The sequence below is a fragment of the Ptiloglossa arizonensis genome, chromosome 5 (genome assembly GCF_051014685.1).
Source record: "Ptiloglossa arizonensis isolate GNS036 chromosome 5, iyPtiAriz1_principal, whole genome shotgun sequence".
Taxonomy (NCBI): Eukaryota; Metazoa; Arthropoda; class Insecta; order Hymenoptera; family Colletidae; genus Ptiloglossa; species Ptiloglossa arizonensis.
Window position 1 is genome coordinate 19,660,856 of NC_135052.1, and position 66,849 is coordinate 19,727,704.

The 66,849-nt window shown below is 39.2% G+C and overlaps 1 protein-coding gene across 1 annotated transcript; it reads left to right on the forward strand.

The window, feature by feature from the left end:
* Positions 1 to 13,612: 13,612 nt before the first annotated feature.
* Positions 13,613 to 50,098, forward strand: LOC143147443 (otoferlin). Its single transcript, XM_076312689.1, has 47 exons — positions 13,613 to 13,777; positions 13,855 to 13,996; positions 14,153 to 14,306; positions 16,143 to 16,311; positions 18,048 to 18,237; positions 20,491 to 20,749; positions 20,815 to 20,968; positions 21,414 to 21,463; positions 21,556 to 21,669; positions 21,766 to 21,831; positions 21,946 to 22,023; positions 22,394 to 22,477; positions 22,577 to 22,582; positions 22,625 to 22,652; positions 22,977 to 23,039; positions 23,513 to 23,818; positions 23,968 to 24,029; positions 24,111 to 24,261; positions 24,381 to 24,489; positions 24,592 to 24,606; positions 24,720 to 24,851; positions 24,903 to 25,329; positions 25,687 to 25,714; positions 25,855 to 25,926; positions 26,009 to 26,323; positions 29,341 to 29,670; positions 33,960 to 34,076; positions 34,452 to 34,586; positions 34,745 to 34,906; positions 36,808 to 37,077; positions 37,778 to 37,994; positions 38,299 to 38,439; positions 38,563 to 38,733; positions 38,849 to 38,920; positions 39,010 to 39,064; positions 39,330 to 39,624; positions 39,717 to 39,782; positions 39,845 to 39,979; positions 40,800 to 40,944; positions 41,008 to 41,137; positions 43,871 to 44,202; positions 44,649 to 44,779; positions 46,662 to 46,849; positions 47,497 to 47,732; positions 47,824 to 47,996; positions 48,532 to 48,632; positions 49,918 to 50,098. The coding sequence occupies exons 1-47, from the start codon at positions 13,613 to 13,615 to the stop codon at positions 50,096 to 50,098; spliced, it is 7,122 nt and encodes a 2,373-aa protein (XP_076168804.1).
* Positions 50,099 to 66,849: the final 16,751 nt, after the last annotated feature.

A 66,849-nucleotide genomic window follows, 5' to 3' on the forward strand; every position in this document is an offset into this window, starting at 1 on the left:
AACCGAGAACTATAGAAGATTTGGAAGTAGGGGATAATTCCGTTTCCAAAAGAGTCTCTGGAAACTTGTGTGCCCTGGTGTCGTTAGATAAGAGGAAGAAAGAGTCCACAACTATGGGAAACTTGGAAGTACAGGATATTCTGCTCTCGACCGAATACCTGGAACGTTCTGTACTCTCTTATCGTTACACAACACCGAGAAAGTATCCACACGCAATGATAGATTTGGAATTACGGGATAATTCTACTGCGGGGCTACTTCGTTGTTAATATATAGTCTAAGACGTGGTGAGGAGAACAGATTAATTTTTCCAAGTGGTGTCAAAGCTTCGTCCCCGTGAAAAAATAGAATAATTTGTGCAACGTACGTCTGGTGGTTTTCGACACGGATTTTTTTCCAAGTAAAGTGTTCTTTCTATTATCTTTTCTTATACACTGTTTTAGAATACTGTTCTTGCTTGCGAAAAATCACACTCGTTTCACTGAAATTTGTTACGCATCCGGACAAAAGAGTATCTTTAGTCTTCATAGAAACCTAGTTATCGATATCTTGCCTGTGGGATCATGGAATCGTTGACCACGAGAGAAAAAGTAAATAGTACGTTTAATTTAGAGATAAATATAACACAATAGTGCAGCAGAGCATGGTTATAAACAGCTGAACAGAGCGTAACGATCACGTCGGCACACCAACCGAAAAAATAGTAAGACCTATATCGAGCTCATCCACCATGTCTTGACTTCTCGAGCATTGCACGGATCCATGTCGTTGTATTCTTACTCTATTAAGAGTATCTAGTATCTGACTGTATCTGTAGTACAGTTATTGTATATATAAGAATACAAAGTCCGAACAAATGCGTATACAGTGATACGTCTTGATGTGAACGACGACAATGTCGTGTGGTCTTCCTGACTCTGGACTTGGAACTCGACTAAAAAGAAAAAGCCAAAAGAAAAACAGCCAAACCCTTGACCTGGTGGCGGACGACCCTTCTGTGCCAATACAGAGACAGTTCTTAAAACTGACATCGACATCTGGCACCTTTAAGATCGTTTCATTCGTTCCAACACTTACCTCTACGATTCCCTTTCCGAAAAAGTCCCCAGAAACCCTCTCGACTCTCTCGTCTCTAAACAATCACGTGGATGAACCGAGTCTCACCTACTTCGATCCTCCAAACTCCTCCAACACCAACACCGACATCGATCTCAAAGAAACTATGAAATCGTGTCCGGTGAATCCACCGTATCCACGAAGTGCATCCTTGGCTCGCGAACGTTCCTCGAAGATCTCGAAAAAGCTGACTTCATCTCCCACGTGCGTTCACGAGGCACTCTCGAGCTCTCCCATCGATATTCTCCCTTTCATATATTGAGAGAGAGAAAAAAGAAAGAAGAAAAAAAAATAGGCGAGGTGGTTTTTCCCACGTGATCCGACGAAACGAAAGAGCTGGTTCTCTCTCTCTCTCGGTTGGAGTGGTCCGCCGATCGCGAGTGCTCATTGTTTCACGGGCGCACAATAATGGGCCCGCGCGTTTCGCTGAAGCGGAGGCAGGACAAGTGTGCGAAAAGCCGAGAGGGCGTCGTTCCGGGGAAAGAAAACGAAAGGCGCGCTCGCGAGCGCCCGCGCACACGCTCCGAAGAGGGAGCCCGAGCGGGCGGGGATCGCGCGAGCATAAGCGCGGAGGATCGCCGCACAAAGAGCGCGCAAAACACACAAACAGCCGGATTGCAATAATGGATGCGTGTTGTACAAATACGATATCGGCTCGAGGGGAACCCCGCGAGCACGTGACCCTTTGAAAAGGACTCGGAATATAACGAACACCCCCAATGGCGTAACCCCCTACAGGGGGGCCACGCTCCGCGCTCGTGTCCTCCGCCAGTTAGCGGGGTTAACTTACAAGCCTACCGCTAATGCGTGCTGGAACACGAATTTTTCTTTCTTTCTTTCTTTCGTTTCGTCTACCACCCTTCCTCCCCCTCCCCCACCCTTCTGTCTGCCGGAGAAACTTTTTTTTTCGCGCGTTTGCAACATTGTCACCGATCGGGAACGCCCGTTAGACGACGATCATTTTCGCGTCACGTTGCTTCGAATGTATTAGGTTCTTCGGAAAGTCACTTTATTTTTTTGTCTTTTTTTTGGTGAAAATGAAACACGATTTTTTCAGAGTGTAGAAATATTTGAATAAATTGTATATTCTCCGTTTTGGAAAACGAAATTACTCTTCGAACAAACCAATGTAACAGTGTAGTATATAAACCAATTAAATTTTATTTAAGTAGCGATGGTTGTAGAATAAGGGTGAATGAAGTTGTAGGATATATGTGTATCGAATGATGTAGTTGTAGGAAGAAAATATTAACAAATCACACAATTAATAACTACGCTGACTATCCTGATTACGCTGACTACCCTGACTACACTTACTACCCTGATTACGTTGACTACACCGACTATACTGACTACCCTGATTACGCTGACTACACTAACTACCCTGATTACGCTGACTACACTGACTACACTGAGTACCCTGATTACGCTGACTACACTGAAAATCCTGATTACACTGATTACGCTGACTACATTGACTACCCTGATTACGCTGACTACACTAACTACCCTGATTACGCTGACTACACTGACTACACTGAGTACCCTGATTACGCTGACTACACTGACAATCCTGATTACACTGATTACGCTGACTACATTGACTACCCTGATTACGCTGACTACACTGACAACGCTGACTTCTCTGATTACACTGATTACATTGACTACGCTCACTATGCTGACTACCCTGATTACGCTGACTACCCTGACTACCCTGACTACACTGACTGCCCTGATTACACTGACTGCACTATTTTTTCGCGACGCGACACGCTTCGACGCGCCTCACTAGGCTGACTACACTCACTACACTGACTACACTGAGTACGCTGATTACGCTGTTCTCTTGACACGAAGCGTTTCGACGATTTTCCACCAAGAACTACTCTTAATTGCCAATGACTGCCAATGCTCTAAACGTTCCACTTTCGCACCTTATATCCTCACACGTATTCATCCCCTTTAATTCTAATTCTTAATCTCTGTCACTCGATGGTCACATATACTGAAAATTTCCTAGTACTATCTCAATCTCTCTTCTTTCACACTTCGCTCGCTCGTCTATTCCAAACACTTCGGATCCTCTCTGGACAACACGCAATCCCTTTCATTCTCTCGCATTACGACAATAGGTTGTTCGATAAGTTTAGTCGTTCGATAAAATTTCTCGAGCAACCTACTACTGTAATTTTTGGTAAGTTTTATCGAACGATACAATTTATTGAACTAGTAGCTAGCACCTTTTTTTTTCTTCGTCTGAGAATTGAAACGAGATTCGAACGGAGATGGTACGCGGTATTGTTTTTCTGGTGGCGATCGAGGACGTGAAAATACATCGATTAATACGATTCGAGGATCGTATGGATAATAATAGTCGCGGTACGTATCTATTGCGCGAGAATTTTACGCAAGAGCTACAGAAATAAAGGTAAGTGTACGTTGCGGTGTATTCTGTTATTAATTCTATCTGGAAAATAATGCGGTAAGAGATGAACAAATACGTACGTAGATCGTTATTAAACGTCTTTGTTACGTTTACGTGGAAATATGTAGATGTAGATAAATGTAGATGTATGTAGATAAATATTATATGAAGATAAAATATCAATAGAATGCGTACGCGTAAGAGTATGTAAGTAATGTTTAACCTCGATGTTATGAAACGAAACGCAAAATATTTCTTAGGCAAGATATCCGATGTATTGAAAATTCTGATATATCGTATAAGTTACTCCTCGTGAAACTTGTATTTGTAATGGATCTATTATTTACCATTTAGTACGTTTAGTATTTACGTGACTGTGTGGAGTCGCAACTATTCTTAAAACCTAATTTCAGATGTATGCTTTAAGTACAGCTATTTGTAATTGCTACAATTACCGTTGAAACCTGATCTCGGGTGTACCCAAACGATCGACAATAATCTTAAAATCGGACATTGAAGAATAACAAGAATCGTATTGGAGAAGTATAGTAGCCAATGTTGCACGTATCGAAAAAATAAATAAAAATAACACTAGCGCGTAGAAATTCTTAGCAACGATAGAAATGAAATTCTACGACTTCGTGACACCTATTTTACACGGGTAGTGAAACCTGGGAGTAAATTTTCCTTTCAAATTTTTTACACCGCGTTAAATACCGAATCGCGTATTCGCGAAAGTGAGATATCAATTTGGACAGGTACGATCTAGCAACGAAACGTCTCTGCCAGGGAACGATTTTCATTCCCAGAAATCTCGATCGCGAGTGTCTCGATAAATCACCGTGGACAATTAGCGAAAATGCGCAGCACGATTCGCAACGACACGTCGGAAGTCCGTACTTAGGATACCAAACGACAGCAATTTCAGCCCCGTAAAGACACGTGTCGAAATAAACCGCGTGCCTATAATAGCTTCTGAATTGCGTGTACGCCCTTCGCTATTCCGTACGTCTGTTGCGTGCACGCCCCATGGAAAGCCTCTCACCGGGGGAAAGCGTGACGTTTTTATCTGACCGTGATATCTGGGACGTGTGTCACCGATACCGTGATTCCTGACGATATTACGGAAAGTTTCCCCGATGGTAAAGACCGTGAGTGCATCGAATTTACATCTGCATCTTTAAATTGCATTTTTCGTGAATATAAAATTTTGTGTCACCGATAGCGTGATTCATGATAATATTACGGAAAGTTTCCCCAATACACGAAACTTCACTGCAAACTTCAATTCAATAGGATGATAATCTTGATGATTATTGCACCGTTTTTAATCACAGTAAATATAACATTTTGTTGGAAATGTGTATAATGGAATAATAGAAACGTTGACAGTCGTAAGACCATAAGTGCATCGAATTGGAATCTGCATCTTTAAATTGCATTTTCCTTTCCCTGAATATAAAATTTTGTGTCATCGATACCCTCATTCCTGACAATATTACGGAAAGTTTCTCCAATATATGAAATTTCACTGCAAACTGCAATTGAACAGGATACTAACCACGATGATTATTGTATCGTTTTTAATTACAGTAAATATAACATTTTGTTGGAGTAATAATGGAACAACAGAGACGTTAGCACCATAAGTGCATTGATTTTACATCTGCATCTTTAAATTGCATTTTTCGTGAATATAAAATTTTGTGTCATCGTTACCGTGATTCATAATAATATTATGGAAAGTTTCTCCAATACTCGAAAGTTTACTGTGAATTTCAATTGAGTAGAACGCTAATCTCGATGATTATTCCATTGTTTTTAATCCCAGTAAATATTTTGTTGGAGTAATAATGGAACAATAGAGACGTTGACAGTCGTAAGACCACAAGTGCATCGAATTGAAATCTGCATCTTTAAATTGCATTTTCGTTTCCATGAATATAAAATTTTGTGTCACCGATACCCTGATTCCTGACAATATTACACAAAGTTTTCTCAGTCTTCAAAACTTCACTGCAAACTTCAAATCACTAGAATGATAATTATCGATGATTATTGCACCGTTTTTAATCTCAGTAAATATTTTGTTGGAATAATAATAGAACGATAGGGACGTTGACAGTTGTAACACCACAAGTGCATCGAATTTATATCTGCATCCTTAAATTGCATTTTCATTTCCGTATGTATAAAATTTTGTTGGGGTCACGGTGGAGACGTTGAAAGTGTAATAAGTGTTCGATGAAAATGCAAATCATCATTGGAAATAAAAGCCACTTGTGTTGCCTTTTCTATAAGACTAACAATATGAAGCAAAGTCCTTCGTTTTCGTTTGTTTTTTAGAACTATACATTGCATACGATCCATGTGTTCTGGCTTCTTTGTTGGATTCGCGAGGAATTTTGAAATATTAAAAAGAAATATAAAATATTGATTTCTTTCAAAAGAGATCGGGAAATTTAATTATGAATCAGAGACGCACACTTTGCAATTCGATCTAACGAAAGGATATCGAATATATTAGTACGAGATTAGTCATAGTCACGAGAGTGGCATATTCGATTTTTCTCAAGAGGTTGACAAATCGATATCAGCGCTTCCTGTTAAATTTTCTAAATTTTGCAATAGTCTCGCCTGGATCTACTTCACGCGAGTGTCATTTCTTAAATAGAAATGCATTTAAAATGCATTTCAAATGCATTTTGAAATGCATCAAATATTTTCTGATTCTCTTCTCGAAATCGAGATCAATCTATCGCTCAATTTTTCTTCGAATTTACCAATTTCTTTCCATGTTCGAACCATGTTTCGATCGTTGTCAATAATTCGATAAATAACAATACGCCTTCCTTGCACAAAATTATATCAATCTACGATATTAACTCGGTGAATGAGTCTCGAACCTATAATAAAAAGTAATTTGTTCAGCGTTCGCGTTGTAATTTTCATATCGGTGTCCGGCCAATAAATTTCGCTCGCGTTTAAAAAGAATTACGCAGCCAAGATGTCGAAAGGAACCGAATATTCGTAAAATTGATCCGTGTTGTATTACGCACCGTGTTAAGTTATATTTTATGAAACGCGTAGCGTGGGCGCGTGGAAATCATCGCGGGTCTCGGTGGACTAATTTCGACAGCTCGATCGATAGTCGTTGCTGTGACAATCGGAAAACAAGTCAAAGCGCGTTATTCTGCAGCTTTTTTTATTTACACGCCGCTACGCAAATTGACGTGTGAAGTGCACACTTGTGTCTGACAGCCTGGCCTTCGACGCCGATGACGCGAAGCCAGGGGTTGAACGAGCCACTAGACGAGCTCTCTCTTGTCGGAAAGAAATCATGGATAAAAATTAAAGAATCACGCGACACGATTTCCGGTATTTCCGGATCAATCGCGGTACACGAGAATTTTAATCGAGATTTCAATTTTTGCGACACATTCGCGTACAGATAATAACAATTGTCTCCCCCCCAAAGTATCGGTACACGTTCGCGGGTATATTTTCAGCTGTGTAAAAATGATTTCGATAAATTCGATTTTCGAGTAATTTTTGCGCGGTGTGCTGACGATTTCACGAGAATTTCGCGGGGTAGTTTTAATTGGATTCATTCGGTTATCCGGTTCAATAAATCGGAAAAATCATTTTCGAAAAGTCAGCGTTAAATACGGCACGCTGAGCACTCGCGGGGCTTGCAATTCTGCAGATTTTCGATTACAAGGAAACGCTTCGTTGAATTATTTTCGGGCGGTGAAATATTTGCGGGAATTTGCGGAGTGACAACGATCGAACGAGAGGGAAATTGTTCTCCGTGGTCTATTATTTTATTTGACGAATGCAGAGAACGCGTAACACTCGTGAAACGAGTGAATCGATATATCGTTATTAATCGAAGATACTGTGAAACGAAGATAATTTATTAAGACGATAGTAGTGGCAGAAAGATCAACTCATTGATAAAACAGAGAGGATAGTCAATTTCTTCTTTATTAACCGCACTGCTGGTCTGTTTACCTTTGGAGTACAGGTCTCTGGAAAACGTACGTTACCGACATCTGTGTTCGAAACTTTTAATACGAGCAAATTATACTTGTGCCATCTATTCTTGAACGTATGAAATCTCTGACAAACTACATTATCGACGGTGCATAATGTTCTTATGGGTCTCGATTTGAACTAGAATAATAATCCAGCGCTATCGGGTAAATAAATAAAAACTAGATATACCAAGAATTAATTACTCCGATGGCAATCATAAACAATAGACACAGAGCAAAACGTGTGTTATTAGTGTTTACGTATGTTTCGAATATTAATATTATAATATGAATTTATTTATATATTCTAAACGATTAATGAGCCTACAGAAATTAATTTTGATCGAGATTTTTAAGTAAAAGATGGTTACTGTGTTGTTTCTTGAATAAATATAATTAGACAATATGAAAAGTAATAATTGTTTATTAAATTCATTAATATAACATTTGTTTAATTCTGATCATTTAAGCATAAAAGAGCGACAATTTTATTAATTACTTCTCCGGATAGAAAAATCAACGTCATTCGAACAATTGTAAAATAATGGTCGATTGCTTTCGAAATGTTACCGTCCATAAAATTTGTTTATCTGTCGAAAAAGAAAACGATATTTTTCAGATCGAAGTTTTATGTAATAATTGTAACTACTATTCGTATCGTGCACCATATGGGAATAAAACAAATTTTGATTCTTTTATATAAAATACACAACTTGTTTGGGTATCGTGTAAATTATAAGTATTAAACAAATATCAAACGAATGTAACTAATAAACTATCCTTATTTTCCTAACATTTCAATGTTAGTAACATATCGATACTGCGAAATCTGTAAAGTTGGAATATAAATCATTAATTATTTTATAGAAATTTATTTTGATCGAAAATTGAGAAACATATTACCAATCTTTTACTTTGATTATCGATCTAAAATTAATTTCTGCGAATTAATTAATGATTTATAATCAATAAGCAATTTGTATACTGTAATGTTAATGTTCAGAACATGCGTAAATGTTAATAATAATCGCGTAGATGAACAAACATTCACAGAAACCCTTCGCCTTTACAGATTTCGCAATATCTTGACGTTTATTTGTTATAATTATTAGCAACTGTCACAGGACCATACTTTAAACAATTACTGACAATGTCCTACTATAAATAATGCCTTAAAATATAATTTCGGTGAAATATTCATTTTTCGCGAAAGAATTTTACGTCAAGGTCCAATAGACATTGTCAAGGGTACACGTATCGATTATCGATTCACAAGTGTCCTGCACGATTTTTCTATTTAGAAAAGTGATTAATTAAATTTCGGTTCTTTTAAATAAAAAATTCAATTCTCACGCGTATTGTGTACACTGCAAGAATTAAAGAAATATTAAATAAAAGTGTCTAATGAACAATTATTACTTTCTATGCAGTAAAACTTTGAAAAACATGTCAAAAACCATCTTTCGCTTCGAATCTCGATGAAAATTAATTTCTATAGGCAAATTGGTCATTTATAATGCATAAATAGAATGCATACTATAACGTTAATGTTCAAAATATGCGCAAATGTTAATAACAATCGCGTAGATTCACTGAAACCGTTCGCCTTCACAGATTTTGCAATATCGTGATGTTTATTAGTCATAATTATTAACAATCATCGTCGGACCATACTTTAAACAATTATTAACAATATCCTATTACAAATAATTGTTTAAAATATAATTTCGGTGAAATATTCATTTTTCGCGAAAGAATTTTACGTCAAGGTCCAATAGACATTGTCAAGGGTACACGTATCGATTATCGATTCACAAGTGTCCTGCACGATTTTTCTATTTAGAAAAGTGATTAATTAAATTTCGGTTCTTTTAAATAAAAGATTCAATTCTCACGCGTATTGTGTACACTGCAAGAATTAAAGAAATATTAAATAAATGTGTCTAATGAACAATTATTACTTTCTATGCTGTAAAACTTTGAGAAACATGTCAAAAACCATCTTTCACTTCGAATCTCGACGATAATTAATTTCTATAAGCAAATTGGTCATTTATAATGCATAAATAGAATGCATACTATAACGTTAATGTTCAAAATATGCGCAAATGTTAATAACAATCGCGTAGATTCACAGAAACCGTTCGCCTTCACAGATTTTGCAATATCGTGATGTTTATTAGTCATAATTATTAACAATCATCGTCGGACCATAGATTAAACAATTATGAACAATATCCTATTATAAATAATGGCTAGAAAGCTATCAATTTGTTGAAATATTCGGTTAGATCGAACAAAGGCGATCGAAGTAACGGTAAGTGACCTTCAACCGGGGTATAAGTAGACTCGTCGATTGACGAAAATTTCTTTCCAGCGGGAGCCTCCGAGGTGGACGGACCTCTTCATTTTAGGTATTCGGACCCTCCGCGGACAGCCATGGATGGCAGCTGCCCATTGGTGGACCGTGGTCAGCCTTGGCGACTTCTCCCTAATTTTTTTTTTTCTTAGATTTTTGCTTCATTTATTTTATTTGTTCTTACATATCTGTATTTATTCTCCGATTTTAATTTGTACTTGTTTTTCATATTTATTCTTTTGTCACTGCTTCGTTTATTGTCTCTCATACTGCACGAATGTATTTAACCATTGATCCATATGTCTTGTCTTGTTTAATACTTATTATAAATTTCATTTAGCTACTTTAGCTAGGTATATCGAAGAACAAAGAACAAAGAGCAAAGAACGAAGAACGAAGAACGAAGAACGAAGAACGAAGAACGAAGAACGAAGAGGATTCCTTCGTTGCATCCACCGGGGGACAGCTAATTTTAAGTTTAGACTAAGTTAGTTTTAAGGCTCCATGTACCAGTATCTGTGATCTGCCAAGCAATTATTCAATCTGTAGCTTATTTTTGCTCGCTTCCCCGTTCCTCAGTCCGGCCACCTCTGCTTGTTGCATAAGCAAGTGACCGGCCGTGGAGGTGGACCGAACGCTCGATCGCCGTCTCTTCTGGTGCGTCCGCTTCGAGAGAGAACATGCTGCGAACACAGGGGCAGGTGTTCGCACCGGTCCCTGCGGAAGCCCTTGTTCCATAAGACCCTCTCTTCGTCATCCTCCGTGAGTCAGGTCCACGCTCTGCGTGGCTCCTGGCTGCGGAGTTGGGAGAAACGGGGCACTCCTCTAGAGGAGTGGACGGCGTCGCGCATTTCCTTGAGAATCGGGCCCACTGAGGGGAAACGGGACCGACCTAGTAGGAACAACTCCACGGTTCGCGTCGCGTATTCTCCAATTTTGCCTCAATTTTCCATAATGTAATTGCTCGGCAGAATTAAACGAGGAGATCGAAGGAACATTGATTCCTTCTATCTCTGCAGTTAGAATAAGTTAGTTTTAAGGCTGTGCTCTGCCAAGCAATTATCCAATCTTTAGCTTAATTTTGCTCGCTTCCTCGTGCCTCAGTCCGGTCACCACTGCTTGTTGCATAAGCAAGTGACCGGCCGTGTAGCTGGTCCGAACGGTCTATCGCCGTCTCCTCCGGTGCGTCCGCTTCCAGAGAGGGCATGTTGCGAGCACAGGAGCAGGCATTTTTGCTGGTCCCTGCGAAAGCCTCCAAAATAAGACCCTCTCGTCGTAAAGATGGAGAAACGGGGCACTCCTCTAGGGGAGTGGATGGCGTCGTTCGTTTTCTCTGGAATCGAACCCACCGAGGAGAAACGGGATAGACCTAGTAGGATCAACTCTACGGTACGCGTCGCGTCTTTCCCAATTTTGCCTCAATTTTTCCAAAATGTAATCGCTCGGCAGGACTAAACGAGGAGATCGAAGGAACTTTGATTCCTTCCATCTACCTGGTTTAGTAACTTCGTTTGTATTGCACGTCGAGGGAGATCGATGGAACTTTGATTCCATCTATCTCCCTCCGGGTCTCCGCTCGCAGCAACCTCCACGTGGTGAGACCTGGTAATCGGTATTACTCGTGACGAACGATAATTATTCGTCGCGAGTAGTACCGAGCTAATTGGCTGCGAATTTAGAGTATTATATTAATGAAATGTCTGGTGATTGAAATTGATTAAGAAGTACATCATAGTTTGATGATCGGTATTTATAAAGATATACGAGAAAAAAGGGACGCAACTCTGAAGTGTTAAAAAAAAGTCAAACATTGTTTCCAGAAAGTGGATGCTCCATTGAACCCTATTATACGCGTTGTTTACGTATAGTCATGGCCTTGCTGAATCGAGACAAGCGAGCAGCGGAGCATATGGTGGCAAATCGTTCTAACATTAGTATTCGGAACATTTGTACATGATAGTAATAATGGCAGTGAAGGACAAAAATTCACAAAAATTGTTCGTCTTCGCAGATTTCGCATTATCTTTTATCTAGTGCTATATTATAAGTGAAAGAATGACAAAATTAAATTTCTAAGTAGTGTTTGTTCATTCGTTTCTTATAAAAAATGTATGTAGTGTAGAATAAGGTCTGACAATAGAGAGAACTTGTCAAATTTTAGTAACTTATTAGGATAATTGTACCTTTGAAAATATTGATATATAATTATATTTATTAGTCATTCAAAATGTCCGTCAAAAATCGGACATGAATTTTTGTCAATTGAGACAATGTATGTAATAGTAGTAAAGTTAGTGTACTGAAACTTAAAGTGGCGATGTAAATATTTGTCAGTCTTCTTCTCGCAACGAGAAGAACTGTATCAATTTTCGAGAGGTAAGTTTATTTTCATCTAAATATGAAATCTTGGCATATTATAGGATTCAAAAATAATTTCAGCCATAAATACATGTACCCATACGATCGCAAAATGTGTACATAACTTGCGATTTAAACTTTCTTCATAATAACAATGACAAGATTCTTAAATTTGCTAATAATACGAATTTCGATGGTCGCGTTGAGTATGATTTCCAGCGTCACATCTTTAAACGTAGAGGGCGTTAATAACTGATCTTTTACAACGTCGGTATATCAGTTCCTATGCTGAAAGGGCAAGATATTTTCGTGTCGCTGAACGAGCTGATCCGTCGGTAGTTTACCGCAGTACGGTCAAGAAAAATATTTTAACATTAAAAGTTCTATTCTATTTATATTACAAAGAGCCAACATTAAATTCATTTCTTCTTAGAGGAAAAATTGTTGTCAAAGACAAATCGTGTCTACTATATAGATTGAAGAGCCAGAGGAGACATTAATTAATATTTTACTCTTCATATTCCACTTGGAACGTCATCGATTTTAACTAGAACAAACATTCAGCCCTGCCATGTGTAGGAATTACAACTATACATGATAAGAATTAATTAATTAACTGGCAATTACAATCGTCATAGACGAGGTAGGAGATCGATAGAAGAGAAAAGAAATAGACATTTCGTGTGTTACTTAATATCGCAAAATTTGAAATACTAATCTGGCAAAATATCAGTGAGTTTGCAGCGCTTTGAATATATGATATGGTGATTCTGAGAACAATATTTAACGTAAGCAGTGTGCCATCGGTAATGGTAATAAATGGTACAGATTTTGTCTTCGTACTTTGTCAGTGATTTTACCATCTTTATTAATCTCGAAAAATATTCTAACAGTAAGTTTTATCCATGAAGATGACCTTTTATTGCTCTTTGTATCAATGACGAAATAAAATTCTAACTTTATCACGTTAATTAAATTATCTAAGACTTTAGAACCCCTACGCTCCCCGTTCGTTACATCGTATATGTTTATCTTACATCTTGTCTTCACTTTTAGTAGAAATACAAGAGATTTCAAATTCGAAACCTGCAAACATATATATTCAAATTTTATTACAAAAACGTTATGTTATTTAGTTAAACCGATAACTATGCATCGATATGTGTATACTCGTAATGTCGAGTGATTTTCCACACTGAACATCGAAATAAACAGTTATATACACACGTATGTGACGTTCGTTGAAATTTGCAAACGAAGCTGTCGATATTGACAGACCCGAAGTACGTTAAATGTCGAGTCCATCGAGTCACGATGAATCCCAGGAGGTTTCGTCCTAGCTCTTATCAAATTTGCATAACGATCCTGGAAGCGAGGTATTTACCGCAAAATGCGAATCCTTTGGTCGTGGTTAAAGTTGGTAACCAGAAGAGAAAAACCGTGGTCCGCGAAAGAACCGATGTGCCAGTTTACAACGAAGTAACATTGCAAAATTACAATCCGCGGAGGTTCTATTGATCGTGTTCGTCCCACTATTTTTTTATGGATTCTTTTAGTATTTCGTGTTCGATCTGGTCTGCAACTTGGACGAACTGTTGGGTACTAAAATCATGATTGCTGTGTATTTGAAAACAACTTTACGTTCGAAATTCCACGGCAGCACGAGTTTCGAAATTGCACTTGTGTGGGAGCAACCAGGTAATTGAATTATTTAAAAATCAATGCTCGTTGTACTTCGAAATTTGTACTAGATTGGTTCAATTATGAAATTATAATCGAAAATCGATAGACATCGTATTACCTAAAAGTCATTGTTTCGAAGAAGATTGCAATTATAGAAATTTGTTCGAACAGATCATCAATATTATCATAAGTGGGCTATGTTAACCGACCCTAAGGATATTACTACAAAGCTCAAAGGTTACGTCAAATGCAATATTGCAATTAATGTAAAAGGGGAAAAAATGAAAGTGTATCCGGAGACAGAAGGCGAGGATGACATAGAAGGGTAATTTGTTATTTGAAATATATGTAGAATAACTATTACGTATTAATTGTAATGTTAGAATGTTCAAAATTGAGAATTTCTCGTTCTTATAGATTCAATTTATATATACCTTGTAAAATAAAATCGATACTATCTGTATCGATAAAATTGTTCAGTATAGCGTGATATTTATAAATGTTTACCAGTGAAGTTGAAAAATATTGAAACATTTATTCTGTGAAAATTGCACGCGAAATCGATACTCGATACCCTATTATCGTTCAGCTAGTCTTATAAAAAATACTGTAATCTATAGTCATATTATATTTCATTTCTAACTATCCATTTGTTCTATAATATCGTTTACGTGAATTTCTAGCTACAATTTTTAATTGTTGGAATATAGTATCTACTTTCTCTGTATGAAATTAAAACAAACAATTAAGACGTTACTACGTTGAATTAATATTCCGTTATTAATAATACTTGAACTAGGCCCGTTAAAGGGTAGTTTAATATTTATTATAGTAAATTTCGTTCCCGAAATATACTCAGCCTCTATTTTTCGCGTAAATTTCATAGCTCGGCTCGTATTCGCGAAGTATAACCTCTGCCTTCGAAATCGATAAAACTTTAACGCGATCAATTATTAAATCCAATTAAAAAATAATTGAATCGTCCGTTGTGTCTAAATTATACACAAAATCGATATTCGGTCTCCAATAATATTCCAGCAGTTTGCACTAAGAGGTAAACGAATATTTACTGTATCAAACTTCGTGGCGGATTTGAAAATTTACAGTCAGCAGTATAAATTTACATACAGTTCTATAAAATTTATAGAAAAGCGTGCAATTGTTTGCCAGTTACAGTTAATCGTATTTACGTCGAGCATTTAACGTCGTTCGAATATCTCGTTACAAGGTTACACCGATCGAAATAACACCATTGTATCGTTGCAGTATACAAACAAAATTTAGTGGTTTTATTTGCGTCAGCGGTTTGGGAATGAAAATTTAAACGCAACATTTTTAATCTGGCACGTGTGTTTCTTTGACTTATAATTCTATAAGGAAATATAAAATATATAAAAATAATGTATTATATAAAAAATAAGCATACGCATATATAACAATAGCTTACGTCTATATAAATTAAAATAAAATTTCTATAAATATAAGCCACTACACTTTGCCTAAATTTCTATACAATAAATTTCTCTACATTTCCATAGAAACACGTTAACAAATTGTTTCGAATTTCAATCTCCGTTCATAAATTAAAACGCAACCACTATAAAAATAAACTGACTATATACTTTCACTCAAAATTTCGTTTATCTTTCCTCAATAACGCGCCACGTGTTGAATTTCAATTTTTATTCACAAATCGTCGATACAAAAGCGTTAAATTTCACGTGTATTTCTCCCCGGTGAAACGCGATGAAAAAATTCCTCGCTGCAATTCAACACCACGTGACACATATCACAGTTCTATGTAATCGTATTCGTTAAATACCCTGCTAGAAAAGCATCGAAACATTCGCGACGAGACGCGTACGTTTAATCGACTCGTCAGCGTTTCTTAGACCCGTTTTCAGGTTTCGTAGTGTCGGGTAAGTTTTCACTTATTTCCTTGGTAGTTTCGCGGCGTAACGGTTCATCTGCATAGATATTGAGGCCCCCGTGCCCTTCGATCCCCCGTATTGGTATGGAAAACGTTCCCTAGGTACCAGCATCCATTTTAACGTTGGTCGGTGTACCCTGTCGCGTGTCGCGGAATCGATTCGTGGAATCGGTCGGCCGGATCCCGAATTATTAGGGCGACGAGCGATTAATGATAATCGAACGATTACAGGAACCTCTTGCTGCCGGTCGGTGGTGAGTCCCTGCCGTTCAGGCAACACGCTCGCTACGTGTTCGCGATTTATCGAGCGGACGGGCTACCAGACATGAGCAGCGTGTGCATGAAAAGCGATTTCGAAAATATCAAGCCGTACGTGCAGATATCGTTCGCCGGGATGAAAGTACGTTTAGCCATAAATAAAACCGGCGCGCCTCGGAACGTTAACGGACGGCTGTGGTAAAAATATTTATTACGCGACGAATGTTCCCGAACTTTTTCAACTACGCGCCAGTGGCCATTTTCGTTATCGATGTGACTCGTTCGATCATTTCGATACACGATCGAGTAGATTATGGTCGCGCGTGGACTATTTCTTTTTTTTTTCCTTTTCGAAACAACAGCTTGTACTGTTTGAGCGCGTCTGGTACAACAATAACGAAACACCACCAGCGGTGTATATCGCTCGTTATTTTCTATTTATTATTTTATCGATCGATCTATATTTTTCATTCGTTAACTTTTAGTTTAAAGTACATCAAATTCGGTCTCGAACTGTATACACTATCCATAACGAATAATCTGGTATATTGTCCACCTTGGTCGTTTATTTTATTCGCTTTTATTGTTTACCTTCGTTTCGTTTATTTTTGTACGTGTTCTCGGTTTCCTAATTTTTGTTTCATCTCGTTCAATTTTACGATTAAAATAACCGGTATTTATCACGATTGAACGTACCGTGTATTGTTTACTTTCGTTGTTACCGGTTGGTTTAATATTATTTTCGTGTTTGCTTATTATTTGTATCCTCTGTTTGCTGAATTTTGTTTCATTGTGTCGAACATTTATATTCGGTATTGTATGTATTGTGCTTGTTCGACGTAACGATGCTCGCTGAAATGTTCCAAGTCACGATCGTGTTGAAAATTTATTTGTCTTTGGAATATGAAGGCCTGTATAATTTCTTTCACTCGGTGTTGAAGAGGGTATAAAAATAAATGCGTGGCGGGTAACTTCATATTCATTGACAGTACCGAAAAAAAGGAATGACACGGTTCCATTTAAAGAAGTCAAGGTGACTTTGATTTAAACTTTGACGAAATTCGGCCACTTATTTTTGGGCCGCTGCGAGTTGCACGGATAATTTATCGACGAAAGAAATTCAAGATTGTTGAAATCATTACGGTTCTGAATTGCGAACAAAATATTAGTAAACGCAATAGTGTTGCGAATGATACGATCGTGCTGCTTGAAATTACAGTCGTTTTAATTGCATTAATTTACGTACCATTATTCTGTGCTCGTAACAAAGTTATTTATTAACGTCGTCGGGTCTTGACTCGATAGAGTATTATTTACAAATTGTATTCTTAGCGTTTGTTCATTTTCATTCTGTAAACTTCCAATTAGTAGGAAAGCTTCTCATTACGATTAAGCTTGATTCCTGATTGTTATAATTCTTGCACGCGCAATTCAATTTTACAGAATATTCTCTACTTTGTTTCACAGAGATAGTAAAATCCGTGTAACAAAGAAACGAAGATAGATTAATAATATTAATCGAAGTAACACGAAATATTAGGTTGTTCGGAAAGTCATTTCGTTTCTTTTCGGTGAGAATGAAACACGATTTTGTTTAGAGTGTACAAACATTTTACTAAATTGTATATTCTCCATTTTGGAAAATAAAATGACTTTTCGAAGAACCGAATATAATCCAAACAGTCGATAAAGTCTCAAATTTTCGTTTTGTTTACACATGGGTGGTCGATGCCCTTTTCATCGCGGAAGAAATTTATTTAATGGGAAAATTGGTTAACAGAGTGCTCGCGTATCCCTTTTCCGTGTATTCGAACAGGCCTTGAGTCGAAGATCGGTGTACACGTGTACGCAATTAGTAATTATTATGAACACTTACAGGGTTCGACGAGCGAAGCATGGCAGACGTACGGGCCGAGATTTAACGAGAAAATTACGTTCAAGGAAATGTTTCCGTCCCTATGCCAGCGCGTCAGAATCGCCATAAAGCACCGTATTAACAGCTGTCGAACGTGTGTGGTGGCTTCTTACATCCTCGATATGAGCAAGATATCAAACTCCGGAGAGTATGGTAAGCCATAAACCGTGTTAACTTATGTCGTATCATAAAGTACCCGACACTAACGTATACAAATGTTGCTAACGTCTTCTTCCTGTTCAAGTAGAATGTGACCTATTTTAAATCCCATGTATCGGTCACGAAGATGAAATATTGAAATTACTTTTTAAAATATTCAGGAGATGCATTAATCTGTAACAATGTTAACAAATATCTTGGTCGATGCCTCGTTAAATTTAGGTCGAAATGGCATTTTGTGCGGAGACGATTTCTACCTTTGGAATTTCTAAATTATAAATTTAAATTCTCGACTTTATAATAGATTGATCATAATTGGAAAAATAATAAGAGGGAAAATATTTTGTTTCTATTAAAGTAGATCGTGGATTGCAGAAGCACGAGATAAGTAATATTAATAGAAATATGTTGTATCGAAGAAACGACGATTATTATGTCTGAAAAAATATTATTAAAATTGTCCATTGCACCAGGGGAAGAGATTAAATTGATTCGAGATACCAAAAGACCAAATTCGTTCGTTTGATTTAGTTAAAATATTGAAATTTCTCTTTAAATTATGCACGAGATACATTAGTCTGTAACAATGTTAACAAATATCTTGGTCGATGCCTCATTAAACTTAGGTCGAAATGTTATTTTGTGGAGATGATTTCTACCTTTACAATTCTTAAATTATAAATTTAAATTCTCGATTTCATAGTCGATTGATTATAATTGGGAAAATAATAACAGGGAAAATATTTTGTTTCTATCGAAGTAAATCGTGGATTGCAGAAGCACGAGATAAGTAATATTAATAAAAATATGTTGTATCGAAGAAAGTATCGATACTATCTCTGAAAAAATATTATTAAAATTATACTAAGCGTCCATTGCACCAGGGGAAGAGATTAAATTGATTCGAGATACCAAAAGACCGAATTCGTTCGTTTGATTTAGTTAAAAGGTTTGTGCGATTTGACGGGTAAGAGTAAATGGTAAATTTATTCGAAATTCGACATCGATTTCTTGTTAAAGTTGTAACTTCGTATACGACGATTGACTAAGGGTAATTGAATGTTTCGTTCGGTGAGAATCCCTTTAATTGAACACGCGGACACGTTTGTTAATTCGAATAAAAGAGGTTCCATCGGATTTTGAAAATATTTTCCCATTAATGGGTGTCGATCGCGCACAGGGAAGTCGTGGAACGACACAAACGGGAAATATCCATCGAAAAACAGCGATGACCCGTAAAGTAGAACCGAATCAAAGAGGCGGAAATAAATAAAAAGACCGAACTGTGGCATAAACGAAACTCAAACAACCAGCTGCAAACGAAACGTTGATTAAGCGGTCCTGTTTGTCCCGGTCTGTTTGTATTTTAAATTCTTTCCTACCTGGACGAGTAACTCGACCAAGTTTCGGGCAAGGGGCGATTGCGAAATTGGCGCAAAATTAAAATAAAAAAAAAAATTGCCAAAATGTATAGCCGTTCGGCGTTATTATCGATAAAGTGTTCGGAAACACGAAATGTTTAATTTGCGAAACAATTCGCGCATATTAGATTTCTCGTGCAACTCTTTCTGTTCTAGGTCCTTTTTTATGTCCAGAAACGAGAATTTTACGATAGAAATAAAATTATCGATCGACGATGGAATAATTTGAAAAAGTACAAAAGTTCCACTACGGTTTGGTAAATAATAATTAGACACGTTAAACGAAATCGTAAAACGTGATTCATTCCAATACAATAATGTGTAAAGAGGTAAGATGAAAATATAAAAAAAATAAAACACTGGTACTCTTTTCTATTATAAAGATAAAACCCAATAATTTCTTAAGGGTCCGTGTAATTTCTAGAGGATCTTAAAATTGCCGATAAATCGTCGAATTGAATAATTCTACAGTATTCTCTCGACACGATCAAACGAGTATTCTAACTCCTTACTGATTTCACGCTTACAAAAAGTTCTGTTACATTTCGAGGGTACTTCACCTCGAGTATATTTACAAAATATTCTCCGATCGTGCGTTACTGCAAAGAGTAATCAACGGTTTTCCAAACGGGATCCTAAAAGGTCGATCTGGTATTAAAGTTGTATAAATAGAGCATCGTTACTTAGCGATGAGGTCTCGGAGAGAAATTGGCCCGGTGACGTGAGAAAAAAAGATAAAGAGTGATTCGAGACAGGCATTCGGTTCTCCCGCGAGGAGCTGTGAAATATAAACTATCCTGATGTATCGCCCTGTCGCCTTTATAAGGTTTCCTGCCGACTTTCGGACCATCGTTTCTTCACTTTTATGGCTGCAGCTCCGTAGAGAGGAACAACTGTTTCGGCAAGTGCTCGTCAGCTCTCCCCCTCTATCGTGGCCGAGTCCTTCTCTCCCTAAAAACGGAAATGGATGACCCAGAAGCGCCAACGAAAATCGCCGTTGAAACAGAGGATACGGTTCCTATCATCGAGGTACGCCAGTTACGATTGCTTTTCTTTTCTAACGGGAAACCCTGCATCGACTTCCTGTGTTATTCCGTCCTTTGGCGGGACTTTGCCAGTTAAACGAACAAAACGTTTAGAATTCGTCTAGCCGGATAAAAATGAAAATAAGACGACCACCCAGGACAGGAAATTGCGTTTGCGTTTCGACCGTATTTCTTTGGATATTTTTCGCCGGATTAAAAGAGCTCCTCTCGCGCGACGTGAAAATGATTTATAATTTTACAGAGTACGCAACGAGGACAGTTTAAAGAATATTTATCACGGGAGAGGGAAAATATGTGTACACGCGTTTAGAATGCGACGCAAGCGATGTATATCTGGATTAAATGTCCATTCGTGTTTAATATTTTACTATATTTTTCACCGTGCATGGACAATATTGGAGTAACTTTCTTTTGTAACTTTTCCGGCGAATCAAGTGACAGCGATTTGTTGTAGAATTAATATCGTCGACAAATTGTTATTTAAGATATCTTGAGAATTTTAGAAAGCTGAAACTCGTTGAACTCGATTAATAATTTTGTCAATTTCGAGATGTTTATCTACGGGATCGCTATTTTTAACTTTTCGATGTGTGTGAAATTTTACGAAATTTTCTGACGCGTTTGGAGCAACATTGAGAACACGAAGCGATCGATTGCGTTACATCACGCTGTGTGTTTTTCTTTTTTCTTGCGTATATTTTAGAAAACTGTCAATCTTGCGTTGTTTATAGAACTGTCAAATATTTTTGAGTTGTATGGCAATAACTTTCTAAATACACCGGGGAGTACTCCAACGCACGGTCGAAACACGAATGTAAGTTACTGCATGTTGCTGATTATTTTAGACCCACTTTTATGTTCTTGGTACATTTCATTCGTAAAAATAGAAGGCACAGATATAGGTCGCTTCATTTATCACGAATACCTCGCAGATATTCGTTGTTTTCGCTGACGCGAAAGTAAGCATGAGAAATGAGATATTTTTTATATCGAATGTTCCACTAATTTGGTTAAAAAAAGTTCTCACCGATATATTCGATCCATTCCCTACGTAGGTATAAGAAGAACAATTTCGAGCTTTATTTAATTAAATCAATAGTAATGTATCCGGAGAGTCTTGAGTGAAATTATTCAGTTTGTCTATCTTTCTGCAATTTTTAATCCCAATTATTTTCGCTGCTACAAATTTCAAAATAATTCATATATTAAATAAAGATGTACAAAATGTATGATAGCATGCGACCACAGTGCCAGAGAAACACGAACCGTAAACCAGCAAGGGGTGATGGATCGCGCATGGTCGGACTCACTTTGTAACCAATATGTAACAGAAAATATATCTCTCTGTAACTATTCATATTTTACAAATCGTGTCGGATAAAAGTCAACACGTACAAGATATGTACTTTACGTTGCTGCGAGAATTTATTCGCGAAACTTCAAATTTCACGAGAGCAATTAAATAAAGGCTCGAATTGACAGGAACTTTTAAAAACGCATAATTCATCGGTATTTTCGATTAAGATTATTCTTTCCTTTGTATTTTTATCTGTCACTGTAAAAAGTTTTTTTCTTTTTTTTTACATCAAATTTGATGTATTACTACTAATATTACTTATCGTTAATATACTTTCGACAAATTTTTTCCAACAAAGTTGACGAATATGAATGATTGGCATTCAGATCCGTATTGGATTATTTTGTTACATCTCCTCCCGCTCACGAATTAATTTACATACGTCGCGTTTGTGGAAATCCTTTAACCTAGTGAAAGTTTGTGCAACGTACTGGTTTGACAAAATGACCCAATACTTTCGCGACAACTGTCAGTGATAAATCCAGAACCGCGATATTTCGTTCCTCCAGTGACAGGTATTAATTCGTCGCCATACTTCATTTTCTGCGTACAGGCAGTAGACAGATGACGTATAAAGTGCACCCAGTGTGACCTCGGGTCGTTCAACGATCTCTTCTCGCGATACTGCATCTATGTGTAACGATTTGTTTTTAATCCTTCGGCACAACGTGACTTCTATTCACGATCGATATCGATGCAACTAGTTACGTAAATTCTCGCGGTAATTAAACCAGTTATGCGGAAACGAAAACGTTGAAAAGACGGCTAGACGTACACCGAATCGTTCTTAAACGATTCACTCGTAAACGTAATTACATGTATATATCTCGAAACGTCGTCAACCGATGCATTGAACGTACGTCATGATTATGGTATTAACGTGACAAATTCAACGTCTAGGTAACGTAGGGTAATACGTTCGTGCAATATTCACCGTCACCGGGTAATTACCGCAAAGTGATAACAAAAACGGTTTAAAGCCTTCCACGACTTCGTCTTGAGACATCCCGGATGAATCGAAAATTTAAAATCTCGACAATTTACATCCTCGAACGAACGTTTAAAACATCAAAGCAACGGTGATCCTTAATAGACGGGGACGCACAGTTTGAAGTAGAAAAAATGAACCGAAAAGAGCAAGGTGCACCAACTGGGTCGAGGATGAGAAATTTTTAAATAAATACAAAAAATCTGGATCGCTCGTGTCTGCGTCGATTCGACCCGTTTTTTTTCCAAGATGGAATCGATGGAAAACGTTAAAATATAATATAACGGATTTCGTCGACGAATACGTTTTATCGACAATTTTTGAATACCAATATCGTTAAAAATTCGCTGCAACTATTTGTTTTTTCCGTTTTCGTTATCGACGTATTGCGATCGCGGTAGCGATCGATTCGATTAACGAACATTGACAGTGACTCGATTATTCTCTGTTTCAAAAGGAACGCTTGTGGTCAACGGATGATTATTATCTGGTCGCGGTGTTATACGACGCGAGCATGATCGATCGGCGCAAATTTTGGACGAAATCGATAAGCTTCGAGGTTAGCCTCGGAAACGCTGGCAACAGACAATTCCCGCATAGCCAGTGCTTCGAGGACAACATCAACGGTATTGGACTTACATTCGTGAATATTTTCTTCGATGATTCTTTCACGACAGTCAACAATTGGCAACTCCTGCCGCCACTCGAGTTATCCACTTCAACTACAACGCGACTCCTCGGTCGCTTGTTAAGGAAGAATTGGGTGATCGAGTGAAAAACCAGGTGGCATTCGGAAATTTTTATCGAAAACGCGCATACAGTTTCAACGAATATTTATCCGTTAGTTAAAAGTACACACGTCGAATGATAAATCTACGAAATTTTTGGTAAAAATTCGAATTTCTATAAAAGTTATGGCTGCGTAGCGTAAAGTCACCTTGTGACTGTATAGTATTTGTCTTTTTACTTATTAAGTAAAAGTACACACGTCGAACGACAAATCTACCAAATTTTCACTAAAAATTCGAATTTCTATAAAAGTTATGGCTGTGCAGCGTAAAGTCACCTTCACTACAGTATTTGTCTTTTTACTTATCAAGTAAGAGTACATACATCGAACTACAAATCTACGAAATTTTATCTAAAAATTTTCATTTCTATAAAAATTACGGTCAATTGTACGAAGTTACACCGGTGAAGAAGATAGTGACAAAATCGAATAAAATTAGAAAAATAAGGCCTTCAAATTTCTATTTTCCGACATTTCCTATCGGTACAATATTAACACTACAGTTTCGCATTGTTAACAATTCTGAGTAATACAGATACGTCAAACCCCCTTGTTTCTACACTTCAAACTATATGAATTTTTCCCAGTAATCCAGACGATTCGATACAACTTTTGCAGAAATCAAAATTTTTTAATAAAATTTGGTAAATACGTAGTCCAATATATTTACTTCAACAGCCTCCAATAAACGTTCCATAAAATTACATACTCGTTTTCGACAAAAATTTCCAATACTATTATTACAGCCATACAGACGTACCGTATCGTTAATTCGTTCCCTCGAGTGTACTATTTATTATTTTCGAACGAGATTACTACTTCCAAAAATGATTTCTCGAGGAAACTATCGTTTCGAGCATGATCGTTTCGAAAGTGTTCGGTGTAACGATTTTTGTGTCGCGCATGCTTCGAATCGAGGACGATCGCGGTCGTCGTTCGTGTTCACCTATCGTTTTGCGGACGACCATAGTCGTCGTTAGCAGCGAAAGGGTTAATACACCGGGGGGTTTGCGCCACGCGCGGATGCCCACGGTGAAATCGGATTAATTTTCAACAGGAAACCGGATGCCAGAGCGGAGGCCGGAATTCGAGAGCGGTACCACGCCGCGGCTGACCGGATCGCTGGATGGCAAATATAATTATCTGCCACTTGGCTCGAGAAAACCGTGCCTGTACGTCAAGTCCTGGTGGCCCAATCTCGAGTGGAGGATGCACAATAGCAACAGTTTGCTTTTCATGGCTAATTTCCTCGTAAGCACTAATGGTTCCTTACTCGACGATGTGTCCTTTCCTTTACACTTTGCCGAGCGGAAACTTTTAACGAACCGATCAACGATGGAGATTTATGATTATAGAAGGAGCAGCTTTCCCAGACGGCGTGTCCCGCGTAATTGGTCGCTAAATGATAAAAATACTTTGCAGCGAGACATATCGAGGACACTCGTTTCTCAAAATTTATTATCAGCGGAAGATAAACGATCAGGGTCGCTTTAACGCGGATGAAATGTTCACGATCCAGTTAAATTAAACAACGAGTTCTCCAGATCGTATAAATACAGCAAAGAGTACAATTTTTAAAGACATTTGAATACAGCAAAAGAAAAATATTTACGATCATTTTGTTTATGTAAGGTGTCCTTAGGTTTAACCCTTCTTGGTACGATTTATTTATTGGACAATGTGTCTCTGTGTACGATTGATCTGTTTATTAGATTCGATACATTACCAATTCGAAGATACTACTATAAAAACGATTTTTATTTTAAAACGGACATTAGAATAAACAGATAAATAATGTATCACATTTTTACTATTATATCCTTCTCTAACCGTAATACTAGTACTTTAACTACAACTTTGCAAGCACCTGTAATCAATCGATAATTATGGATTACAACTGTTGCACCGGGGTTCGTGAATTTCGAATGGGAAACTTCGGAGGCAAACGCGTTCCAAGTTGCTGGAAATTGAACGACATCGGCGCTTTAAAATGATAAAACGTCGTTAAGCTCGCCGCTTGGCTGAGGAACTTCTGTGCCCGTATTAAAGAAACATTTCATACGATCCCGAGTCGGTCTCGTGTATATAGTACGAGAAGCTGGACGAAGTTCGTTTCCGAACTGGAGCGACGATTCAATAATAATGTTCATTCACCGATGACAGGAGCGAAAGTTGGAGGAACTGGAGGGTCTTGCGATGCTGGACGACCCGGAGACTTACAAGCGCTACAACGAGACTGTTCGCGATCTCAAGTGTCACTGTGTACGTTATTTGCACACGCTGGACACGGGCAGATACGACGACGACGGCGGCACCACGAAATTGGATCGACATCGCGTGAACCTGTGCCGCAACGTAATCGAGGACATACTGAAAAGGATCAAGATCAACGGGCAACTACCCGGTAATCATTACACGAGGATCGCGATGGCGCACGCTTACCAATATCTGAGCAAACTCAAGAAGTTGCGGGAAGATGTAAGTGGAGTTTCATGCTTCTAGGCAAACTTTCCTTTTTTTTTTTTGTTAGAGAAACTCTCGCAGGATCGGCGAAGAAACGATGGAATTTCACCGAGGGCGCTTTTTTCATCCAGATAACGAATAACTTATTATTCCTGAATCGTGGATACATTTTTATCCGGCTTGAAGCTTGTTCGGGTAAAGGTTCTTGCGTATGAATGTATGCACGTGGTGTATTTGCGCGGTGGTCTCGTGTTCCTCTTGCACTGCTCGTGCTCGAGATCTTCGTACACGTATAAATATAGAGATATATAAATACAGAGTGTCCTAGTATCGATGGTATAACCAAGAAACCAATGTCTAAGTATAAAATGATCAATCGAAGATATAGAGTTGAATTTGTTCGTTCGAGAAAATTGACTTTGACTATTCTCCGAGTACCTATGGATTTAACTATGTCCTGGTTGGACTGATGGCGCAATTTATGCAGTGGTAACGCATTTGTCATCAAAATTAGGAAAAAACGTTTTTATTTAATTCGGGGAGCACAGTTAGGTGTACAGTACATTTTTAACAGTTTCTCCATTAATAAAGTGAACTTTACGAATTACGTAGGTTATTTTCATGTATATATTAACCCTGTATAAGCAAACAGTGTCATAGCACACAATGTGGATGAAGAATCAACATTAGGTACGATATTAACGTTATTTGTAAACGACCTAGATAATTAATTGTACAACAAATTTTATTCTATATTTTCGACTTATTCTTCACGTAGAATCACCTTCTTCTTGGTTGCACCATCGATATCCTAAGTCTCTTCACGATGGTGTAAATAATAACAAAATCAATTTTCTTCGTACATTTCGCTCGAAGAAGGGAAACCATTTCCAAAATCGATCTCTCGCTGGTAAAAATAAACCAGTTGCCATAAAGACACGTTCATCGCGGTAAAGTGATATCTCTCTAAACATCCACCCACAGTCAGTGTTGTTCGACTGTGTACTTGTGCCATCCAGTAAACATGGATCCTGTTGTCGCCACTCCCACTAGCCAGTCATCCAGCACCTCGAGGAAATTTTGTTAAAGTTCGTTCGATCCACGATAATGTTTGAGGCCTGTCGTTAAATGTAGCTGAAACTTTAGGCCTCTATGAAAAACAGAAAACGAGAAACGATTACTAAGGTCGTGGTTCTCCAGCGGGACAACGGGCCACCAAAGCTGCAGCTCGCACAAAAGCTTTACTCGAGCAGCTCAACCGAGAGATTTTTGACCAACGCCATTAAAGCTCGGACGATTACCATCTCTTCGACAAAATGAATGTCTGGCCGGCCACCCGGCGCTTTGAGACCGACGAGGACCTCATGAATGGAGTCAACAACTAACTGGGTACCTTGACGGCGCCACTCTTTGACGAGGGGTTGCAAAAGCTCGTGTCACGGGACGACAAATGCCTGAATATGGGTTGCCCCTGTATGGAACAGTAAGGGGATTGTGTACCCAAGTTTTGAGGGTAATAACGTTTCTACCCCTGTTTATGATTTTTATTAAGCTAATTTTCCGAGCTGCGTCAACACTTGACCGATGTGCTGGTTATTTCGTCGCGTGTACGATATAATGGAGTATCCAGGAGATCGTATAACGTTTTAAATATCTGTGGGTATTTTTGAGAACAGGGAAACCTGATGTTGCGAATCACTCTTATCAATTTCTTAAGAAACTGAACAAATTGAATTTTTCACGATAACGAAATTCTTTGGGGTCTGTCGGACTCCATCTTACCAATTATGGGTTAAACTTTGGAAGCAAAAATGATTTAAGAGAGAATTTGAGGAATGACTGTTGAGGGATAGATCTGTTCGTGATCTTCGGATCAATGTGATGATAAATGAAAGCTTCTAGATCCACGAGTGCTATGCTACACGACACACGATAATATACAAAAAATTCCTGAAGTTAATTGTGCAACACTCACAGAAACAACCCTCGTGTACAATAATTACGTTCTGTGGCTGTCGAGACGTTGTAATACGAGAATCGTTGTCACGAATTCGATTACATACTCGATTGGAAAATCTCAGAGTTAACCTTACCTCTTTCAAGCGGAAGTTTCTGCCTTTTACGATTTAATATTTATTCGATCTTTCGTTCCATACATTTTATTGGGTTGTTCCTCAAGTCATTTCATTTCTTCTGGTGAAAATGAAACACGATTTTTTTAGAGTGTATAAACATTTCATTAAATTATACATTCTCCATTTTGGAAAACAAAATAACTTTCCAAACGATCCAATAATTACACGATTAACAATTTTAACAATTTCTTGGGATTAGGAGTTCCCGTTCCTCTAACGAAACAACAGATCTTAGATCCGCGACACGGTGAACTTTCCACGCGCGTTACCAAGACACCACGCGCAAATTCCATAAATATAGTACACCCTGCACACCCCGTGTACTACCGCGCAAATACTACCAGCAAATATTTATTCGTCCGTGTACGATTACTCGAATACGATCACCCGGATAAAAATTGATTCGCGAACTCTACGAACGAGTCAACGATCGCGATGAAAGATCAACCCCGATGACGCTATTTCCGATCGGATCGATCTTCTCGTACCTAAGCGTAGCTCGCGTAGAAATCTCTAATTTCTATCCATCGTTGTTCCTCTCTTCTTCCATTTTCCCCGCTCGGTATCGTCTCGCGCAAAGTAGAGAATCCCCAGACAGTGGAAAGTTGCCGCGGTTACCTCCGCGAGTGTGTCTAAGAAAGTGATTTACGAGAGAGGCGAACGAAACCGTAAAACTTTCCAGCTTTCTCCTTTCTCCGCGTTCTAACGGCGTTCGCGAAGATTTTGCAAACGCGAGTCCAAGGGGATCGCGGCGAGACAACGCGTTCCGTTCCTCTTGGAAAATCTGGAATTCCTGGAATACTCGAACGCGGGCATTTTTTTTCTCTTATTCGTCGAGTGCTCCGATGGAGGATCCGTCATCCCGTGGATGACACGCGCTTATTACGAATTTACCAGCCGCAGCACGGTCTCCCGGACGTTTTCATTTGGATGATAGCCGGCACGAGACGCGTGGCGTGTACACGGCTACCGGCCGACGAAATAATTTACTCGCTGAACGAGACCGAGAGGGGCGCCAAGTGCGGTAAAAAGGTGGACGTATTCGTGAGACATCCACGGGACTGTAACAGGACCGATTACGTGGCTTGCAAGCTCGAGATTTTTCTCTGGCTCGGGAACGCGGAGTACGTTAACGCGTGCTGGTCCACGATTCCACCCGGGTACAAGGTGGACCACGAAAGGAGCATCCACTCGTTCCCGAAATTCCTCGAGTACACTCAGTACGCGGTATGTATCAACACTGGAGCCACCGAATTGGTCGTTAGATTTGTTTTCCATTTTTTTTTAAAGTTGCGTAATTATTAACGGGGTTTCTTTACGTAATATCCGGTGATAATTATGGAAATGGGGAATTAATTGTATTAATTTGTATGAAATATAACGAATAAAGGGATTTAATTCTTTCCACTCGAGAGGCGATCCTCGATCGTCACTTCATTCGGTGTACTTCTCTCCGATTCGGTGAACCATCGTGGTTTGGAATTGAAATTAAAATTTCAATTACTACTTTCTTGTGAGAAAGTAAGATTACTACTTTCTTGTAAGATATAAACATATGTATACGAAATGTTGAAACGAAAATGTTCCGTTTTTAATTAATTTATAGGTTTTCATCGAGAAGCTAGTTTCTGGTAGCACAAAAGCTTCGAGTGGAAAGGGTTAATTCATCGGTGTCTGCGAAGTAGTACTTTGAAAGAATGTTTCGAAGTCTTTTATATCCTTCGAAATTTTCAATGTTATTTATATCGTTTTTAATAGTTTTCTTCGATGAAATTACTACTATTTAATTATTTACTATTTTTCAATTATCGTGCAATATTTTACCAACGTATAGATTCAGTTTGACGTAAATTTCGAGAAATTTACCAAATTGCCTCAGATTTAGTACCGTTTGAAATCTGCGTACAGTAGAAGCTTGCGAATCGAAATGATCCTGCATTTGTCTGTCTCGTCCCTCCCAAACCATCAACCCTCCCGAGGGTTAAGGGTCTAGACACTCCCGTGACCGTCAAAAGAAGGACTCTCCTCGAGAATCTATCGAAAAAAAGCTACTCGATAAATTGGATTGATCTTTTTTCATCGGAAAGGGAATCCATTGCGGATTGTTCGGAAAAAATTGTCGATGTCGCGTATTGGCAAATATAGTTAACAAATTAAATTCCACGCGTGCACGCGACGCGAGCATATTTGCACTGTACGCACGACTCGGATTCCTACAGTGGTCGGACGCGAAAATGGATGGAATTTCGTTCAATTTTATCGTATTAACTATGATCCGTCGAGACTGGTTCTGTCAGTTTGGAAAAATTGATAAACTGATGACATTTTCAACGTAAATATTTACGCCTTCATTGCTACGTAAAATCGCGAAAAATGACAAATATCGAAATCGTGGCTCGAGGTGTCGAAAATTAAGATTGTCGACCAAACGTGCACCAAATTTCGCGAGAAAGAATTGAACATCGATAGAGTGATTGGGAAATTTTGAAAAATTTTACAAGATAGAGTGTTTCAAATTTGGTTCGATGCATTGACACCTGCATAGACATCATCATTGTAGACAAGCACGATCTGTGCTTAGGGTACGTGCGACGCATGAACTGCATAAGATATTTCGAACAAAAAATGCGACAACAGCTGGGTTAAAATGAGCCCTAGTTCGAGCAGGAAAATTCTCTTTTGAAATTTCGGAGCAAGGTCAGATTCCACCGCTTTCGTTCACAGTCGTTGCGCGTTTTAATTAGTGACAGAATTGGAGCGATACACGGCAAAAGCAAGGGTTGCCTCTTTTCAACTCGATCTTTTTTATTCGCGAGTAAAGTGTGTTATCGATTTCGTTACAATGCCGGTTTGGTAAACTGATTATTTGGAGCACCGGTCGACGCGTTCAAATTGTAGATTTGAATTTTTTTTACTCTGTTTACTTTATCAAAATAAGCTTTTCATTCTCTTTCGCGAGTTTTCTTTGCAAAAACTTCGGAGAATAAAATTACTGCGTTGATTTTTTTTACATGTTGTATACTTACCAGCAATATTTAATCGCAGGAGTCATTCCTGTATCTCACACGTACGACGTTTTTATTCCTTTTTTATCAAATAACAAAAGATACATATTAAAAACGTGTACACTGTGTAGAAAAGTATATTTTCCTCCTCTTGGATTTAATTTTATTTCTCCCTTATCGTTTGGAAAGCCTCGTGGCTGCTATTTAATTTCAGAGGGTAAAGGTTAAATTGTATTCTTGGTACGATTGTTGAGATATCAACTTACTTATTTTGTGTAACTTCGCTTGCAAGAATTTTCCACAATTTTGTAAAATATTCTATTTAAGAGATACGCAATTTAAACGTAGATGGATTTTGAAGCAACACGATCGTATTAACGACTATGTTATACTTCGAATGAAAAATATCTCTTGAGAAACGCGTTCATCGGCATTAAAGAAATTAATGAAAATCAAGGACGATGTCCGTTCGTTGGAACCATGATGCAAAGTAAATTTGAACCTTTCTGGAACTGCAAATCATTCTCCAGGGGAACGCGCCTTTATAAATGCGAACGACTGTGCGTTTCAATTGCGTTGCATTCTCACTCGATCCAATTAGTCGCACCCATCGTTTACAGATGATCCTTCTAAAGCGATTATTTCACACATGCGACGAATAATAAAAATTTTTTGTGGTCGATTAATATCGTTACGTGTGTCCTTTGCGTACTGTACGCTAAAAGTAAACGTGAAACGTAGAGACGATTCATTTCTATCATTCTAGGTGTGAACTCTGACGAGGTGATAACGATTTCAAATAGTCGAACTCGATAACAACGACTCTGGATGTATTAAAACCAATTTCGAAGACCATTGCATCGTTAAAACTAATAGCACCGATTATCGGGTCTTTAATTATGGTTAACGCGGATCTTTGCGGTCATTGAAACAGCGGCCCTTGTGTCGTTAACATCAATAGCAACGACTCTCGGGTCGTTAAATCCAATAACGATGATCATCGATTGGTTGAAATCAGTTACGCGAATTTTCGTATCGTTGCAACTATTAATATGAATTTTCGATTGGTCGAGAGAAGTATCCACGATTGTCGAGGTCGTTAATAACAACAGTGAAGTGCTCGGAGTCGTTAACGTCAACAGTGACGATTCACCAGATGTTAACATCGGTAACGATGAAACACGGGTCATTAAACAACGGTTACGATGACATTCGTGGTCGATAAATTACGCAAATACGACACTTGGTTTGTTACGTCGATAGCAACGACCCTCGAATCGTTAACATCAACAGTAAGGTCCCTTGGGTCGGTGGATATCGGTAGCGATGTCGTTTGAAATCGATTGAAATCCATAATTGTGAACTCTTGGGTCGTGACCTTGGATGCAACAACCCAAGAGTCGTTAATACCAATAACGACGACCTTTGGGTCGTTCATTACTGTTAACGACGACGTTTAGGGTCGTTGAAACGCACAACGATAACCTTTGGGTCGTTAGTACGAATAGCTACGAACCCCCGAGTGTTTAACGATTATTTTAATCGTTAACGTCGGCATAATAAGAAATCACCACTTCCACCGTTATTCGTTATCACTCTCCAGATATTTTTAATCCGAAAAGCTTCAATATGCTCGTTCATTTTCCAACGACTACCAAGTCACTGAAAGCAGTACCAACGACTACGAAATACATTTTTACAATTGCTACAACTCCTTGGTTCGCTCGTGAAACCTTTCCTACGAATTTTATTCGCCTTATCCAATCATTTTCTATCAGTTATCTGATTTTTCATAACTAACCTTCCTTCCTGGACCACTTCTACCATCTGTGATGGTTATATTTAAATCCCTAAAAAAACAATCTCTGTTTATAGTATCGCTCTATCTATCGTACAAGTTATTACCAAGTCTCCTACTTATTCCATATACAATATTTTTCTAGATACGTGTACTTACATTTATGTATTGGGTTGTTCGAAAAGTCATTTCGTTTCTTTCGGTGAAAATGAAACACGTTTTTTTTAGAGTGTATAAACATTTTATACATTCAATATTCTCCATTTTGGAAAACCAAATGCCTTTCCGAACAACCCAATAAATCTGTGCCAATAATCCTACAGGGAATTCTACCAACAAATCGATATTTGTAATACCCATTAAGTGAGCAGGAAATTATTTTTTTCTAGTCATATATACATTTCCACTTATGTAAATCAGTGTTAATCCCGCAGAGGCTTCCACTGTAATAAAAAAAAAAAAAAAGAAACCACAGAGACATCGAAACTTGCCAATCGCGAGAAGCGATCGTTCGATTTCCTTTATCTTCTTGCGATTTTCGTCTCGAACGAAAACCACTCTTCGTGAAACCGTACATCCGTATAAAACCGGATGTACGTCGTCTCACCGATTTTCGTCGAGACACCATCGCTGTCGATAACACCATTGACGATACGTGTACAATCGCTGATAACATTTCGAACGAAACAGGGTCGTGTACTTTGCAATTGCAGGTGTTCCAATTACGTGCTCATATATTCCAAGGTCGCTTTGATCCGGGGATGGATGCATCGGGCTTATTGGATCCTCTCGTACATGTTGCATTTCATGGTTACACGGCTACGACCAGAGTAAGTTTCCCGTTGCGAATAAATTCAACCACGCTTTCTGCCAAGTACCCAAACTCGCGATATTATTACTCCCGAGACATCCATCGTGAACACTCGCTATCGATAGACTCCCGTGAGATCTCTTGGCCACCTATTTTACCTAGCAACGCGTACAAATTGGGCTCGATTCGCGACAATAACGTCAACAATTCTGAGATTCGAGCTACCGTGTATTTCGAGTAAAATATTCGAGTAAAATATTCGAGTAAAATATTCGAGTATCTGTCCCGATTGAGCATCTTCGGGTGCAAGTTGATTCGTGGATTCGAAGTTAGGAGAATATCACTTCGAAGGATTGAAATCGGTTCCTTGATATTATGAAGCGTGCGTTTTCAGGCTATTGCGCAGACTCTGGATCCTTTCTGGGATCAAACGTTGATCCTGCCTCCGAGAACCGTGCACGGAACGAAAGAGTACATCAAATTGCATCCACCGAAGGTGATCTTGCAAGTCTTCGATCTGGACGTATGCGTGAGTAATGGCGCGGTTTGAAAGCCGATCCATCCCTAATAATCCTCGTGAGCCCGTGATACGATCACGGACACGTTCGATCACGCGGCACGATTGATATATTAAAACAGTCGGGTGAACCAGTTTGTCTCCTAACAACCACGAATCGAAATTCACAGGGCACCAAGGAGTTCTGCGGAAGGTGCACAGCCATTCCATTAGTTAAACTCGCGGCGGAAACTTACTCGCCGCCTGATTTCCCTCCGAAACTTGAGTGGTACAAATTTAAATCGCAAAGGGATTGCAGAGGCTCCGTGCTCGCTGCTTTCGAGCTCATAGAGGTGAGAGCAGACGATACTGATCGATATTCGAGTCGTATCGCCGGCTTATCGGCTCTCAGATTCCTTGTATCGTCTCTTTTACGGATTAATTTCGAGTCTTTTACTCGCTTCCCGCGTACCGTTATAAATACGGGGTGTCCCGGAAATATACGACGAACTTTTGGGAGCATCGCGTCCAGGACGAAAGTTTTTTCGATCGTATATTGAAGACTCGTGTTTGTATAATCTTTGTCGAGAGAATGCAATTGTGTCTCGATTCGATTGACTTGGTTCGGGTCGAGGATGAAACGAGTGTAGGGCATGCGATATTATTGAAAATAAGGGATAGGACGTGCGATATTATTGAAAATAAAAAACAAAAGTAAAAAATGTGCTTAAAGAAAGACCATTTTTTCTTTGGTTAATTTTCTTTTATATATTCTATAGATATAAACGCGAATTTGAGTTTAAATTTTTACGTTAATTTTTTTGCGTTGTCCCGAAAGACAGATAGACAAATGTACAGTGTGTTCCATGTATTTTGTCCACTGGAATATCTTCCTTATTTGAAACAATCCGTGAAAATGTAACTTACAAAAGTTGTAGAGATTTAAAGAAATACATTATATATACCTTATGAACGATTTTTTGTCTAGAGGAGATATAGAGATCAGTTTCCTTTTTAAATAGAACGTCAAATTTTGTACACTGTTTCGATACAATGACTTATTCCGAGTACAAAAATACCAATTTCTTCCAAACTTTATCCAAGATATTTGTCTTCGTCGCAACGATGCACACGGTAGATATTTCGAACACGCTTCGCGAACATAGTACACGAGACACACTGTGTACTCGAGACTCAAAGGTGAAGCTAACGAAACTCTATACAGTAATTACAGACTCCCGAGCAATGTTTATGATTATTTAGTGGGAGGAAGCTATCGAATTAGACATTCCCAGAGGTAAGCGAAAATATTCGACACAGTGGCGATAATCAACGAAAGCAGAAATTTGCTTAGTTTTCATTGCATCCACGTGACAGTGTTATCGATAGTTAGGTGTGCCTTTTCCAATGGAAATGGGTCCAAACGCGACCTAATTTTCGCGTTAATGGTCGATACGACGTTACGGCCGCGGTATCGCTTTCAAGTTGCGACTACCGTGCCCGGGTAACGCGAGTCTCGTTCGCTGTTGCTCCGTCTCTCTCGCTCTCGGTTCGTTTTATTCGGTCGCCTCGTCGTTTCCACGCTCAGCCTCCGCCCGAGACGTAAATCGCTTACCGGCCCGCTTTCGAGCGAAACGACGATGTCAGTTGCGTCGCTCGAATGCGGGAATTACCGCTGCGTTTCCCAACGCGTGAACCACCGACCCTAAACTATTTCACGAGACACTATTTTCAACGTATCGCGAGCACGCAACGCACACCGTCACCGCTTATCTTCGAACTCTCACGCTGCACACGCGTCTCTCGAACCACTCGAACGTACGCTCGTCTGAAATCGATTCTAAACAGTCACGCGAACCTGTTCCTCTGCAGATACAAACGCTCCTCGCTCGAACACAAGCCACAAAAACATAAACACTTGGATGACTGTTTATTTTCTTAAACGCGAGAATGTTTAACCGTTTCGGGAATATATTTCGGGACACCCCGTGTGCCGATTCTTTTCGTAATTTCTACTCTTGGATCGTTCGGTGCGTTGCGCTGATTTTGTACGTTCTCGATTGTCCGGAAGCAGTCGCTAATATATGTTTCCACTTTGGATCAAATTTTCCGACCGCTCGCGTGACTTGGAAGAGTTCTTGTTCTCGGTTAATGCAAGTTAATGCGGTTCTCGTTTCTCTGTTAACGCAACGTACGGCTAATGGATATTTTAGTGTACGATCATCGTCGGTCGAATAATCTGCGAATTGTTCAGGTGGAGGACGACGAAACGGTGGACAGCCCGATCAGCCCTTCGAATAAGGATACCGTTTACAACATACCGGCGGACATTAGGCCGAAAATGGCTAGTTACAGGCTCGAGGTTATATTTTGGGGTGTACGGGACATGAAGAAGATAAATTACATGCCGGTGCTTAAACCTCGGATCGTAATAGAGTGCGCTGGTGTCGATGTCAAGTCGGAAGTAATGGAGAACGCCAAGAAATTCAGCAACTTCGAGGAGCCTCACATCCTCGTCGATTTGGTAAGCAATTATCGTATATTATATATTATGGAAAAACTTGAAAATATATTTTCTTCCAATAAAGTGTATATAAGTAATTGTAAATTTCTGGAGGTATGACGACAAATGATTCAATCGTAGACCCGAGAATCATTCGTTTGCGAAGTACAAAATGTTACACACTTATTTAACAAACACGGTCCACGAGACACCATTCAATACGTCAGAATGTGAAATAAATGAAGAAGCGAAATATAATTCCAGAACCAATGATTTTCAAACGAATGTTTGCCACGGTTTGTTTCGACGAACGACAATGGGTACATTATTCAAGAATCGTTATTCCATCGCGATACATAATTACTTTTGTATTCTTTCTTTCCTCGTCGAGCAACGTACACTGGAATCGTAAAAAAATTCAATCTTAAATTATAACTCTCTGCCAACCTTGATGCATATATTAATGCGCGAAAGTCGTGACAATTTTTTGCTACCACTGTGTACATCAATTTTATGTAAATCAACGACGAACGTGTATACACGGAAACTTAAGGCATTCAGAATTCGATCGAAACGGAGTGTAACGTTGAAACGATGGAAACGTTCGATTCGACTTTCTTTCTCTTCGCTCGAATTATATCCGTTAGCGTGGTTTTTTTTTTTGCAATCGTCGTGAAATTCGAGCCCGTATGTTTCGAAACAATTTTTAAATCTTTCGTAGGATATGCCGGAGCTCAGTATCTATTATCCCGCCGTTACGATAAAAGCTTACGATTCGAGAGGGTTCGGCTGTTTCAAATACGTCGGAGTTTGCATCGTACCGAGCATTAACATATTCCTGGAGCAGTTAATAACCGAAGAAGATTACGATGCGCAGATATACGAGACGAAATTGATTTCAAAATTTCCCTGGACGAAGAAACGGGCCAGCACCATTCGTAAGTTTACGTTCGGTGGTAACAATCGTTGAGGATAGTCGCGAGGCTAATTTAAATCGTTTCGTATCGTCCGATATTTCGAAACGCGCCACGAGCCGGTCGAGAATGAAGAAATTATCGAGAAAATGACGAAGAACAACGGTAAACTTAATTTAATTAAATTATCACGATGTTTGTACGGCAACACGCAAACACATATTTGCGCGTACCTGGCGTTTCCCTGCATCGCGAGCAGTTATTAAATATTTGAACTCGGTCGTTGAACGGCGTAGCGCACGTGGATTCGAAACTTTCCTTCCAAAAGTTAATAACGCCATGGAAAATCCTGTTCCACTCCTCACGCAACAGAAAACTTTGTTAATTAAAGTTTGCGAGAACATTTATCCGCTTCCGGTAGGAATAAACGTTTCTCCCCACTTTGAGGATTGTCTAAAAACGTTAACCGGTTCGCGGAGAACTGACACCGGTCAAAATTAATACCGCGTTGAGTTATTAACGGAACGGTCGATGAGCGTGTTTTAGATACTCTGGGAATAAATAACACTAGCGAACTTTATATCGAATGCAGCTCGAACCGTAAAACGCGAGTGTAAGTTTGCATGCGAATTGAGAACACCGAAGAAAATAATAGAGCTTCGTGTAAATATTTATCTTATCCGATGTTTGTTCCAAGTTATAGCTATTTCTATGTTTCATCATTTGTTTGTCTACGTTGGAGCTATTATTAGAAATCTTCGACGTTACGATTCGTAGAACAACATAGAGATATGTACAAATAGTAAGATCGTGCACGATGCACGAAGGATTCGTTGAACATACTTCAACGAACTTTGTTACGTTGGTTCAATTTGTAGGGAAAACGATCGATTATTTTATCTCCTGTCTCTGCGTTAAATTTACCTCTAATATTATCTGTCCACTTCACGGTAAACCTTGTATATTGAATTGATCGCATTAATGGCAATTATTAACCTATAATATATTGCGTTACAATCATCCAGCCTGGACATAATAGAGTCAGTGCATATTGAATTGATCACGAATTCGGGAAATTTAACTCAGAATAATACGTAACATTTTTAACATAAAATTCGAGTCCCTTCCTCGTCCCTCCCCGAACTGTAACAACAATCATCCAACTGGAACCTACTCGATTGGTTCCACGCATTGAAGAAACAATTCTCAAAGATTCCCAAAACGATTCTCAAATTGATTAACCCATTCATCGAATCTTCCTTCTACTTTCCTTTTCAAGCTGTAACACCAACATTCATTCACGATACACTTGATATACTTGTCTCTCCACATCGAAACACAGCCGTATCGAAACCGCAGTATGTTCTATTTCCGCATCGTAAATCCTACTTTCGAAGTGTCTCTGCCGATCGACTACGACTCGTCGAAGGACGAGAACAAGGGATTGATCCCGTACAAGAAGATGGCCGGGAAAGATTTGTCCTCGAGGTTCCGGAAGATCGTGAAGAAGCTATTCGCGTGTTTCACGGCCAGAAGAAGAAGAAGAAGAAGAAGGAAAGGAAGACTGAGACAAGAAATAAGAGAGGAAGTCGTGGTCCGTGAGGAGGACGAGTCGTCGTTCGATTGGTGGTGTAAATATTTCGCTTCCCTGGAGGTTGGTGTACAGTCTTGAAGGAAATCGGTCGCGCGAGTGATCCGGTATATGCAAATTGCCACAGATCCCGCAGTAAACCGTCCCGTTTCCAGGTGGAGAGAAGCAGACAGCTCGGGAGCGAAACTCCCGTTGGTCGCAAGCACGCCGCGACGTTCAAGGTACTCCGCTTTAGAGCATTTTCACCCAGTTCAGGCTCAGCTGTCTCATTGGACGGAAACAGGTATACGACGGGGAACTGGAGTTGCAGCCGCAGTTCGCCGGGTTTCAGGATCGACTTCGAACGTTCGAGCTATGGAAGGGACGGAAGTCCGAGAATCCGGATTACGACAGCGACAATTACGTCGGCAAGTTCAAGGTTCGACTGGGTAACTTTATTCGTGTTATTTGCGTAACGCGACTTTCATGGAACTCGTTGGAAATTGACGTCGAGGATCGTTACGGGACGATATCGATCGAGTGAATAAAAATCATCGTACCACGTTTCCTGCTCCATCGCGAGCTCGGGATTAGTCAACGATTCGAGCATTATTTCATCCAACGTTCTCGAGCGTTACTTCATCCTCCTTGGAATCCCCATCGGAACCGTCTACGATGACAATATCTAACAAAAATTGTATCCTCGCAGAAAGTACCGGTGAACGTTACATAGTAGTTTCAACGCGGAAATATCCAGAATCGATATTTTCCATCCATTCGTGGAGCGTCCATTATCGTCAATTTCGCCCGTAAGCGAGTTTAGACTACTTGTTTCCCGTCTGGTCGCGAACGTGGGCACGTCGAGGGTACGCTACGCAGGGATTCGAAAACACTCGAAACTCCACTCGTCGCTTGTAAATAACGCGCGAAGAGTCCGCGTTGATCAGCGTCCATTCACGAAACTGGAGTGGGACGCAACCAGGAGCGGGGTTGTCTTGTTTCCCGACGAACAATTAGAAGACAATTTCGCGACTCAAAGATCGTAGTTAGCCGTGTTATTTTCGTCAACGAGGATAGAATCCGCTCGTACCTCGACGCTCGCGGAATAATTCGCTCCAATTATCGCGGAATGCCTCGTAATTCTCATTCGTTCCGCGGGCTTACTTCCGAAACATCGTCGCGCGCGTTTACAATCGCGCTGTTGCGGTTACCCCGTTGAAAAACGGGAGAAAAAAAAGAATGGAAAATTAAATTCGTAGGGACACATCTGCGTGTATCGTTGGCCGCATCCGGGCAATCTGTCGTGCAAAACGAGAAGCGGCCGCAACGTGTTTAACGGTTTGTGCGACGATTATCCGCCTCCCGAGCCCGTCAGACTTTTCGTCAGACTTTACGTCGTGAAGGGTGAGACTCCATCGACGCGAACCCGGGGCCAAACCGATACCAATGAATCGATTCTCTCCACAGGCATCAATTTGCAGCCTAACGACCCCCTCACGGGACAGTCCGACCCCTATCTCTGCGTCAGGCTTGGAAAAACGTACGTCAACGACCAAAAGAACTATATACCTAACCAGCTGAACCCAACCTTCGGACGGTACGTACACGTTTCGTCCTTACGACGACACCCTTTATCTTTTCTCTCTCGAGGGGGATATTGCTTTCTTTCGATGGGATAAAACGATTCCGTTCGAAACGACAGATTTCCGTAACTTTCGATCAGTTTTCGAACGAGGTGTCTCACCCCTCGGTGACATTTCGAAGCTCGAAAACTCTTTTGCATTCGTACAGTCCCGTTCAACAGTCGTCGAACGTTTCTTGAATACGGAGAATCGACGTTGTAAAAGGAAAATATGTATTCGGTTGTTCGGAAAGTCGTTTCGTTTTCCAAAATGGAGAATGTGTAATTTAACGAAACGTTTACACGCTGTAAATATTATCGTGTTTCATTTGTTCATTTTCATTAACCTAATCTCGAAGGCAGTGGGGTACAAATATTGGAGAATACGAAGAAGGGAAGAGGGAAGATAATGAACAAATATGATATTGTTTCATTTTCACCGAGAGAAACGAAATGACTTTCCGAACAATTCGATTGTTATGATTTTAAAAAAAGAAAACGAGCTGACGATCTTAAAGTTTCCTTTTTATGGAAATGTAATCGTTACATTTGGAAATTATCCTAGTGTTCGTATCATGGTAATGTAGTGTTGCTGGACTAATTTTGTTCAGACTTTTTTGTAACAATTTTTACCAGGTTCTGTGATTTTAAACAAAGTTAGCTTGGAAATTCGCTTAAACTTACTTGTTGCGCAATTTTTTAGACACTACGTCTTTATTGCACCATGATTGTATATAAAGGGAATGTAGTAATGAACGAAACGAAAAAAAAGAAAATTAATGCATAAAAGTAGAAATAAGTATAGATTACGGTGCAAAGGCGGGGTATTATTAACCTAATCTCGAAGGCAATGGGGTACAAATATTAGAGAATACGAAGAAGGGAAGAGGGAAGATAATGAACAAATAAATGTACGTAAAACAACAATTACGTCGGTAAGAAAGAAAGTAAGCAGTAAAAGATGAAAAGAGGCAAATCGTTTGTGCACACTTCAAATTTTTCAAAATTTATACAAGATACAAAATGATCAACTTGAAGCAAGTGAACGCAATAAAATAAAGGAGTACGGTGGGATCGGGAAATTGTGTCTGTATCTAAATATACGTTTTCCAAGCTGGACAAGCGAGTGTCTAATGACTTATGGACAGCATTGGGTATATTTATGATCGTGTGCGTATAATTATTCCGTGTCTACCTGTAATTTAGTTAACTGCCGCAATCGGACCATCTTCCGTGTGGCTGCAATTGAAACGTAAACGAGAGCGAGGCACGTATCGTTTGTTCACCTTCTTTTTAACAGTGCGCGACATCTTTATTTAATTAGGTTAGGTTACGAGCAGCACACTAAGCCTCGCCTATTGCACTACTTCGTGCAGGTGCTTTCATTTTCTTTACGGTGCAATAAGACGTTATCATCACTTTAGCCGATGCGGCGAAGCGCAGGATATTTTTCATTTTTACTTGTTTTTATCTAATAAGTTTATTCACCGTATCGAAGAAAAATAAAAAAATAAAAACGAAAACAGAATCTAAGTATTTACAAAAGTATTGGATTCTATAGAAGCATTGTATAAAAGCGCGTATTAACGATAATGGTTGCTTTACAATTTGACCTGGTTTTTTAAATTATTATTATTATTCACCCGTTCCTTGGTTACATTTCGAAAATTCGTTAACATCGTTCGTTTCGGTCGAATTTAACAATGCGGTGCATTAAATTTTTGTGGTTTTTGAGCACAATGTAGATAAAATAAACGAACAATGCTACCGCATTCAATTTTTGGTTTTAGAGATTGTACATTTCGAAGTACTATTTTTGGGATTGAAATGAAACAAATTATAAAAATATCCAGAGGAAAAATATCGAGAAAATAGTTATAAAAATCAACGTGGAAGTTAATTCGTTAAAGTTTCCACTTCTTACGGAATTTCTTACTCATTTTCACAGTTTAACATTTAAAAGTATATTAAATCGGGTTCTACGGTTTTATCTAAAAGCTGAAAGAAGTTTTTGAAAATAATTCTCTATCTAAAAAAGTGCACAACTCTGGTCAGACGTAGATTGGAATTAATCGGTCTGCGAATTCTGAAGCTAAACGAACAGCTCTCGAGCGAATTAATTCAATAACACGATACTTTAATTCGTAATTTACTCTCCGGGGTACTCCATTAACGCTCGTATTTATAAAAAAATTAAGGAGAACCTTTTAAACTAATTATCCTCTTGAAACGTGTTCAACCTTGGCTTCAAAATAATCTGAAATTCATCAAAGCCAAGAATCTTTTATACCTCGATTGTATGAACAAGTTTTTCGAATAATCATTAATTAAATTATCCATATTTCTACAATCTGATATGTTGTGTACAGCTCTCGTTTTGTTCATCTAGTGATTCTCAAATCCTTCATTCTCCTCTATTTCTGACAATAACTTATTCCATTGTATCAAGTTACGTTTACTTATCAATATTGGACTACTTTTCTTACTTTTTCTTTTCGCAATACGATGGAACGAATGAATAGGAAAAATATGTACTTTTCCTTAGCGGCACGAAAAGCAAAAGTAAATATTTTCGACGAAATCCTCCAAACGTACTTTCTCGACGATTTTATTTTATTTCGTCGAAATTGATTTTTACCCTTCGTCTCAACGAAGGAGAAGCAATTTGTATATTTGTCCTATCGTTTCCTTCATTCGTAACATTTACAGTTACTTCGAGATAGAGGCATCCTTTCCCCAAGATCATACGTTAATCGTTCAAGTCTGGGACTACGACACCACCTCGAGCGACGACCTAATAGGCGAGACGAAAATCGACCTGGAGAATCGATTCTACAGCAGACACCGTGCAACCTGCGGCATATCGAGAACGTACAATCCCGACGGTTATAATTGCTGGAGGGATCGCGAGAAACCGTCGCTGATACTCGACAACCTGTGCAAACGAAACAATCTCCCGTTACCGGAATACAGAGACGATCACGTGAAAATCGGACGAAAGATATTCCACGTGGTCGATATTTACACGAAAGACGAAATCGGTTCGTTTCGCGAATTAAGAATACATACGTATACACCTAGGAGAATAAACCGACTCGAATTCATTAATTTGTCGTTCGATTTAACTCATGTAAAATTTTAAAGTGTCTCGTTTAAAAATTACCCATTAAACTCTTAACTTTTATCAAAGATACACCCGATACCCAAACCGCTAAATATCTCAGACATTTGTAAAAAATTATTCCAATAAACGAGTCATGAAATTACTCTCGAAAGTGTACATTTTCCATGTATTTGTAAATTGTTAAAATTTTGATTTTATAAATTCGATCGTCGAAATGGACACAAACGACAAACATCGACTCGTGTAATGATTCTCCTGGGTATATACGTATATGGCCTTCTTAATCGATGGTGCACGAACGAAAGGTAAATTCCGTCCACCAAAAGAATTCTATTTTACCAGTGATGGATGATTTCTATTCAGACAGGGAAGAATGCATGGCATTGAGCGTGCTTCATCAGTGGCAAGACTTTCCCATTTGCGGGTGCACCCTGGTGCCTGAACACGTTGAAAGAAGACCGCTTTTTAACGCTGCGAAGCCCGGTCTGGAGCAGGTTATAAAAAAGAATGATTTTGTTTGTTCGGTGAATACGAAATACATGAATGGTAGAAGGGGAGGTGGTAGGGGTGGCGAGATAAAGAGCTTCTGTTGCTACAAAAGATTCCATTTGCGAATGAATTCGATTGATTTGAATGCGGAGTTTAACCAAGGGGGCCGAGAGTTAACATTTTCGAATATATCAAGGGTGTTTACCGCCGCTTTGGCTATTTAGCATTATTTATTTGTAAATTGCGCTAAATTCTCTCCGTTTTGTTTTTCCTGCGCGGTGCGCGCTTCTTTCAAAAATTTTGAACGCTGGCCAGTAACGCGAAACAAAGACACGAGAGTGGAGCGAGAAGTAATGTCTGTCGAAGAGTGACTATAATATTTCGAAGATAAAAGAAAACGAACAGTGCACGTTCGATTGAAACGGTGCACAGTTTCTTCGAAACGTTTACAACGAACGAACCTTGCTACTTGGAAACTTACGAGACGTTGACAGTCACGCCATGTATTTTTAAAGCCACGACACCGAACATAATCCTTAACCTCGGGCTTCGAAATATTTTGGAAAGATTCTTGGCCCACTGGCTACGATTTTAAACCCGATTTACGTTCCCACGGGATATCGATATTCGTTTTTTTTTTGTTTTTTATTTATCTTTAGTTTTACTTTTCTTTCACTGGGAATTTTTTTTCTTCGTCATCCTCGTTACGTATTGTCCATGAAAATTTACGCGAGGGATCTTTGAAAAAAGAATTATCTTTATTTTTCATTTTGCAATGCAATCTCCCTTAAGATCAAGCTCTAACAATACTGCAACGCTCTTTTTATAATCCTGTTCGTCGAGGTCTGCGCAACAGCCACTTTTTCATTCGATGAAAGATTACGCCCGGCCAAGAATTTTTTCATTTTGGAGAATGGCCAAATGTCCAACGGAGCCATATTAGGCGAATATGGGGCGCGTGGTTCCAATTGAAAATCAATTTCATAAAATTTGATTTTATGGATGTCGACCCAATATGTTCGTTAATTCAACAATTCGTGTAATTTTCCTTCTCGGATATTACGCTTCGGATTCAGTCCATTCTTTTATTCTTTATTTTTACGATACTTGGAATTCTCATACTCTTCTTGAATTTTTTCTCGTTATACAAAATACATCCTCTTCAACTCGATAATTTTACTTTCAATGTATTGTTCTAAAAGTCATTTCGTTTTCCAAAATAGAGAATAATAAAACATTTATACACTCTAAAAAACTCGTATTTCATTTTCACCAAAAGAAAAAAACCGAAATGACTTTCCGAACAACCCAATATTTATTGACGAACAAACAATCGAGTCTGTGCATCGTTTGCTAGAAACGAAAAATTCTCTCTCGATAAAAAATTAAGTTTCCGATCACGTCCGATTAAAAAATGTTCGCCTTGTTTCTAAACTTGTAACTACGAGAAAACATCGTAACAATTTTACTCGTGTACCACTAGACACTGAAATACCGCAAATTTGAAAAGTCATGCTCGTAGGAAGATATCTATAATTTATAATTCCAGTGTCGTTCAGTGTATCGCGTTCCTAGTAGGATTTGGAAGATATCGTTTTGCGAACTTTTTCGACAGATACGCGCGAGCCACGTCGCTGCCTCGGTACACTGTCAAAATTTATAAACCAATAGACATTACCTGCCCGTCCTCTCTCGTGGATTGAGCAGCCACGTGGAATTGTACACTTTAAACGGTTGAATGCTATTCCGGTCGAACCGAGACCGATTAATTTAGCAGAAAGAAGATACCACGAACGCGACGTTCGCGAATCGTACGGTGCTACGGCCACCTAAATATTCACCAGCCTGTTCTAGAAGCGCGATCTGCATTCCCGATCGATGTTTCAGGGTAAATTGGAACTTTGGATCGACATGTTTCAATTCGGAGAGTTACCTCTGAAACCGGCGGTAGACATCAGTCTGCCGATACCAGTGGAATATGAAATTCGCGTGATCGTTTGGAATACCGAGGATGTGCCACTCGTTGATAGTCAATTTCTTACCGGGGAGAAGTGCTCAGACATTTACGTGAAAGGGTACATCCGAAACCGAAATTGGCTAATAAATGTGATACGTTTTATGCCTTTCATCCGACACCTAACTCGATAAGAGTAACTTTAAGCTCCTCGATTGCAGAGGATTCCGTTTAAATGTATCGAAATATTTAACGCGCGCAGTATACGTACCGATTGGTACTAGTTGCTATCGACTGTTCGTTATTTGTGCACACGATCGATGAAAAGTACACTGTAAAGTTCCTTGATGCTAATTGTTGATAAGATTTCGATACTTGGATCGTGAAACACACTGAAAGACTGCTTTAAAATTGAATAGTTCGAAAATAACGATAACGGTTCCCGTCTAAAATATTTCGATCGTACAAAAAGAGAATTTCCATTAAGGGTTCCTTTTCCTTTCTGGATTACCAAGGGTCGGTCTTAAACATACGTACGACTATGGAATTTGAATAGAAAACCACTTATTTCGTACAATGGCCGAAATAAATATTCCGAAGCATTTACCGATGAGAGTTTTACGTTCTCGCAACGTTTATCATTCCTGCACCGATCTGTTCGTTCCTCTGCTTTTGATCATTTTCGATAATTGAACGTTTTAAAATCGGTCGCAACCTCGAATGCACACCGGTGAGAAATATTTCCCGACGTTTCACGATCGATTCCAGCTGGATCCTTTACGACGATTACCAGAAGACCGACATCCATTACAATTCTCTGAACGGCGATGGTAACTTCAACTGGAGATTCATATTTCGTGTCAAGTATTCCGAGAGCGAACGCGTTATGATCGCACGCAGAAAGCTATCCGTCCTTGCCAAGAGCGAGACCGTGGACAAACTGCCCTGCAAATTGCATCTGCAAGTTTGGGATAGCGATCATTTCTCACCGGACGATTTCCTCGGTAACGGCGAACTACTCGAATCACGAAGTTAATTACCAATCGTCGACGGATAGAACCGCGGCTAAGAAATTAATTGATCGATCGTTCTCAGGAGCGTTAACGTTGAACCTGTCGAGAATGCCACGAGGAAGCACGAATTCGGAGAACTGCAAGCTGGAAATCTTTGATCCGTATCTACCAACGATTGATCTCTTCAAAGTGAAGCGAATGAGAGCATGGTGGCCGTTCGAACGAAACATCGGTGCCACGAAATACGTTCAGGCGGTGTGTGTGTCTATCAATTTTAATATTTCGTTTTCGATTCTTTCTCGAACGTTCGTTCAACCCGTTATAGTCGACTCGAATTCAATTAACGCGAGACGAAACTCAATTCGAGAGACAGAAACGCATCTGGGAATTTTCACGAAGAGATAAAATGTATAATGGGGATATTTGAAATATCGTGGGGATAACCAATGACCTTGAACGGTCAGTTCGATCGGACACTGAAGATTATTTAATTTTAATAGTTTATATTGTAATGAAAATTTTTTTTATCTTTAGAATTATTTGTCCGGAATGTTTCCTTAAACACGGTTAGAATGATTTTACATTAGATTGAATGTATAGTACGTGTACCGTAGGATTGGAAATTGTATTTATTTAACTTTCGAAGATACCTTTAGACTTTGAAACTTTAATTCTCAGCTTATCGAGGGCTAGAAGCTAAATAAAGACACGCTTTTATCGACAAACTATACGTCTAAGTATTCTTAAAATATTGATAAGCAGACTTACATGGAGTAATGTATCGATTCAGGGCAAAATCGAGCTAGAAATGTCAATATTGCCAGCAGAGGAAGCTGACGAACAGCCCGCAGGTAAAGGAAGAGACCCTCCCCAAGATCTTCCTCCGCCCAAGTACGAAGGAACTTAATTAAAAAATACGAAAGTTAACGTCAACGGGTAAAAGAAATACCGTGCATAAAGTATACGATAGAATCCCTACGGTAAAGATTAAAATTAATAAATTTGAAAACTCACCACCGATACAATTTAAAATAACGATACAATGAAAATTCATCGTTTTCCTATTTTTCGAAATCGGGTAAAATTTTTCCTTGCACCAAGACGACAAGCGAAAGATTCATTAAGCTGAAATTAACTTCGAGTTGATTCCGATAAAAATACTCGAGTTTCGGTAAATTTTCGTAATTTCCTCCATAAATTGATAGAAATTGGTTTCATTACGAAATAGAATCCTTTGGTACGAAATTCCATTAGAGAGTGAACCGATGCTCGACGAGACATTTGATCCTCTTTAAAATCTTTCCGGGCATTTAAACGAACGTATAACGTGCACTGTTCTCTCGAAGCCATTTATTAGAATTAAAATACAAGTACGATCAAAGTGTCAAAACTGGTACCATACTCTACGATAAAGTAAATTGACGTCGATATAACCGCCTGTCGCGTTTAAGTGGATTGCCAACTTGTTCGCCGATACATTAAATTACGAGCAGTCAGACGCCTAGATTATTTAGTTAAGCCGAAACTTAATTCGGGCAACCTTACTTCGGGCAATCTATTTCTGGACAATCTTCCGAAGACCAATCTACCCACTCAAAGCGGAGGCTGTCTGTTACGGAAAGTACGGGAGATAAAATAAACTCGCGGGATGGTTACACGAACAGGATGGAAAAACAAATTTAATCGCTAAACAACGTTACTTTAATCACTCGACGGAACGATCGTCGTTCCGTTAATTATCCCGCGGGTGTAACCGTCGCGATTACGAAACGTTATAATACGATCGTGATCGGGATCGTTTGTTTCGTACGAACGGAAGAACCACCGAAGCGTCGTTAATTTATTATTAACGTATGAATTGATTTCCCGGGCGATTAAACGCGTATTAAACTTAGGAAGAACGGGGCGACAAGCACGCCACGAATGTACACGATCTATTAACAGGGAACAATATTTGCACGGTCAATAGATCTTGCATCTCGATCGACGTTATTGACTCTTCGTTTGTAATTAAACCGAATCTCTCGTTGGTCACTCGTTAAAGCGCCGCTGGATAATTAATCGTGCATGGACCACCGCGACGCGTTTACGTCCACATTGATCGACTCCTTTTGATTCGTCGATGATCATTTTTCGCGACTATCGATCGCTAAATCCCGTTTTCCGTGATTTACAGACGACCGGATACATCGTTCTCTTGGTTCCGTAACCCGTGGAAAGCGTTCCGGTTCGTGATCTGTCGCTACTACAAATGGAGGATAATAGGCTTCTTCGTTTTCCTGCTGCTCGTTCTGCTGATTGCCTGCGGGATCTACGCTTTCCCCGGTTACACGGTGAAACGTCTTCTAGGGGCGTAAACCCCTAGTGAAGAAAACGGACGGATCGACGAACAACCGGCCATCGAGTCACGAAGACCCGAAATCATCGTCCCGGTCGGTCGTTAATCAGAAATTGGGTCGCTCGAACGATGAATTATCGATTCGGGACCATTTCGGTGCAACGTACACACCGTTTAGGCACCGTTAATTCTACGACAACAGAATGGAGTCACTCGGTTAACGATCATTTTACCAATTAACGACCCCGTGCTCGCCCGAAATCTGTGCCGATAGTTCACGGGGTTCATCGTATGTTTCGAATCGTCGGTGTTCGAAATTTCTGACGCGAGGAACGCGCCAAGATGGGTCAACATCCGTATCTAGAAGACATTCGTTGTAATTTCTTCATTCGGATGTACGTTGTAACTTGTGAATTTCTTCAAGTACAAATACAAAGTATACTGTCCAATTGAAAGTGATTTATATCTTTAGCGTTTCGAGGCGTTGAGAGATGTCTCGTTTTTAAATTTCTTTACAATTTTTACCAATGTCTCTTCGATCGAAGATAATTGTATATTTTTTTTGCAATAAATAAATTCGATATTACGACTAGGTCCGTACAAAAATTGCTCGATTTAGGCGATCCTGTTATAATCGCTTTCTAAGGTCACAAACGTTTCAAAAATATCGCAGAGTACCGTGATCAATGGAGAGCTGAATTTTTCTGACGCACTTCTTGTATTACAGATTCGTCGGGGATGAGAAATGAATATTCCCCGAGATTCAAGCTAAAAGCTTCCCTCGCGCTTTCGTGGAACCCTTCGTAAGGATCCGCTTCATCGTCCCACTTTTCGTATCGCGACGAGTACGCTTTAAAGCTTTTCAGCAAATATAACTCTCGTGTCCGACTGCTCGCGCGTTAATCAGATTACAACAAAGTTCACGCTTGCCGCGCGCGCTGACGTGTATTTACCGTTCGCGTGTTCCCGGTTTCTTTCGCGAATAAAATTCTTTCGCGAACACGGACAACGGGATAAATCGATGTTAGAAGCGGGCTTGGGGAAGTTAGCGATCGTGCGGGCGTCGATACATTAACCAGTTGCATTGTAACGACCGGTCGCGTTCGTGCGGCAGATTGCTGTTATTTACCAAATTTACGACCCATTGTATAAAGAAAACGGAACGTGTAGTTATCGGTATCAGATAGCAAAGTAGTACAAAACTGTGGACACGTTTGAAAAGTATAGACTATTGGGTAGATAGCTTCGTCGAGCAAATATACTTCAAAAATTGGTAGAATTAAATTGTTAGCAAAATTGGATATCTAAGTAGCGAAATTTTATCTGAGAAAAAGAGAGCGATTGTGCAATGATCTATGGCAGGGGTTTATACGAATCGATTCCAATATTGCAGAGCATAGTTAAATATTTTCTATTGATTATTTCTAATCTAAAAATATACGATATGAGATAGCAAAATGGTACAAAACTGTGGACACGTTTGAAAAGTATAGACTATTGGGTAGATAGCTTCGTCGAGCAAATATACTTCAAAAATTGGTAGAATTAAATTGTTAGCAAAATTGGATATCTAAGTAGCGAAATTTTATCTGAGAAAAAGAGAGCGATTGTGCAATGATCTATGGCAGGGGTTTATACGAATCGATTCCAATATTGCAGAGCATAGTTAAATATTTTCTATTGATTATTTCTAATCTAAAAATATACGATATGAGATAGCAAAATGGTACAAAACTGTGGACACGTTTGAAAAGTATAGACTATTGGGTAGATAGCTTCGTCGAGCAAATATACTTCAAAAATTGGTAGAATTAAATTGTTAGCAAAATTGGATATCTTGGTAGCGAAATTTCGTCTGAGAAAAAGAGAGCGATTGTGCAATGATCTATGGCAGGGGTTTATACGAATCGATTCCAATATTACAGATCGTAGTCAAATATTTTCTATCGATTATTTCTAATCTAAAAATATACGATACGTTACAAATGTTACATCAGAAATTACAAATTTCCGAAACTGATTTTCTCGTAGCTCAGAATCACCGATCACACGTTACTTTTGTAACATCTTTCGTTATAATGAACTCAGTAGTTCTTATTTTGCGAATCTGGGAAACATTTCGTTTCTAACAAATTTTACTTCGATCGCTGATACTTTTCTACGTAAGGTTTGCTCGGAGAATCCTGGCTTAATGGTCAGATATTGGAGGCGATACTCACCTATAGGAATACTCTCCGACTGATATTCGCAGAACCAAGTTTATGTTAATCTGCATCCACCGTGTACACTGGAGGATTACACCTGTTCTCTATGCAGTAAGACGTTGTCTTACACGGGTAATTCGTTCTGAAGCTTATCGCGTAAATCGAAGTGTACAATGTACTGTAGGGAGCATGGAAGATACTTCTCGATTAAGAACAATGTTCCACCGCGGGTAAAGTGGATGCGAGCAACGTGAATTAACATTTGAGGCTACTTAAAACGTCCGACCCAATATCAGTAGCAATTCCCACCGAGCACGGATCTTTCTCTCTCTCTCTCTCTCTCTGTACTATATTTAACGTGCAATCCGAGTTTCAAAAGTTAATCAAAGTTAAGCAAATTCGCATTTGCGCGAGGTTGTTTTTATTGAACGTGTTGCGAGCGAGGATACGAATGTTTCCATGAAAGCTTGAGCGATTATAAGTTTAGGCGTAAATTAGCTTATAGATTTAAGTCGATAATATTGAATTGTTCGGAAAATTATCACGTTCTCCAAAATGGAGAATATATAATTGAATAAAATGTTTACGCACTTTAAACAAATCATGGTTCATTTTCACCAAAAAAAAAAAACGAAATGACTTTCCAAACAACCCAATAGTAAATTGAGCGAGTGGTATAACTGAGTCGGGGATTGCTAGAAGTGAAGTGTGCAAGTGTGTGACGAATACTGCGTTAATTTCAATGTTAATAAACAAGTAAATAGGAACAGAGTCCTCCTATTGTTTCACTGTTCTTATTCCTCTATATGGAAACGTTAAAACAGACACGAAAAGTATTCACTCCTCCATAGAAAAAAAAACGAAAGAAGTGAAAACTTCGTCTCGTATCCCAATACTTGCACGCGCGTGAAACGCATAGAAGGTTGCAATCCCTAACACGAGGATTCGTGTTTCAACCACGATCGAACAAACCGGAGAAGTCGTCGTTAGCGCGTCCAGCACCGTGAGAAATCGTAAGAAAAGCGACGAATCGCGAATCGATCGTACACGTGGATTAAAATGGAATTTAGCACGTCAGGAACGTTTCGATTCGAAGTGGTTTTCGGGATCGTTCGCGCGATACAAAACGCGAGTGCAGACCGCGGTTCTATTCCGGGCAGCCGACCAGGTGGAAAAGAGGCGACGTGACGTAACGAGAAGATCAATAACTCAACCGTTTTATTCGAAAGTTTATTGAACTCGGGTTTTCTTGATGGCCGGTCCCGTGGTTGTTTCGTGGCTCGATCCGCTTCGTTAAGGGATCCAGTCGAATTTCTTTCGTATATAGTACGTCTTCCCAGCTCGGTCTGCCCACGCCGCGATAAAGCTCTTTACGAGCGAACTCGAGGGGACAGTTCCGAGTAATCTAATCTTTCTTTCGGCCAGATGGAGACGGCCACGTTCGCGATTTCCCGGTGCTCGTGCACGGCGAGAGAGAAAAAAAAAAGTTTCTCGATTAATTTCGAAACGGAACCAACCACCTTTGCCGCGTTTCGTCTCCGCGTCGACCGTGGAAAAGTTTCGATACCGCGCGATGAAATAACGCGGAATAAAGCGCGTTTCAACCGCTTCGTGAAATAGGAAACAGATTAACCGCAGTGTGTGTCGGTTTAATTTAAAATATGCGACCAAGTTTAAATCGATCGTGCGGGCCGAGTTGTGCAATTTGATCGGGTCGTACCTCTCTTATGGTTGGCGGAGCGGAACGCGATACGGAAAGAAGTTTAACTGTTTAATGTGTAACTTTCTGTGACGGTGATTTTTACGTGCAAGTTTTTATACGTGTATTAATCGTCTGTATTAGTTTGCGTTGCGAGAGTTCGAGAAATGGAATACCTGGAAGGGTGGTTTATACAGTTTTCAATCGAGTGTGTTCTTTATCGAAGAAAATGTTTAAACAGTTTGTCAATATTCGCGTTTCTAACGAGTTAGCGTACTTTTCGTACGTATAATTATACGAGACTGGGTTTAAGTGGAAATCGTACGAGACAGTGTTGGAAATAGTAGAGTCGGGCTTATGGGAAGAATTAATGGCATCGAAGAGATCAACGTTTTCCTATTACCAACCATAAGGGTGATACCATCCGATCAGATTACGCGACTCGTCCTGTATATAGGGGGAGCTACATAACTTATCCGCCTCCACTATTTTTCTTTTCAATGGACCGATAACAATTACTTTATCACGGATAATATGGCGCAGAAGGTCCTTCAAGGTGAACAACATTGCCTTTTTTTCACGAGTTTCGTTTTATTTCTAAGTTTTCAGGGACACTTTCAATTTTTTTTTTTTTTTTTTTCACGTGTAACTTTGTAATTTGTTTTCCCTGTCGTTTAGCACGCATGGGGGAGAAATCAACGAGCTGTGTCGGCATGACAGTCAAGTGACCTTGAATACGAAAATTTATATTAACGGAACGTAACCGTTCCGAACAGTTTTCGATGCTGGAAATTTCAATACTCGAGATACAAGAGCAAACGAAAATAAATTCTTTTCTGTTTCGGTCAGACGAGTACACATTTGTCGATAACGATAACAATACCAATCTTTCATTTTCGCCCCTACAACCCGTGGTAAAATAAGTTACGAATTATCGCGCCACGTGTATATTGCGATGACTATGTACAGATACGTAAGTTTCTCGAAATACTTCGCCAGGACACCCTGCGTATAAAGTTAAAATGAGTTTCTCCGCTAGGCAGTAGATAGCAGAAATATATAGAAAGTTTTATCGGTTTCTGAATTGAGAAATATAGAAGCTATAAGTCTCCGCGGAGTGTGTATTACGTCCCTATATTTTCTTTTCGAGTGAAACTTTTATCACCATTACTGATCGTTATTGATACGGTGGACCTCGCTTAGCCTGCGGAACGCCTTTGAATTTTGTTGTAAACATTCGACAACGATGGTGTGCTCGGTGGCAGTTTTCTATCATTTTCGTTTGCCATTTTCCAGGAATCCATCGGGTCTGATTGACGCGTGTGCGGATGCATGAAACAGATGTGCCATACGGAACGCGTAACCATGTCCGTATGCAAATATACTCGGTTGCGAGTGAACCTTTCTTCCGAACCGAACCAAAATGTCGGAAGGATATGTGCATACGTTACGGTTAAATCTCACTGATCTTGCGCGAGATATGAACCTTGAAGAATTCGTATCGTCTTTGTGAGATGACACACAAGCACCCTTATACGAATACTTGTTCTCATAATTGGCTATCTTTCGTAGATATTTTTTCAATTTGGATACTTTTTCCAGATATATTGTAAATTTTAATTCAGTTCGAACGTTGCTTTTAATCAATTTTCATAATATTGTAACCAGTATGAGATAATTGTAACCATATAACAGTGATTTGGAGATGAACGATAAAGGAAAAATATTTACAGATTCTAAATTTGACCGTTTATAGAGTGTTGACTTTGAATAATTTGTAATTGTTGTACGAAAAAATATTTAAAAAAAATTGCACAGCTTTCAGGGGGACGTACGATACTGTAATCGATTTTATAAAAAATACAACATAAAACCGATTACTGTCCCTTGGAAACCGTGCAATTATCTTACAAATATTTTTTCGTACAACAAATAAATTATATCGTTCGAATTCGTTGCGTTACGAGACTTATTAAAGTACATAAAATTCCTATACTGCGTAAAAGAAATTTCTACAAGAAACTAAGACGTATTATTCCATAAAGAATTCTCGATATAATCGAATTGAAAATTAAGCGACCAGAACCGGTATATTCAATTATAAGTGCAACGATATACTCGGGTTTATTTGAAGACCGCTTCCTACATTTTGTACAATATATCACTCTTCGTAATTAGTTTCGAAGTATCGTGTAATTTATAAAGCGTGACGTAAAATACTTTGGAAAATTCCTTCGAACGCAGATGAAAACTAGGCTGAGTTCCCCGGTATTCTACGTGTTCAATTATAAAGTTGAAATCGAAGATCGCGCGAGAACTTATTCGACGAGCCGATACGAAGGGTGGATTCATCGATTCACCGAAGTGTCATTAGGGACTGGAACCTACGCGAATATTGCAAGTACGAGACAAACATTTGAAGATTACGAGATCTAGCATAAACTTGAATACCATTTATCAATTATATTCGACAGAACGATACAAACAATTGGGTTGTTCGGAAAGTCGTTTCGTTTTTTCTTTGGTGAAAATGAAACACGATTTCTTTTAGAGTGTATAAACATTTTATTAAATTATATATTCTCTAGTTTAGAAAACGAAATGATTTTTCGAACAATCCAATAGTATTAAACTAGCAGTTAATTTTCCAAAGGCGATTCGGAATACCTTATATAATAGTGTCATTGTCAACACTGCTTTCAATGTTAAACATTCACAAGTTTTGATCATTACTCTAGAATATTAAATACAATCAACCTGGACTCGTTGTCTTCGTCTAGAACAACAGCTGACCATACTTTTATTTTCAATTTAATTAATAACCACACCGATCGCTCCTCTTTTCTTATACAAATCAATTTCTACGTGTAAGAACCTGTGCCAAGATCTAAATCAGTTTTTTATATACAAAAGTCCAGATCTAAAAACGGATTAAAGAATCCAATCAATCGTATTATCACCTATTCTAACACTAACAATAATAACATAGATTTTTTCTATGGACCTTCACAATTTCAAAAGTCAGTACGTACGTTTATTGCTATTGGTCTACGTGCACTTCTTTGTTACATAATCTACAATTTGTACATTTCCCTAATTTCACGCAAAAACTTTTAATAAAAGACTTCCGTTCATTTACGAACAAATATTAATAAACAAAGTCGATTCTGACTCGTCGCGCGAATTACCGCGTAAAATGCAACGGCGAGCGAGGCCCGCCTCTGGAGCGAAAAGGGTTAACTCCAGACACGAGGCAAAGTACTCGAAACGAACAGTGCACGTCGCAAATCAATGACCGTGGGCCACAATACACGCGAACCCCGAGCTGCAGCACCAATAGCGGATCCATAGTTCACGAGCGTAATTCGCGTTGCATGCGGTATGTCTAAAATGCAGGTCTCCGATCCCTTCGTCCCTTTAAACCGTCCCGAGACCAACGAGATTTCGGCCCGAATGACCGCCACGCGGGCTTACTTTGTCAGCTAAGTTTTCGGCCCCCCTCCTCTCACCCTGCACGTGAATTCAATTATTACGGCCGGGCGAGTCACGCGAGTGCACGTGCAACCGGGAATGCATGCACCAAATTGCGGCAGTACGTCGACTAAATTCGGTCTTAATGCATCGCGTGCCCTATCCGTCCGAGTATCTCTCGATTGTGGGTCAATGACCTGCCCCGATGAAAAGTTTCCACCGGTTACGCGATAACGTCCAGATTTTCCCTCGCGATTCCACCGACACATCTTCCACCCCCGCGACACTCACGCACGCGTACACGGTGTGAATTTACGAGGAGATTGTTACCGATGTGTGTCGTTATTGCCCGTGGAATACACGTGAACTGATGGGGAGGAATCTTCGAGTGTGGATAAAAAGAAAAAGAAATGGAATACGAAGAAACGAAACGATTGGACGATTGTGCACAGAGGTAAGTGTAATTTAGGTAGACATGAGATGATTCTTTTTGGAAATGCGAGTCGAAGTTGTGGAATAATGTTTTTCGATACCAGGTTTCGTTTCGGGGGAAATTGATTTGGAAATGGAAGCAGGAAGATGCCCAAGGACACGCGTGTCGGTGCATACGATTCGGTTAGTGCGTTTAGTTCGTTTAATCGTTTCTACTCGGGTTCGTGTTCGTGGACGTTGACAGTGCTACGGTATTGCTTTTGTTATCTTCTCGGTGGTGAAAGCCAGATAGAAGAATTAATAGAACGACGCAAACAGAGACGTGCAGGTCTGTTGTGAATTCAGATTATAGCGTGCAGTTTATTACGATATGCAGGGATCTCGGGTATCCAGTGGTATAATGAATTGTAAATGCAGGAATATAAAACCAAGAAATGTAGAGTAATGCAACTTAGTATGCACCGCGATGGTATCGTGTGTCCTTTCGGACTCTCGGCTCGGAACTGAAAACAACCACGGGGAAAATAGCCAAAACCTTTAACAATGGATGATACTTCGGTAGAAATACAACGACAATCTTTGAAATTAACGTCAGACATTGATTAACGATGTCTGACACGCTTGAGCATCGTCGTTGCAATAAAATGACACTCGATTGCACGCACGACTCGCAGAGATTCGAAATTGATTTTCTCGAAATTGAAACTACGCGAGGAAAAATTTCATTATACGTTTTCCGTTTGTATTTTCGCAAAGAATTATCGTCTACCCTCTGACGTTACATTTCACGAGATTTCGAATAATTTTCCCGATTTCTTGTTATCTTTGCAGAGACGTTGCACCGATAGTGTCTTTCTTCGACCCCACTGTTCTTTTTCCCTCGAACTATATTTTGCTTTGTAACGAGGGCATCGATGTACCCTGATCGACCAGCATTGCGCGACAATGGGAACCGTGTGGCGTGAAAAATGACAAGACGAGAAACCCTCCCTAACCTCCGCAAACGAACAGACGCGCGGCAAATATTTCATTCCCCGAACAGTACAAGAACCGTAAACGAGGAACTAGTGCGAGTGTCGAGGGAAAATGAAAATTCATCGAAGGCGAACTTTAGCAACACGTGAAGGTCTATCGTCGGCCATAAACGTCTAACGAAAATTTCATACGGCGAAACTGCCATTATTTGAACCGAAAGATGGACAAATAAACGTTTGGAGAGGCAACTTTTCGAATAACGAAGGGACAATTACTCGACGTTCAATTACACGAAATTAATGTCGGGTAGCTATGCACAAATCGTACGAATCGAGACACGAATAGTATTATATTTTTTAACAAGTTCGATCGTATGGATCGTATTTGTTCCGTGCTCGAAACCTTGCAAATCCTTCTATCGTTTCTCTAAGTAACTATGTTGATCACTGAAATAATTATTCCGACTGTAAAATGCTCCCAAGAATCACATCGTCGAATGTTACGTATGTAACGTACATACGTATCGATCGATGAAGAAATACATTGCTACAGACTGTAATATACAGCCCGGAAAATAAAACTCTCTTCTGTACCTAGGTTCGTGTAGTGCAACTTTCGGATAATGAAGGTTCTACTGTATATATTTATTCCACGGCCCAACTCATTTCAATAAAACTGCTAGACAACCCAACAAATGCAGGAATTGCTAATTTAACTTCGTCGTAGATACGATTACACTTTCGTAGCATTAAAAAGTGATACACCTTTAAAATAATCGAGAAGGAATTATTTCGTTTGAAATAAAAAGAAAACAAAACCGAACGAAAGATTGGACAGAAATTTGCCGCACCGTTGCATCGTTGCATCGTTGAGAAATTTAATTACGAATATTTATTCACGATTTCGGTAACTATTTCCGCGTTACGGTATCCAAAGCAACGTAAAAATTAAACGCACCTGCAGTGTCTGAAAAAAGTACTCGTACGTTATATTGTGAGAAAATTTTTCTTACCCGTTAGATCGATTTTAATGAAAGTTTGCAAGCACGTGGAACACAATGGTGCACTTGTAGAGGAATTTGTTTGTTCACAGAAAATTTCTTTAAAAGGGTGAAATCAAATTTGAAAGATTTTCTTTTCACTTTTTTAATGCACCTTTCCTTGAGACTCTTTTGCAACGGAATGACAGAGCACTAAGAGCTGAATATTTTAAACGCGAGTAAAATTTTTGTAAAAATGAAAGTTTAGTTCTATTTTACACTGTTATCGAGTTGCATTTGAAAAATCGAAGAGGAAGTGGCACTGTAAGCCCAATTTCAGTCGATTTTGTACGATTGGATAGCTTACGACGCCTTTCATTTTTTCTGTAATTTCGTAATCGTACGAGATACCTATTGTTCTATCGTGAAAAAGGTCCCCCAAAAATATCGTATCAAAAAAATAAAGAAACGTGGATCTTTATCCTCTCGGGAACAGTTCTCGTCGACCTTATGCTTCACTGCCTCAAATTTTCATCTAAATCAAACTTGATGTTAAGAAAATTTCTTTACAATACAACGTACGAATACTTTGTCTAACCACCGACAAAGTACAGTACTGAACGTGTACTGAACGTGTACTGAACGTACACGTTCGTGTACCGCCGCAGGATTAAAACGAGCTCGAATCGTACGACGATATTTAATTTAATCGCGCGATCGCGGCATCCCTAACAAATTACCGTGGCCTCGGTTCCGCTGTAAAAGTAGAATGCAAAAACACCGTTATCGCGATGGTAAGAATGTCCGAGTGGGAGTGGAAAGGGAGAAAATAAAAAAAAAAAAAAAAAAAAAAATAGAGCAGACCGGTAAGACGAGAATTCGTTGTTCTCGGTGGCGGCGTAATGGGTGCAGAAAAATTTATTCGGTGCATGCGGGGAACGAGGAACAACTTTCTCGTCGGGACTGAATTTTTCAGAACGACCTGGAAAATACTGCACCTGCGTTAATGGTACGAATATACCGTGGCAAGACGCGAAACATCGCGCGAACGATTTCGCTGTTTCTCCGCAACGTGTGAAAAACCGCACGTAAACGCCGAACTATCGAGCTCGTACAACGAACGAACCAACGAAATTCGAGCGATTCCTTCGAGCGCGGAATTTCGCAATGAAGTGAGGCGAGAGTCAATTGTTGGCTGCCGGCCAGTTATCGAATCCCTATTACAGGCCACCCATTAATATCGCAAACGTAGACACACGCTCCTAGCGTTGAAAATTTAACGCCAAGAGTTCCCCTAGGTGATGTCGGCCGCGGAATAAATTTCGCTACATTATTTAATGACCATAAATCGCGGCTCCTATCCGTGCCACTTCTCAAGCGGAGACTTTTGCGCACGACTTTGCATTTACTTTGCCACACCTGGCGCCACACACCGGGTTATCTTCGCGCGCGGGCGTTCGAATATAAAAACCGCGACGAGACATTTCGCACGGCCAATGAGTGGTCCCCTTTGGATCTCGTTCGGTGGCGACGCGAGTAACTTTATTGGAGAAGGATCCCGAGTAACGGGCCGCCGCTAGATTTACACGATTCACGGTGTCCATTACCGAACGAGCGCCTTTAAGACCCACGCCGCGGCGTCGTACGCGTTTGTCTTCGTAGCCGGTAAGCGCGTAGTATTTTTCCCCTCGGATCTCGCCACTTATTTATATTACCATTTGGTAGTACACGCGTGATCGGTAAGTAACGTTCCCCTGCCAAATACCAAAGTGGACCGTTTGTAAGGCGTAAGTTGTTTCAGGGAGAACCCGATGCCCGGTTAATAGCCAGGGCTACGGGTGTAATAATTGTGTATATTAACCTGTCGTGTATCTTCGTGCTCGACGAGTCTCTTTCGTGTACACCGGTTGTAGATTATTTGTATCACGCGTGTAATGTACACGTAATTACGTTTACAATTATTACGTGTGTAATATGCCGAGAAATTGCACTATTCGATTATGAATATTATAAGAAATTACAAGAAATTCAATTATTATATTATGCATATTACGTATACGTAGAATATATATGTATTTAATTGACACAGTAATATGCATGGTAATATTAACATAGTTCGTTTAAGCGTATTGTACGTATATTTAACACGCGTTTTCGATATTTTTACACGTCGTATGTTGATTACGAGTTTCTCTTTTACGAATCGTTTTTCAAAGTCGGACAACGCGTTATCGTGTTCCGTGTGACTTTTTGATATACCGATAAAACCGATCGTGAATACGATTTGCCAACTTTTTCTCGCGATCTCGTTACATTTACGACATAATAGACCGACGTGCAGCAACAAAAGGTTCACCGTGTCTGGTTGCGGGTACGAAGGGCTTGTAAAGCGATACAACGTTAACGGACGACTATCGTTACGATTCGAGGTACGACTCATCGTAGAACAAATCGTTTCGTGCATGGTTACCATAAAACATCCGACATAATATGAATCGTAATTCCGTTCAACAACGATCTTTCTTTCTTCCCACAATACCTATCGTGTCTAAAGGATAACAGAGGTTTGCCTGCTCCTTGCTGGTCGAAACGTCAGGTATTAACAACTGATACAATGTTTCTGGTTACTGTGCATTATTGAATTAAATAAAATTTGCGAATCACTTTAACCGATAAAAGTACTTCGATTAATTTTTCATTTTCAAAACCTATCATTTTTTATATACTTACAATTATATTATACTTACAATATACTATAATTACTATACTTTTTTATATTATACTTACAATTATATGTACACTTATTATTACACTTACACTTATATATGCATTTATTATTACACTTACACTTATATATACACTTATTATAACACTTACACTTATATATATACCCGTATATACACTTACACTTTAATTACTCACTTCGTTACAATTACAATTTGTCTTTTGACAATAAATCGTTATTTTCCACCTATTTGTGTTTTTTTTTTGTATACACAATTAACCGACGCAATTCACGACGAGGGTCCACAAACAAGGGTCGAGACTTTGAAAGGAAAACAAATTTGTGTTTTCTAAAGTACTCTGTGTCAGTGTTTCTAAAACTTTTCCGACCGTAATCGACTACGACAAAGCACCTAACACGGTGGGTTTACTAACCCCTTCTGTAAAGCCCTCCTTGTCGATATATTTAAACGTCAGAAGTGAGCACACAAGCGCCGCTCCAAAATGTCAAATTGTTAACTCTAAACTAATTTCAACTGAAAATTGAATCGCGACGTGAAATTGTTTTCCAGTCACATCGGTCCGCGGGCAGAGTTTGTTCCAATCGTGAATTCGATGTTATATTTGGCCAGCCGGCGTCTTTTGGGCCATGTACGTTCGGAAGAAACTATAAAATTCAGTACAATTTCTCGAGAAAATTAAACGAAACTGCCCGGTCAACAAGGTTGCTCCATAAGATCGTTTAATTTATTATTTTAAATTTCCCGACGCGTACGTGACTCTACAGAGGTAAACGGAATCGAAACAACGAATGTAACAATTCAACGACAAATAATTTACCAATCTCCGTTTACATTTTTTTCTTAAGTAAAATATTTTAAGCGAAATAGACAAATCTATCAAAAATCGTTTCCATACCTGAAGAATAGTTTCAGTTATCGCGCGATATATTCAAACAGCTGAACAGTTAAACGTTTACTTCGCGATTAAATAAATTCGTGTAATCGTCGAACAAAGTGCCCGTTTCGAATCGCTTCGAAGGGGACTTGGAAGCTCTCGTTCGTTTGGAAGCTCTCGTTCGAAATCCTACTTGAACCTGAAAGCGTAACTCGATAACTAATCCTGCAGGAACATTTAACATTAGAACCACGGATAGATTCCTGTAAATTAAGACGTTCCTCGAAAAATCGATTATAGAGAAAAAAGAACACGTGAAATTGATCGAACCTTAGAATAGAAAAATTCACAACGTCTTTTGGAAAGTATACCATGAAATTTCAAGTAAATTTCTTTGCTGAAACGATCGAAAAGTCATTTCGACCTGTTGGTAAGTCCAGTGTTAAACTGTCTAATGCACGCGGGAAACGAGTCCTATTCTTCGCGTCTGGTTTCCCTTTGTTGTTCGTATTTCGAATAACTAGATCGCAATCCAGTTCTGGCATCGTACGCTCACGAGGATAAGTACACCCTTATCTTTCAAAGCGTAACCACCGTTAATACGTGTTACCACGTGTAGACTTTGAGCACGGGTCGTCATGGCGACGAACACCGCGTATAGCACGGTGAACAATCGACAACGAGGAGAACGTGGAAACGTGAAGCCCGGTCGTTAGAACGACACGACACTGCGATACAACTTCCAGGTTTCTGACATTCGAGCGACTGAAACCTCCCTCCTGTCCCCACCCCCGCGAAACCTGACATCCGGGTCGCGACGATGCTCCGTCCTGAAAAAGTTTCCGTCGCAAGACAAATTTCCAAGCACTCGTACGCCGAGCCGTTGTCACGAAAGCGGGGTCTGGCGCGAACACAGTCCACGAACGAGGTCGCTTCGAAGTTCCACGAAAATTCCGCGTACGACACGCCGTGGAATCGTATCTCGCAGTATCGATAAAATCGACGACAAATTTAACGAAAAATCGGTCTCTCGATCGATGACGTGAATTTTTCAAACAGGGATCGTAAACGCGCTCCCTCTCGCGACGATTAAATTCGGAACAACACGGGGAATCGCTTGTAAAATTCTATAGAGTCTCTATAAATTATTTATTACGCGGGTGCTTTCTAAAATTGTAATTCGTACCGGGTTTATTATTATCCGAGCAAGAAAAGTATTCTACCAATGGGGGTAAAATCAATTTTAATATAAATATATTCGAAGCGGAATCGATTTTCGTAGCAATAAATATTCTACCTTCTTCTCGGAACGATAGGTATTGTTATACCGGCGATACGTGAATATCTATGTAGGTTTTAGAATTTTAGAAAAATGTTCGATCTTTTGCTACGATATTTACCGATTATTGTGTCTTGCTCTTTGTACATTAAGACACTCGTTGGACGATTTCGTTGTTGGAAGTTATTACAAATAAATGTATTTCCAGTAATATAAGGAACGAGTGCAAGTAATAGTTGCTCGATAAGTTTTGTCATTCGATAACCAATTAAATTCGGTATTGTATAGTACTGAATTGCTCAATAAGTATTGTCGTTCGATGAATAGCATTGTACTAGGTTGTTCGATAAGTTTTATCGAACAGTACTGTTCAATGTGTACTCTTCGATAAGTTTTATCAAACAGTACTGTTCAATAAGTTTTATGGAACAGTACTGTTCAATGTACTTCTGTTCAATTTAGTACTGTTCAATAAGTTTTATGGAACAGTACTGTTCAATGTACTACTGTTCAATTTAGTACTGTTTAATAAGTTTTGTCGAACAGTACTATTCTTTGTAGTACTGTTCAATAAGTTTTATCGAACATTGCTGTTCAATGTACTACTGTTCAATTTAGTACTGTTTAATAAGTGTTGTCGAACAGTACTGTTCAATGTAGTATTGTTCAATAAATTTTATTGAACATTGCTGTTCAATGTACTACCGTTCAATTTAGTACTGTTCAATAAGTTTTATGGAACAGTACTGCTCAATGTACTACTGTTCAATTTAGTACTGTTCAATTTAGTACTGTTTAATAAGTTTTGTCGAACAGTACTGTTCAATGTAGTATTGTTCAATAAGTTTTATTGAACATTGCTGTTCAATATACTACTGTTCAATTTAGTACTGTTCAATAAGTTTTATGGAACAGTACTGCTCAATGTACTACTGTTAAATTTAGTACTGTTCAATAAGTTTTATGGAACAGTACTGCTCAATGTACTACTGTTCAATTTAGTACTGTTTAATAAGTTTTGTCGAACAGTACTATTCTTTGTAGTACTGTTCAATAAGTTTTATCGAACATTGCTGTTCAATGTACTACTGTTCAATTTAGTACTGTTTAATAAGTGTTGTCGAACAGTACTGTTCAATGTAGTATTGTTCAATAAATTTTATTGAACATTGCTGTTCAATGTACTACCGTTCAATTTAGTACTGTTCAATAAGTTTTATGGAACAGTACTGCTCAATGTACTACTGTTCAATTTAGTACTGTTCAATTTAGTACTGTTTAATAAGTTTTGTCGAACAGTACTGTTCAATGTAGTACTGTTCAATAAGTTTTATCGAACATTGCTGTTCAATGTACTACTGTTCAATAAGTTTTATGGAACAGTACTGTTCAATATACTACTGTTCAATTTAGTACTGTTCATTTAGTACTGTTCAATGTACTACTGTTCAATGTACTACTGTTCATTTAGTACTGTTCAATGTACTACTGTTCAATAAGTTTTATCGAACAGTACTGTTCAATGTAGTACTATTCGATAAGTTTTATCGAACTACGAAACTTATCGAACAACCAGGTATGAACGAGTTGAATGTTTGGTCGAATAATACTCTTACTTGTGTCGTAAACACTGTTTTACTGGTATCTAGGAAAAGAACGCGATAAAGCGCGATACTTTGCGCTCAGTACGATAGCAATTACGCCAAGTTTTTAATCACCCGTAGGAGCGTGTTTCAACGCGGATAAAGTCTCGAATGTGTCGTGATCTTGTTCCGGGATGTCTGTATCCAAGAGAACCGTGCCGCGTAATTTGTTTGCAGGTGGTTTCGTCGGGAGTGCTTCGAGTGCTTTTTACGGGAGTTCTCGCGTTCTGACGGAGACGTTGTTCCGATGAAACTCGATGCTCTTTGAAAGATAAAAGCACCTTCGAGGTGATGCTTCGTCTTTAATTATTAGCGATAATATCTCGTAGGCACGGGGCGCTAGTTTCCTTTACAACGAGAAAGTCGCAGTCACTGTAAACGATTAGTCGAAAGTTTACCGGACAGCTGCTCTCGGGAGTGCCATTTTCTAGTTTTATCGTCGAACTCGGTATACCGTCGATAAAAAT

Excerpts from the sequence above, each read along its gene's own strand:
- LOC143147443 (XM_076312689.1), top strand. The coding sequence starts at position 13,613 with ATGAATCCCAGGAGGTTTCGTCCTAGCTCTTATCAAATTTGCATAACG. Across the intron at positions 44,780-46,661 it reads CGAAGCCCGGTCTGGAGCAG|GGTAAATTGGAACTTTGGAT; the intron begins GTTATAAAAAAG and ends TCGATGTTTCAG. Across the intron at positions 47,997-48,531 it reads CCACGAAATACGTTCAGGCG|GGCAAAATCGAGCTAGAAAT; the intron begins GTGTGTGTGTCT and ends GTATCGATTCAG.